We start from the raw sequence: 72,089 nt of genomic DNA on the forward strand, positions 1-72,089 counted from the left end.
TTCAGGCCTTACGTTGTTCCCTTGTTTGCTGCACAGCTGCAATTGCAGTTTTACAAGCAGGACAACGACCGCCCCACACTGCCCGAGTATCTATGGGTTTCTTTGCACAGAATAATGTGAATGTCCTTCCTTAGTCGCCTTTTCACCGGATATGGCACCGATAGAACGTATGTGTAATGAAATTGGGAGAAGAATCGATGCTGGTGGAGCACCGTTGACGTTGGCACAGCTGGAACAGAGACTCCTCCAGGAATAGAACAATTTGCCCCAGGCAATCTTCCAGACTCTCAACAATTCCATGAGACAAAGATGCACAGCCTGTATCAATGCCCAAGGCGGACACACGCATTATTAACTGATTTGTGATTTGTCTTTCATAGGGGTACCTTCATCAAATATACAATAAAAATTGTAAATTTCATCAAAGAAATCTATCCTAATTTTGTTTAATTGCAATTTAAACAAACTATTATATAAATCAGTAAAAATTTAGTTTCTGTTTTTGATTTCTTACAAAAACGTATCTTCAGTCGGACTTTTGGGATTTTTCAGTATATATTGTCTGATGGCGTTGAATCTTTCTATACATTCCATCCAGAAAATACGCCACTATCTGTCTTGTCGAACATATCAAACATCTGTATCTATCGCTACAGTCTAATAGAAGATGTAACCTATATATGCTCGAGAGCGATTTATCTTGTGTTCACAGGCAGATATTATATAACAAATGTTTCTCCTCGAATATGTTACAGAACATCAGGTCGAGGCTTAAATAAGTCGACCTCGAGCATATACAGGTATCACTTTTGTCAAATTCAATTCCAAATTCTTCCATCAAATTCTATTTCTCATATTACATAAACTAACACCATTAAACAACTTTTAAATGTCTATATCAACCACGAACATATATATTTTCAATGTATATAGCTACAATAATTCTATATATTTACAACTACTTAATAAGGCCAATTTAAAATATTGAACATCTAACCAATTATGTCCATAATCATCACCCATATATTATCATTTCTTGTCGCTAATCACTACTAGATCTACAACAATGACAACAGTGTCCGATATACGATAGACATGTAAGACAGATAGAACGACTATTTTCTTGCCTTAAGTAGAGCAGGTGCTTACTTTATTAAAAACCTATAAAGGAGATTTACCTACCATATTATACCCATACTAGTCAACAGATTTTGATAAAAAAGGAGGTTTCAATCATTAACTTCCCTTATTAGTATACAGATATTTGTAGTCAGACAAGACTCATAGTAAAAATATGCATTTATAACCAGGAAAGAGTCTTAGTATACATATGTACATTTTATTTCTACCCCGGGATGAGTCTTAATATACACATGCCCCCGTACATTGTATTTATAATCAACAAGAGTCTTACTATACATATGTATCTATAAACAGGTAAAAGAGATGTAACGTTCTCCCTTGTAAGTACATATATATATATATATATATAATAGATAATATATAGATACTATATAGATATATACACAGGTTACAATAATTTGTTTAATTTATTGTTATTTTGTCTTCTGAATAGCCGGGGTCATTTAAGAACGTGCAAGGATTGGTTGGTGGAGGAAAGCTAGAGTTTACAGAGAAAACCACCGACCCCTGTTATTAGTGCCCGATGACTGTCCGAGTAGGCCTCGAACCTGCGACCCATACAGGGAGTTCTAGTGACCGCACGGATTACATGCTTAAACGTTGTATCTACATATTTAAAGTAAGCAAGATGATTAACTGGACAGGAATCTTATGTAGATGATATTAAGTGTTCATAAATCAACCTTATTACCATATTACGTTCCAGAAAAAACATGTTCTGTATAAAAATAAGAAATAAAAAATAGGAAATAAAAATAGAATTCTAACAACGCTAAACATACAATTCAACTAGATGCTTTTGTATCATAGACCTAATCATTGCTTATCTAAATCGTCTACAATTTAGTATATACACTTGTTCTCACAATACACGTACATGTTCGTCATGATTACCATTTGGATGGGCTTTTTTGGGAATCAACGAGCAGGAAATGAATACAAAACTAATCATAACGACTCAAGAGTTATTACTTTTGCACTCAGATAGGATATTAATTACAGTTATTAAGTATCAGATTTCTCATCACAGCTAAACCCAACGATATTGATCTATAATAGGGATAATTATGATTTCCATCATGTGTGGTGAAAAGATAATAACATTGATTGTAAAGATTTATTGATAAAAGAATCTCAGTTTTTTACTTATTCGTGAATAAAGTAATAATAAGTTGATGTAGTGTTAACAAACCTGGACCAAATTGTAACTCAAAGGAATTCGATAACAGGGCAACGCAAAGAAGGAAACATTGATAAGGAAAAAAGGTTGCATCAGCTAATTTCGAAGGTTTAATGTTCTATTACATTGTTTCTAATGAACAAGCACGTTGTTACTTCACATTTCTAATAAAGAAAACTTAAGGTATTGATCAGTGGTCAACATGGAGACATCAGCATGGAGAATAGTGATTCATCAGCTGAATATTAATCATCAGTAAAGACAGGAATGCAACTACTTAGAAAGTGTAAGTTATAGCTAGGGACATTCGTTAGCTTGTATGTGATATTGGGATCAAAGTTCGTATATAAAGTTTATAAAATAAACTATCAAAAAGCCAGTCAAACAATACATTTTTTGTACATAATTTTCAACATGGACATTGCGAAATTTGTCCATAGAAATCATGTGAAGTTTTGAAATACTTTTTATGAATATTCTTTCCGTAATCAGTATATTTACGAAATTCATTCAATTGCTATTATATGTATACACTACAAGTTTGCTTGTATGGCACATATGTGTTCCACTCAATCTTTGAAAAAGTGGAGTTGAATTCGTGTCAGCAATTTTTATACAATTACACACAGAAACTGTTTTGTATATAAAAGAACAACACAATAAAATAAGCTCAAATTTGATGAAACGAAAATATGAACAAATAAATATTTACCAAAAAGTACCAGAGAAAAAAAGATCAATTGTTCCGGAATTGTAAGCGTATTCTGCTCCATCGGCGACACCCTACCAATAAATCTTGGGTTCTATCACATCACATACAACAATATGCACAAATGCGTACACTGCAGGTAGGAATGCGCGTTGAAAAGTTTGATTGTAGTACTTTACAGATATTTAATTTGACTTTCTATCATTAGCGACTATGTGGAATAATGTTATTTAACGTTGACTCATGACTATTTTTCACCTTGTTTGTCATGACACAATTTTCATGGGTTGTATAACGTATTCAGTATAGAATCATGTCGCTCTGTCGACTATTTCTTAGGGAACGGTTTTGACGACTGTGAAAGTCATTATACCAAAAAAAATGAACTCATTATCTTAGTATTTATTTTTCAAATGATTCACATAAATATAACACTTTACACCTCGTTGAAATATGTAAAAACAAACTACCACAAACAAAACAATTTTAACAGGTCTGCGAATAAAAAATGTTCTCGAAATTTACGATCAAAGATTCATTTGAATTTTTTATGTACGATTTTTTGGTTATCACATGCGGTAATTTGTTATCTACCGATAACACAAGGGGAAATTCCAGATCGTTTTTATAATGGTTTTATATTGTTGAATGGCGAGAATTGCGTCATTAGCCACAGGATAATCACATCAGTGTGCACAGTTTACTTTCATATTGGATTTGGATATGGTCAATATGGTAGAAACATATGTTAGTCTGCGTTATATCAGTACATGTCTCGTTTGTTATCTTAATTAAGGTGCTCAGAAATAGACTTTGTTTACGAGATCGAAGCTGCGTTTGTTGAGGAATTTGTAAATACACTGACACTGACAAGATACATGCACAACAATCTTCTATGTCAACAACGCTCTGATTAACCATACGTCTTAATATTAACTTCAGTAAACCTTGTAGTCAATTCAGAGTTTTCTTGCTATACACTTGAATCACATTCACAAATATTATTGTGCTTATTAGTTGTTCATTTCTCTTCATTCTGATAGAGGAAATGCCAGTGTATTATTGGTACCATTACAATTATACCTGTTATAATATGTACACTATTTTTTATTCGTTAGGTACAAAATGGGTTCTTTCGCCTTAAATAATCGTTTTCTTCAGATTTAGTCGAATAATTAAGATCACGGTTGATGATAACACCTTTTTCATTTGTAAAATGGCTGAAATATTTTTTATATAATGTAACTGTAGCTCGAAATCAAACAAATGGAATATACAATATCATTTGTATCATTTTAGTTGCATGTAGTAGAGACATTTTCCTGCAAGTTTAATGAACATTTTCTATGACTGCTTTAAAAAGGAGTGATACCCAGCGCAAAAAAGTTCGTTATTTACTATTGTGTAAGAAATGGACGATTAAGTGACATTTGCATGCTAATGGCTTTTGTTTCAATAGATAACAAAATTTAACATATGTTGAAATCCAGAATGTTCATGGAATATTGCCTACAGAACTAGCAATTAGATAGCAGAAACGAATTCCAACGAAGTTGTAAGCTGTTATCCCCATTTTAGATAGTTACATTCCTGATTCCTTTAGAAATCGTGTTTAAATTTTACCAAGTTAATTTCATATTCAAGGGCTTGTTACCAACATCACAACTTCTATGATAAATATCAAAAGCTGACGGGGAAAAAACATCAGAACAAAAGGAGAGATACAGATTTCGGAATATACTATTTCGTTTGATTGATTTCAACCTTACAAGTACATGACAATTACCTTTTATGACGCTGAATGGTTTTTCCCACCCCAATGAATTTATTGGATTTAGAGTTTGATTTATCTGATTTGACGGTATTCTCTTGTTGTTTCTCTGCACATAGAATTGGTTTGGTTCAGAAAACCACTTAATACATATTAGGCTTCTCTGTGTGCAATGCTATTAAGTCTCTTGATATTCCGTGCCATTTCCGAAGGTAAGTGTATACTGCTATACCCCAGGGAATATCCATTTGTCGAAGTCTCCAAAGCAAATAGAAAACATACAGGCATTTCATGTGTATTCCTGAGCACAAATGTGTGACACCTGCCATTTCCAAATGAGACAATCTTCAACTTTTCAAATAGTCCAAATTCCATCTTTTGTGCTTTGCCTCTTTTGATTGTTGCTCTGCAGATAACGGAAAATCGAATGACCTATATTAGTATATATAAGTACGTGCTTGTTATGATACTGAGAAGTCATTTGTGCAAAAAGATGTGATATCAGAATAGTAAAATGCGAATTAAGACATGTTAACAGACTCTTCGTGTAAACGCAAATTCGATGGAGAATGAACATAGGTGAATAAAACCCTTTAAAACAGTTTTATAGTAAGATATATTAGAGTCAAACAAATTTCGAAGCCTAAAAGAAAAGTCAAAATCTAAGTTCACCAAATAATTCAATTAATTAGCAATCAGATATTTTTAGAACAACGTCAAGTACATTTGTATATTCTGAACCGTGCCATTATTTAAATAAATTAAAACGCGGCATAGATGCAGAAGAGACAAAACAATGAATTAAACTGTGTCATACAGCCGTTTCGTCCTACAGGGACTCATCAGCGACCGAGGAAAATTCAGTGATCGAAAAAAAAAAAAAATCAAAATTTAGATTGCACTCTCCATAATTCAATAAATGTCGTAATATTAATGTATTATCTAATTTTAGAACAACGTAAAAAAGTAGCACAAAATATGAACAAAGAAAATTACACGGAGGCTCATGTGAAAACTACTAGGAGAATAGGAATGTTAGCGTCTTCTACTTCATCGACTACACTTGGTCAATTCAAGTAATGGCATATTCCTAAATAAGAACAAAGTAAACAAGGCAAACCAGCGGACACCAAACACGGTTAAGCTCATTTCCAACTAATGACACGTTACCAAATACGAACAGCGTAAACGCCAATTGAACCAAAAAACACACGGAAACCAAACACCTCTAACTTCATGTCAAACAAGGGGATAGCCAACCGTATTCACCACATAAACGTCGGTCTCTTCAAATTTCATTGATTAAACAGAGAAATTGTTTCACGGTGGAAAATAGTGACACATCTTGTACCTGCTGATCAAAATTAACATCAATCAAAATATTGTTATTTCCTAAAAGTAACCCTTTGTTATGCATGCTATTTTTTCGAATGAAGAAGAATTGGATATGACAAAGTCGTCGGAATGAGATCACTACACACACCAAAGTAATACGGGTAGACAATATGGCATCAAACAGAAATTAGGAGGAAAACATCTCTTCTGGGGAAGACGACAGATATCTGACGATTAAGTTCTTGGAGACCTAAGTGAATACATCTAGGACTATTAACTTCAATGCTAATTTGAATATTGTCAATTTTCCGTACGATTTCTTTTTTATCTTAAGCATTATTATCATCTTATGTCAAAAGGATTGAATACTTTGGATATTAGTTATAATAATATTTCAACTTTGGAAGGGTTATGATTAAGTATAAAGATGGGTTTATTAATCTCTTCATGAACAATTTGTGAAGTATTGTTTTTTGATAATGGTAGTTTAACCATATTGTCTTAATTGTTGTTATTAATTCTTGACGGCACTCCTGTTGATTCATCTAACAACAATAAGTTTCTTCCATTAGTTAGAGACAATAGCAAGTTTCATATCACAGGAATGACGTTTAGAATCCATTGTAGGTCACCGAAGTCCCATCAGCTGTAACAAAATCGATGTGTATACCAGAAGAGATATAAATATTCCATGACTGATCATTATCAGATTATTCTAATCTGGTGGACGCGATATTTATCGGTGTTTGGTCGATATCACTGATCTTCCCTATACAGAGGTAATGCTTGAGGAAATCTGATACACACAAGCGTTTGTTTTTAATGTCATCGATGATTTATCGGTCTATTTTTCTGGTTGTTTAGTGAATGTTTTATAGATAAAACACTGGAATTTGTAGGCTCTAGAAAAGAAGTAGCCACTGACTATACAAATAAAATGATGTTTATATTACAAATAAGAGAGAATATCTATATATGATATAATTGAGCACCGACATGCTTAATAAGCAGTTTGTCTGCAAAGTTTAAATGAAAATAAAAAAAAACAGAGTTGAAACATACGCTGATATCTCTAAAAAGTACAACACACACTCCCGACCAGTAACAAGATAAGGGTTATTGTCTTGGCCACCATTGACTTCTTTCATATACAACTAAGTCAAATAAAAGATTGTTTCCACTGTCATTGTCTTGTGGCTGATTCTTGACCGCTCAGAGGATTATATTTGCAACACAGTAAGACAGTATAATCCCTTTTTCAATCCAAGTAAGTAATGCCACGTCCTTGATTAAAGTATACAGTGACTGAACCAACAGGCAAACTAACAAGCATCAAATACGCCCAGCGTCATGTCACACAAAGAAATAGAATATTTCTCAATGGGATCACTATGGCGACCATAAATCTTCCCATAATTTTCATCTACTTGCATCATTTGAACCTTTGTGTTACGAGTTTGCCAGTAAGTTCTTTCACGAAAATCGTGATAATAAGAACAGGTCCTTGATTATCGAGTCAGCTGTGACATACTATAAGACTCTTTTCTATATGGGTATGTAGGATAGGGATATTCCACCCGAGGGGTCACAAGCCTCGGGTTTTTACCATATTTTGTGATCCCGAGGGTGGAATATCCCTATCCTACATACCCATATAGAAAAGAGTTTTTTTCTCTCATTTCTAATCTCATATTATCAAATATTTGCACTCACCTCGCGGTAGCCATCACTGGACGCCGCCATTTTTCAGATTTCTATTTTTGTCCTTGGGTTATATACATAAAAAAAATGCTGAAATAGATTCTCCATCCCCGAATTTTGCAAACTATGTTTGCGGTCGAAAACATAATATGGACTTTGAATGTAAACATCCAACGTCAGTGTTTAACTGTTTTTTCTTCAAGCGGGCTGGGTCAAATACCCTGTCAAATATATCACCCAGAGACATGCGTACGCGTTCAAATATAGTGCCTTAAAACACACAATAAAACAACTCTTTTCTTTTTAATATTTACTATTGCTCAATGTATAATATATCATAAACACTTTTTACATCTTTGAACATGTTGGTCAAGTTATTAATACTACTTCACTGTCAATAGTAATCTTACAAATCTTACACATTTATGAATGGAATTCTTGGTTTGCTTGTGAGATGACGTCACTTACGTCACGCATTTCGCGCCACACCGACAGGAGGAAAGTTAGTCATTGTCACTTTCAATCACACGTGGACGACGGCGGAAAGGCTGAGTCCCAGGGTTGGTGATGTTGATATTTATAAAACAGTTTTGTTAATACGAGCCTGCAAACAATGACTCCAATCGACTATGCGTGTTTGTGGATGAAGCGGATGACGAGGACATAGTCGATGAGTGCGCGGGAAAAAACTATGAATTACTCCGCGCGCGCGGCTTTATTACACAGGCGCCTGTGTAATAAACGTCTATCATGACCATGTTTATTGCCCTGGACAGGCCTATCTGACACAGGTGGAAATGAGAGAAAAATACCATATTAGACGTCAGTGAGATTTTAATCATAAACTCAGTAGAAAATCCAAGGGGTTAACGAGATTCCTTTAAAAACTTCAGGGCATGCTTTAAATTCATGAGAGTTATTTTAAGATGGCTATGTAAGGTAAATTGAAACAATACTGTGAAGTAAAATTACAATTATAATAACACGATAAGATTCATTCATTCAACATTACTGAAGACCGGAAGTAGCTATGGCTAATGAAATTTCCAGGAGATGAAACTAAATACGAAACAAAATCGAGGCATAGATAACACGACAGACAGCTATTCCGTTGGTAGAGGAATGTTTCTCATAAATTAAGTACAATATAATTAATTAAAATGTCAACGCGGTAATAAGCAGTAATCCCTGTTTGGTGAGGTGTTAGTAAAGATGAAAGAAAGCAGGGTCATGGGTTGTGAGGGCATGACCAATAAATATCTTGTTGTTTGAATACATATCATTCATCAATATTTGTTAAGTGGGATAAAATTACATCTTTAACTGAACCAGTAGAGTTTGGAAAATTTACAAAATGATTTTTTGAACATTTTTTATGATACCGGAAACGAATCCATACGTTTTTACTATTTCTATGCACAGAGTATTTAATCAGGGCTTAGAATGTCCTTAAAAACGAACTGGATGTTGGATTTGAACGTAATGGATTTGAGTTCATATCTGCCAAAATGTTACACACATCTGTAATGGAAGCCTCGTCTCACCTACCTGATAATCATGACTGCCTGTACGGATAGTTTACCGTTCCTAGTGTTCACTGATGATTTTTGAGTTTGAGTAGGATCAGTGGAACAGGTCAAATGTACTTGTAGCCTTCAAAAGAAGTGAGCAGTGATTGGGCGTCAGATGGAATTTGTTGATTTCATTCTCTAAAGACACCAATTTAAACTATTTTGCTGATGTTTTCTGTGGTTTAACGAGAAATTCTACACATTTAAGAAAAAGTCAGACATCAAAGACCGAAATGCTTTGTAACCTTAATAGCTCCCGTTCTCTAGAATGATGTTCTCAAATTCTGTAATAATTCAGCAACAGAACTTAAAGGTGCGTACTATCAATAAGGTTTTAAAGGAATCTACAGTTTCCTACCTTTGCATAAATTGAGCTTAATTCTATCCTCGAAAACTTCACATTTTAGAAAGGATTAACGAAGCTTCGTAAAAAGTTAATCGTAAACATCTGCTTTCAGTCAGGTTCTGAATTGCTAAATTGTAAACATCTTTAAATATGAAGTAAACTACATCAGAACTACAGTATATTTGTGTTATACAATAGTGCTTTTTAATTTCATGTTTCCGTTTTTAATTGTTTTTTATTAGCAACTACAAGTACGTATGACAAGTCTGTATGAGGTTGTTTTCACTAAAACGAACAGGTCTTTACAAATATGTGGTTTCTATTGAGAATTCTAATTGACAAACGTCATTCAAGTTGAATGATTACACGCCATTTAATGAACTGCAGCAAACAAGGTCTATGATAAAGAAACAAGGACTTACTAAATCAAACATTTCTTAAGATTCCACATATTTTAAGCTGGTGTCCCGGAATCAAACATGTTCATTCTTAATCAATTTCTTAATTTCAGATTTATCTTCTTTTTTTCAAAATCCTTGTGGTAGATATGTTTTATTTTTGCTTATTAGCCAGTATAATCAATGCTTATTGGGAAATAGAAAACCCGTACCGTACACTAGATTTAGTTTCATTGCATACATGTATGTGTATGGTACAGTATATGTCCTTAACAAACTAGAAAGGTTAGCATGTTTCCTTGTTTTTCTACTTTTTTACCCAAACTAGTTTCCTTTACAGCATATGCAAAATGGACGTCACTATACGGAACATATATAAATTTGCCTTTTAAACCTAATAAAAAGTAAATTCGCGCGATTCATAGAAATGGTAGTTTTTCAGAGACAACTCTAGAGAGATTCTGTGTAATGGTGATTATTGTAACTATGCTGGAAAGTAAAGTTGATACAAAAGTAAAAAAAACATTTAATTGCTTTTTGCAAGTAAGAAGAATAAAGTTTTATATTTCGAGTTACAGATGGTAACTATCGCTAAAATCCCGTGTTTTTTTTTATATTGGGTGGAATTCTGACTATCGACCGCGATCAGAACCCTACAGGCTAGTTTTCTCAGCAAATGTCTATTAAGAAGTGAAAACAAATAAAACCATGTTAAAAATCAAACATCTGTTCCTTAGATTCTAGAGCCTTAAAATTCACCTAAGCTTGCACTTTCTCAACTTATTCTGAGGGAAATGTCCGTAAACATGACCAAGATTGGACAGTCATGGCGTCGAGAGGCAAAGCATTTGATTGCAGTGTTAAGACAAATTTACCAATTGTTGAGGCCTTTACATTAAATTCGATCGTCGCTGAAACGTATGACTGTCGTGTACAATTAATACACAACGACAAGTACATTGTTTGTAGTTTGTCTGCTACACAGTGAAAGCCTACCAATTGAAAGCGCGGCGTCTCTACACTGGATTTTGTTGAGACGTCACGTTTCGTCTGCAACACCGTAAAGTAAGGCACGGAGCGTGGAGGCGACAAGGGGTATTGTGTTACAGAAATGGAAAGATTTGAAGGAAGAGGTATAACGGTTTGGAACGACATTGGTTGGGGAGGGGCTCTACCAGACTTGTTTTGATAAATGGCAATTCTAAGACGGCATGGCACTGGCGCCATTTTCCAGCGGGATGACGCACCGGCGCACACCAGTCGCGTCAGTAGAACTTTCCTGCAGCAACGTGCTTCATCGACGACACCAGCCATGTAAATCTTTGTCAATCAGTCGTCAATCTTGCTAGAGCTATCTCAAGACTTCAACGATAAACAGAATAACATTTCTCCTCGTGCACCGATTCCACTCACAAACCATCTTCATACCCTTAATTTATCATATGAAATTTGAGGTTAATACAAACGCCTTTTAATGTCGAATGAAACCAACTAAACATTAAGTTTTGCAATTAACTAGTCCAACATTTGATCAAAATAGAGGTTATTGTGGGGCTCTTAATTTCCCTCGCTGAATCTCATGTGTCGGAGATAAAAATAGAGGAAGCACATTGTTTATTTGTTGTTGTTGTTGTTGTAATGTAGCAATCATGAAACCATATACGCGTATGCTGCTTTAGAGGCTCTGCAAATCTTTATTGCAATCGCTGAAGGGTAAGTAGTGTACTAGCGGCCTTTAAGTGTCCAGTGTCAACAATCGTGATGAATGAGTCTCGTTTCTATGTTATTCAGAGTAGAATAAAGCAAGAATAACTATTCCATATATCAGAGATTAGTCCTAGGTAACGGAGTTGTATACGACTGCTTTAGTTAATCAATCACTATAAGTAGCTTCATTTTATAAGAACATAGCTAAGTAATTACGGATTCTATTCGTATGTTACTCAAGCGATTGACATCACACAGATTTTAAACCTAGTTTAGGTATGTATGATTTGAATTCGTGGTATTTAGTTATAGGTAGTCCCAAATCGTCCTTTCGTTTTTCAGACATTTATTTCAAAATATTTTTCCTTCACATAACACGTTTGTTTGAAATGTTTCTTTTTCTTGACAGATTTGAATGTGACACAATAACATAAGTAGTGATAGTTGATGGTATGTAAATTATCACCTCGGGACACCTACACTGTTTCACCTTTAACCTCAATTGTCTATGCTAACTGTTCCCTAAGATGTTCTGCTCCTCTGTCAAATTAAATCAGCTGGAGCTGAAACATAGGATGATCCTGGAGAGTATTTCCCTGATCAGATTACGATAAAGCAATATCAACTGACCACTGGCTGATACTGGCCTTACTGGGAGAAACGCGTTACCAATCAATCGACCTCACAAATGAGGGTTCATTTACGTGAAAGGCCTTGTATCTCCAGTGACACTGCAGTGACCCTTAGAGTCCTCTTTTTCTTAATCTAGAGATGAGAGGTAAGGACATTTTTCAGAATACGTGTAATTTCCTCCTCCCTGGTGAAAACAGGATTGCAATGACAAATCAGAATGACAATGCTCACCATTGACTGTGCTATTATCTTTGGCATTACTCAATGATATATTTTTCTCGTTCCAATTATTTCTAATGGGTTCATCTCCTTCATATAACATACAATTATTCTTTGAATAGAGTCAAAGAAGTTAAATTAATAAAAATAAAGATGTGGTATTCCTTTTACAAAGTAGTTAGATAAAATGATAAGAATATGTTTTTATCATCATATTGATGTCAAAGGAACCAAGTCATCAATATGACTTTGATATAGCACATGTTCAAACAACTTAATTTGTAATTTTAACTACTACAATATAATGAACTTGCAAGTGACCCGAGGAAACAAAATAAAATTGGTATTCATTTTGTTAAACGGTCTTTAATATGTTGTGCAACATACAAATAATGAATATTGTATGCTAGACATAGGTGAGAGAATGAATACAAATAATAAATGTTATATATTACATACAAGGTAGATAATTGATACAGATAATAAATGTTATATATTACATACAAGGTAGATAATTGATACAGATAATCAATGTTATATATTACATACAAGGTAGATAATTGATACAGATAATAAATGTTATATATTACATACAAGGTAGATAATTGATACAGATAATAAATGTTATATATTACATACAAGGTAGATAATTGATACAGATAATAAATGTTATATATTACATACAAGGTAGATAATTGATACAGATAATAAATGTTATATATTACATACAAGGTAGATAATTGATACAGATAATCAATGTTATATATTACATACAAGGTAGATAATTGATACAGATAATAAATGTTATATATTACATACAAGGTAGATAATTGATACAGATAATAAATGTTATATATTACATACAAGGTAGATAATTGATACAGATAATAAATGTTATATATTACATACAAGGTAGATAATTGATACAGATAATCAATGTTATATATTACATACAAGGTAGATAATTGATACAGATAATAAATGTTATATATTACATACAAGGTAGATAATTGATACAGATAATAAATGTTATATATTACATACAAGGTAGGTAATTGATACAGATAATAAATGTTATATATTACATACAAGGTAGATAATTAATACAAATACGAATATCACAAACCCTATGCCTTGCTTTCCCGAATGTTTGGTTTAGATAATCGACGTTTTTTCTCGCTTAGATAAATATTCTCTGCAGATAAGATAAAAAAAACCCCTGCATTACTTATCTCCATTTTCTATCTTAAGCTGCCATATCGGTATTCTTCATAGCCTTCTTTCTATAGACTGAACATTGATTTTGTGTATATTTGTTAGGTAAACATTGTTCGGTTTTTGATATCCTTTTTTATGCAAAGAATGTTTATTCGCTCTTTCGGTAGTACTTCTTTATTGTATAACAGATCTTTATTTTGTTCTCACAAGTATATCCTAACAGTTCATCTGCGACTATCTAAGAAACGGCGCGTAAACTAAATGAAAAAGCACGTGCACGTTCATGTTTGTTTATATTGAGTTCAATACGTACCTGACTGCTCCGCTTCAGCCACGATTATATAATCAAAGTCAGCAAAGTGTTTTCTTCAAATGATTTTATTGATTAAAAGACGCTTGCTTCAATAGCTCACAAATACGTTAGTGTATTTTAAGGCTTAATCGAGTATTGTACTTTCTGAACAGCTATCAGTAAATATTTCGGTACCACATCACCTTAGAGCTACTTTATAATCCGCAATGAATTTAGCAGAATATATCATCCAACATAATCATTACAGAAGGTATATATTGTTTATATTAGAACATTTTAAATATCGGTTGTTCAAACGATGCTAATGTTATAGAATTATCATACACGAAATCAGTGCTGATCCGTGTCTATCAGGCCAAAAAGATTTAACCAGTGGTGAGTGAAAATTCAAATTACTGCCGCTGAACAAACAAGAGTGTTCCAAACTAATTTCATCAATCTGATCTGTCTCAACAATTATGTAGCTGTGAAATAATAAAGTATGTTCCAAATTCTGTTTTATTCACTTTTGAAAAAAACTAACCATTGGACCTCTAACCAGCCTTCGAACTTCCTTACTTTATATTGTCAATAGCATTGTTTCAGTTTCAATTAATCAACTTTCATGATGACGTCATCAATTTCATTACCGCGTCTGAATTACCCTATTGTTCTCAACAGATACATGTAGAACCAATACATTCATTAGTTTTGCATTTTTATATTCTTACAATCGTAAAATCGGTATATTACTCATGTGGTATGACACGATTCTCCTCAATATATTGATATTTACCACAAACCGTATCATACCCACCCGATACCGCTCTCACGTGTTTCTGATATTATCCCTATTCTGTTGTGGTAACACGAACTGTTAATGATATTTTTAAACAATAAAGCATTGATTGATCTGTCTACGCTTAGGTGTGAGAGAGGTGTAACTAAAATCACGTGTAAAACAATGTCCCTTAAGGAATGTCCCCATTAAGTGATAGTCAATAACAGATAGATACTCAGTTATATCGAGCTGACATAAAAACAACCATAACTAATAAAACTCAATCAAACGGCACCACGCTAGGGAAACAGCGGCTATAAACATCCACGTCCTGTTGCTAGGGAGGACGTCGGCTCTCCTAATGAAGTCAACTGGGAGGTCGAAAAGGGAAATTGTTAGTGTCAATAAAACTATATTGGCCACAAAACAGCATGGGAACGAAACCATACGGGACATTCAATCTTCCTAGATTTAATGTAAAGCTGATAAAGTCTATGGTTTCGTGAGAAAGCTTAGTCAGGGAAAACAGAATGAGTACATTTGTTTTATTTTTTTCTGGAATTTTTTTTAATAAATACAAAATGAAAAAGTCGGAGAAAAATACTAGATATAGCATTTACATTTCACAAATGTGTATGAATTTGATCTCTTAGACCATCTACGATTGCATATGATGTATCACTTATGTTTGAAACAAGTTTAAAATATTTCTATCAAATCATAATTTAATTTGATTTGTTTCACTCGAACAAGAAAGATGGTGTTCTTTATTGGTAAACTACACAGGAATCCCAATGCTCCTCTCATAGAGGGTTTAGGATATCAGACATTGTAAAATTTGAGACTACTGCGTGTCTCTGGAGGTAATAGAAATGGCAAAGAGATTAATAAGTCGCGGTTGTGATGTCGATCAAGGCTTACTTTTCGGGAAATCATGCCCTTCTTCAAATTGTGTTATTATTTCAAACGGACATATTCAGTCTGATTGAGTCTTTAATTAGCTCTCGTAAAAACCTGAGTGATGGAATGATGATCTTAATGAGTTTCTGTTCACTCTGATACTTCGACCAATGCGCTTGACAAGAAATACCATGCCACTATAATTTCGATTCACACATGTCCGTAGCTTTCCCTATGTTGTCGTTGAGCCTTTGAAGCCAACACTACAACTACCAAAATTAGCTTATTTTTAAGGAAAGATGCAAAGTATAAAATGACATTTTTAAACAATGAATGTTATCTTAGCAGTTGACTTGAGAAGACAGCGCACGACATTCTGAAAACACGTAAAAAAGTATTGGATTCACTTTCGGGTAACAGTAAGCTGTCAAAGCTCATCCGTAAAGAATCACGGAATAAAAACTTAATACCAATCTTGAGTCTATATCTGTACTTTGATCTACGAGTAAGAAATCCATGGTGTATAATTGTACCTTTAACAAACATTCAATTTCCTTATGAAATTTGGTGGCAGCTTTTGCAGGTTTTGTACACTGTTATGAGAAAGAGGAAAGTATGTGCTGCGCACGAAGTCTTTATTCCTTAGTAACGTGTACAAAGTAATCATCCACGTCATTGGGTTTCCGATACATACTGCAATCCAGGCAATGACAAGCAAAATGTGTTGCGAAAAACGGCTTATCGCCACCACCTTGTTCATTTCAAACTTGATTTTCGGATTTTACGCCTGTCATAATTAAGATTTGACTGTCTGAGTGATAGACATTTTTTAACGAATTTGAAGGTAATGAATGACACATAATTGCACCTGAATTACAGTAATATAACACATTCATCGAATCGCGACGACCAGCCTCACTGCATATCACAACAAAGACTATTTATAGTGATGAAGACATTTGCGTGATTGTGTTTACCAGCAGCCAGCATGCCAACTTTGAATAAGAAAAACATCAAATGTCTGATCGAAGCGGTAAACATTTGCAAAAATTTGTCGACTACGTTAAAAAGTTTGGTGTCTTCCATAACAACTAATTAAGATCTCACTGAGGCCATTCTGGTGCGTGTCTAAAAAAAAAAAAAAAAAAACACACACACACATTAATTTACAGTTAGGCCATTAGTACACGTATTTTGGTGACAATGGCAATCATGATAGCTACCAGGAAACTGTAAGTCTTAAGTGTTTTAAAGCGTTTGTTTCAATCAATTTTCATCATTCTACATTCCCTTCTGTTGATTTTCACACCTTTCGACAGGAAACATTATTGAAGTATTCTGAAACATTGCATTGAAGTCACACACGTAAAACCTTCCAATGCATTGTATAATTAAGCATATGGCTATTTCCTCCTTACAAGGCTCGTTAGCGTTGCTAAGAGCGCATATTGTTGACGAATAGGAGGCGAGTTGGAAAGACTCGAAATACATGTCAAAGACTACAGAAGGAGGTGTATTAACCCTACAACTCAATAAATGTATAGTTGTCAATATCAGATAATTTCAAAAGTGTCTGTGTATGTTCTGAACCGTGGCACTGTTCGAATTCATGCGTACAAGTTACATAGAACATCTTGATCTAAGGACCAAGTAAATCTGTGATGCAGTTATATTCATTTTTATTATATATTTTATCTGCTGTAAACTTTGTATACAAATATGGTATACATTTGTGTTTTTTGTGTGAAGTAAGATTGCTGGCTGTTAGACCTAGTTGTAGGCTTCTTTAGGTGTTACTTAGAAGGCTATCAATTCTGAATTCAAGGTCACGCACTCATTACCTTTATGCAGGTTTTCTTTTCAAGAGATGGCGATCGCGCTTAATGTTTATATATATATATATATATATATATATATAATAGATCATATGGTGTTGAGAATAAGGTGAGACTGAAATATCCTATATCGCGAGTTTGTTTTATTTTTGTCTTTAAACGTGTTGAGCCTTTAATGGATTTGATGGTTGTGTGTATGTCCATAGCAACGAACTGTTCCCTTCTCTCTCTTACCCAACGTATTTCCTATAAAGATAAATAATTAAGACTTTGACAAATACTTTAATATATGATGCCTTTAGACAACAGAAAATACATCGACCATTGCCACTTGGAAATTAAAAGCAAGTCGTATCTTAATTAGTTGTCTTGTGTCGGTCTTAAAACGTACCCTAAAAATATGGTTCCTAAATAAAAATGAAGAGAAGCTGTCCGATAGGCTTTGTATTCTAATTTCCTAATTGTGGATAGTTCATTTCCAGCAAATAACACTTCTAGTTCCACATCCTAGGGTAATTACATGTTGAGGTTGGTTCCAGAAGTTCCCGGACTTTTCCTCACTATCACCATCGTCGTGATAGATGGTCGCTTTTTCTGTGATAGATGTTGACAGTTAGACAGGAAATAACTTACGTGCAAGCTATTACTCGAGAAAAGTGGATAAATACTATAGGAATTTTTTATGGCTGATGTCATGATATGTTTGGGAAATTGTGATATTTTACAATATGACGATGTTGTCGTCGACACTTGTTAGGATGTCTGGCTGCTGTAACGTTCGAGCTTTGAAATATTTACTTTCAGTAACATAGATTTACATGGTGAGAATCTTAGATCGCAGGGGGCAATTACTTTTCCACACCATCAGTAATGTGTTAGAGTAGTGAACTGTAGTATGTTGTACTGTATTGTATTGTACTTTGTTGTTCGTGAAATATTTGTAGTGCAGTGTTGTACAGTAATTTAGTGTAGTGTGTTGTACAGTACTGTAGTGTAGTGTGTTGTACAATAATGTAGTGTAGTGTGTTGTACAGTAATGTAGTGTAGTGTGTTGTACAGTAATGAAGTGTAGTGTGTTACACAGTAATGTAGTGTAGTGTGTTGTACAGTGTGTAGTGTGTTGTGCAGTAATGTAGTGTAGTGTGTTGTACAGTACTGTAGTGTAGTGTGTTGTACAGTGTGTAGTGTGTTGTGCAGTAATGTAGTGTAGTGTGTTGTACAGTTATGTAGTGTAGAGTGTTGTTCAGTAATATAGTGTAGTGTGATGTACAGTAATATTGTGTATTGTGTTGTAGAGTACTGTAGTGTAGTGTGTTGTGCAGTACTGTAGTGTATTGTGTTCTACAGTACTGTAGTGTAGTGTGTTGCACAGTAATGTAGTGTAGTGTGTTGTGCAGTAATGTAGTGTAGTGTGTTGTACAGTATTGTAGTGTATTGTGTGGTACAGTACTGTAGTGTAGTTTTTTGTGCAGTAATGTAGTGTAGTGTGTTGTACAGTACTGTAGTGTATTGTGTTGTACAGTACTGTAGTGTAGTGTGTTGTACAGTAATGTAGTGTAGTGTGTTGTACATTAATGTAGTGTATTTTAGTGCGTTGTGTAGTAATGTAGTGTATTGTGTTGTACAGTAATGTAGTGTAGAGTGTTGTACTATTATGTATTTTCTACCTATTAATGTAGTTTATTGTTTTGTATTGTGGTGTGTGGTGTTGGTGGTGGTGGTGGATTTGATTTCACATTTAAATGAAACATTACAAACACTGAGTCAAGCTAAATATGTATAACAACAATTTATTACAGAAACAACATAAACATTTAACCAGTCTAGTACGTTCTAGAAACATTCAGAAAATAAACTCATGAGTAAAATATTAACAACTCATAATTCATTTTTCAAATATATACCATATACACAATTAAACACAATTATGATGAGGTTGAATGAACGACAAACAAGAGTTCAATTTCAGAAGTAAAGACACGACACAAACATACAAGTAATACATTGTTTCATGATAGGGTCATATTAAATATAAACATTTTCATCACATTTATAATACAGTAGTTGTTCTGAATAGGAATAGAATATCTTTACAAATTAAACCAATAAAAAAAATTGTGCTGGATGATCTTGTACAATTTACCTGTAATTAAGTTTACCGGTATTAGTAACCTCGCAACAGTGACGATATTTGATTGTTCGAATCGCCAAAACCATTTAATTCTCGGGAAAAGTCAGATTTTTTTTCTCTTACATGTACTCGTTTTGAACAAGTATTACAACCCCACTTTTGAATTATATTTAAGACTAGGACTTTTAAAGTATACAGTTAATATGAAATCCAGCCTTAGCGATGCTATACACCCCTCTACAGTATATACATACGTATATTTAGACAATAAGCATACCATTATTCAGCGACTATGGATGTCTTTATGCCGTACCGACATGTTTATCTCAATATTTTCCGAGCTAATCGACTCTTTCATATTTTTCCTATTTTCAAAGAATGTGTTAATTTCATATTTAAATGTTATTATATATTTACATGGTATTTTACAACAGCACCAACAATGAATGTCAACATGCGTATAGATACAATAAACAATGAGATTACGTATCATTCATGTTGGCGTAATCAACGTGGGACAATAAACCATTTAAAGTAACATACAATGTATCATATGGTTTTAAGTACGAGGATTCACTTCTACAAAGAAAAACTGTCACACATGGTATACGACAGGCGAGCTATTTTCACGTCTGTTTTCTTAGGTATGTTTCAAATGTCACAGTTCATTTAAATACGATCGGCTTAGGTATACAGGTAAAATTACACAAGTTATGATATAAATTCGGCCCATTACGGTTCATGTATTCTGTTGAATACATGTGATACTGTGTTACAGGTGATGGGAACATCAATGACGTACGCCTGTATTATGCGCTGTTGTCAAACAGCCACTCGATTCAGACCTGACAATAATGTCTGCTCCTAGATCAACTGAAAGACAGTATAATCAACCATTATTGTCCTATCAAAGTGGACAATTAACGTATAGATATTTCAAGTAACATACAATACTGGATCAAATAATAATAGCCCACACGTTTGGAGGCATCAATCGCGGGGAAAAATAAAAGAAAGATAAAAATCAGCCAACAGACTGTCTGGTTCTTCACGGCTCGCACTTAAATAACGTGTTTGTACAACTTTCAATGTATCTCTCTTTGTCTATGTATATCACCACGCGATCGCCGCCTTACCGAGTCATTGGGTCTGACTCTCTTTGTCTACATATAAGTTACTCTCGTCATTAATGGATCCCTTGCTACCCGATTTAGCGTTTGGTTGAGTGTTTTCAGCACTTGTTAGCATGGTAGCCATTTCATACTTATCAGCCTTTGGTGTTTTGCACGAGTCGTTTCGCCATTGTTTACTTTTGGCAGGGAAGCTACTTTCCCTGGTATATATGCTACGGTCCATATCAGCACGACCGAGACATTTAAATGCTTTCGCGAAACTGCGACGAAAGTTGTCGCTCAGGAAAGCATACAATACAGGGTTGAGCATACTATTCGCGTTTGTAAGGACAGTGAAAAAACTAAACAAATACACACGCCATTCTGTTAGGACGAATCCAGATTTCATGAAAGTAAGGTTAACCTGGAATACCCAATAAGGGAGCCAACAAATGATATACACAAAGATCACGGTAAGCACCATCCTGGTCACTTTCCTATGGGATCGCTTCTTTTCCTTGGATTTGATGACCGGACCCACAGTACGTAGGCGGAGGATAACGGATAGATAAAGAGCAGAGATCATCGACACTGGAATGGCAAATCCGAGCAGGAAGGTGTACCAGGTAAATGCCTTGCTAGCTGGTATCAGTTGTCCGGGAGGCCAGACGATAGTGCAGGTCTCGTGTGAAGAATCGCCCATTTGTTTAACTGTCGTTGAGTAGAGAATTATGGGTAACATTACCAGGAAAGAAATTGACCAGAGACATAGGCACACGAAGAACGCAATATTTGTGGTGCGGTATTGACTTGACCGCACAGGATGACAGACGGCCAGGTAACGGTCACCACTCAGAGCGGTCAGTGTGAAGATTCCTGTGAAGAGGTTAATGGATACCAGTACGAAGAATATTTTACACATGGCTGCTCCGAATGGCCAATATTGTAAAATAGAAGTTGTTATCAAAAACGGTAAACTCATCAGGAAGAAAGCATCAGATATGGCCAAATTAAGGATGTACAGGTTCGTGACTGTCTTCATTTTAGCAAATCGGAGCACAACATAGATCACCAATCCATTTCCAATGAGACCTATAAAACATATTAAAGAGTATGAAATCACTAGTATAACAGTCATGCTGGAAATGGAGGTGGGCATGCCCATCGTCACATTGGCAACAGAGGATGTGTTGTCATCGTCGTAACAGTACTCGAAGTTATCATACTCATACGACGCGTTGCTTGAATTCGATAGCTTCGTATCCATGGTGACAGTTGACTGTGATAGAATCGATGGCAATGACAGCGTCTGCGATACCTCGGATCTCCTGAAACATATAACGAAAAATAACATTTAAAAATTAGAGATCATGTCACATATGAAGTATCCATTTGGTAAAGACAGAAATTCTTTTTGTGTCGTCTGTGCACAACGAACAGTTTGTACTGCAGTATGACAAGAATTTGACGAATAATATGCAGCTTGTCTATTTTATTCTGTCTAGATATCATTCCCCGGCGTGTCTAAAAGGGTGGAAACACTCACATTGTAGATATAGCTGTAATGTGTCCATAACATGCACGTGTTCTAGACGAACAGTCTTTTGGGTAAAAGCGTATTCTCTTGACAATCAGATTAAGAAGTATTTCTATATTGATTATGGTATAAGAAATTCAATTTGGAATGGCAGTTCATAAGCTGAAATGCAAGGTGGTTTTCGCTGGCATATCCGATATATTAGCCTCTGACAGACTCCGCTGGTACACAGTAGTCCCCTTGACTCGCCGTCCTTGCTTACGTAAATATGGATAGCTTAACGTTTCGGAAAAAACGAATATTTATCAATGATATTTCATACAGATATTAAACACTTAAAATAAAAAAATGCATTTTATGTTCTTCATAAAATATTTTCAATAATGAAAAAAATCCCCAAAACTACTGAAATACCAGGTTTGATATTGAACATTTAAAATGAAAATATATATCTATGTTCTATATTAAATATTTCAATATCAAAAAGAAAATATACTGAAAAATAAGGCAGGAGTGTACTTCCTCGTCTGTATTTCAATTATTGTTCGGTCCAATGGGATTTTCTCACTTGCTTTCAGATTCCCTAACATAAGCTGCTGACTGAAGACGAAACGGTTGTATTGACCCGATAACTAAATAAATTGGCAGTGATTACATAATCCGCCTGTTATCCAGTGAATTCGTCCATGTAATGTTTTGCGCGCATCCGTCACTAGTGTGAATCCTGGGGCGTTTTGCATTGACTGTGTCTGTCAGAAATCAATTGTGATATTATAAGACGGAAAATCACGTTACGTCATATTTAAAAAAAAACAATGCAACACAATGCCTGCCGTTTTGCAATTTTGTCCTCCGCAGTTTTACTTTGAAACCTGTTAAAATGTAACTTTTCTAGGTTTTGTGACAAAGAGTATCTTAAATCTGTATACATTTCATAGGAGATTTTAAGAAACTCTCGATAACCATTACTAGCTTTGATTACTCATCACACTTTTTAAAAAAAATGTGTGTTCATTGACTTAAAATTGTATTAAAAAGAAGAAAGAGACACATTGAATTATTCATCATACATTTGTTTTGTCCTTCTAGGACTCGTCAATGATTCAAAGGGCCGTAATTGTTTAGATCTAGGAGGCGATGAGAAAATTCCGATATGACAGAAGGAACGACAAAATCTAGATATTTCGTGCCCATTTTCAAGCAAATATTCCTAGTTACGCACGCTTGAACGAGTTGGCATAATGACGTCACAAATAGCAGGCAGTTAAAAAGACCTTGACTTATCTGTCAACGTATCGTTTAATCAGAGAAATACATTGTACACATCTACAGGAGCAAAGAACGAGACTAATGGTTTCTTGACGCGTTAAGGGAGCACTTGTTCCGATGCTGAGTGTATGCGATAAATGTTTGCTATATATCAAAAGCGCCCTTGACATGAGAAGAGAGTTATGCCAGAGAAATCAGACGATGATTAATTACGAGCATACATTATTTGAAAACAGATATGTTAGACCAATAAGTGGTGTACACTAGAAGAAGCATCGGACCAATTAGGCACTCGACCGACGAAGGATTACAAATAAACAACCCCTCTCATTACATGGAACAGCTGATAGTCTCATGCCGAGAACAATTTACTAAAGAAGCTTCAAACCACTAGATTCATACATACTTCATGTGAACTTAGCCACATAACGTCTTTTCCCTGGCACGTCTGTTCGGTAGTGAGAACGTGAGAGGGATGAAGACGACCAGACTGAGTAATTGACCATACTTGACTATTGATTTAGGTTTATCAATAGTTAGGAATGTTTCTTATCTGATGTTTTTTCCACTTATAATTATGGTTGGTTATCTTTGATGTAAGTGCCACTGAGATTAACACTGTTTTGGTTTGAGATCTCCGCTTTCATAAGCGATCCCTTTTATACACAGTACAACATCTTACCAAATGATTAGAGGTCTGCATGGGTCTTCATATACTAGTAACATAAACGTTTTGTAGAGTCACAATCCTTTGATTTATAAGACATGCTTAACGTCAGAAAAATTGTAAACAAGGCTATAAGTACATGCATAATATATGTCTTTCAAAATGCTCCAATTTGAAATAAACACAAAATTGAAATAACACATACGAGTCTATTTCACTATTATTGTTCTAATTTAGTTTTAATTAGTTTGTCATAATGAATGACCTGGTTCACATTTACTGCCTGTGATTCCTGCGTGGCCTACAAAGTCAATGCCACTGGAGCATTACCAATACATATATTCAAAATAGCTTTACATCAACTTACCTGTAAACAGGCTTGCTTCAAACCCAAATCTTACAAGGCGTTTTGCTAAAATTTCATTTGAGAAATATCAGTAAATATTGCAACAAGATGTCTCGAAAGAAGCGCCACTTTGTAATTCGTCTACCGTCTCTTGTACTCTTAAAGGGATAAAGGCTAATTGCCTTCTCTAAATTACAATTTATTTTCCGCTCAATATGGTTATTGAATAAAAGTCCAACAGAGATAAGTGCCTTCGATTTGTTATTCAAGCGGTTCCAGTCTTATTTTACTTTATTTGTCTGTTAAACGGTCTTTATCGTGCAACACGAAAGTGTCTTTCCATCTTAAATAGTTACAGATTTCCAAAACATTAGGAAGTCTTTTACCGTTAATTGTATTTACAATATATATATATACCGAGTGTTTGGATCAATATTGGCACCAAATCCGAACAAATTACCGGTTAATGGACGTGAAATCTTAGACATATGGTTAAGACGGAAAAATGACCGCGGTAACGGAAACGGTCAGGTTGTCGAGACAATTTACCCCTTTCGGGTCTCGAAGAATAAGAAAGAAGAGCACATAACAAATGTGTATCTCTTAAATAATAGTATATTGGCTTATCATTTCGGCCATCTGTAGATGGACAAATACAAATCAAAAGAACAGCACTGTGGAAATGAGTTTCGATACCACAACATAAATGTGTGCGGTACCTGCTAGTCTCGGAGTATTTCCTATGACAAGCTTGATGACCTAACGAAGACCAAAAGACGTTTCTCGTGATAAGAATAAAGGAGCAGGTGAATTACGTATGATGGTGGTATGACCCCAACCGTTACTGACGTGTGTTGCAGTTTGTATCTAACGGTGATACTAACAGGTATTATTTACCTTTTTTGTCTTTTGTACAATCCCCTGTCCAAAATGATGTAAGTGAACGAAAATGTCTCATACTGCAAAATAGCCATATTGCGTTTGTATATGTCTAATTTCTTGTATTTGATCTGATCGATAACTTTAAAAGCTTCCACGTGTGTATTAGAGGTTTGTATGTATTAGTTCTTCTGATGAACACCATTCAGGACAGAATTATTCTGCCATAGATAATTTGTGGATGTGTGTGGTACCACGAATGCCTTGATGACTGAGAGTCCTGACAAACTAGTCTCTAATGATGACCGACGCGACAAGGCCTCGTTATCCCCCTTTATTACCAAAAACACATCTACAATGCTGACATTTTCTATTACAGGAGCCGGGAATCAACGTCTGCTTAGCGACATTGTGCGGCCCCATACTGGCCTTATTCGGAATAGTAAACAGTAAAACTCACTCAAATGTCAAGTTATAAACACAATTACTCTTCTAAATAATTTAACATTCAAAATTACGCTAGAAGTTTCATTATAACTTGATACCTATTTGATGAATTTTCAATTTAACACAAACTTGTCCAAAACAGAAAAAACATCCTCAACAACAAATATTCTATCTCCAGCAGAGAAAAAAAATCATTTAAAGTGTGTTGAAAAAGGAGGTGAAGTGATGAAGTGCATTTGAAATTAATTATCAATCAATATTAAAGATGACCTATAGTATTTTGGCTTCAACCTCAAAGACGGACTAGTTTTTAAGTATCGTTAGAATATGTATTTGCAAATTGTTTTAATGATGTGATTAGAGTCACAGGTCGCTTCCTAATTGAAAAAAATGACCTTAAACGTGACTGACGAGTCCTAGATGAACGAAACAGCTGTATAATGCTGCCTAATGATCATAATTTGGCTCTAGTGTATCTTGATTTTCAATTTGTATTAACAGGTACTCTTTACGTGTGTGTAATCGTGTAAAAATCCATTTTGTATTACTGTGCAGTTTGCCTTTATCTGAAGAGGAAGTGTAGTTCATTACTGAACAAAGAAATGTTTCTAAACTTGTTTTTCTTGGCATCTTTCATGTCACTCTAACATATTCATTAGTGATTTTTTATCACATCGGTTCCGCTGAAAGTCCGATTCTATAAATGTAATTGACGAGAAGTCATTCATTATTATAACAAAATACAAGATACTCATTTCTTTGTTAAATCACATGTTCTTTGATGTTCATAATGATATTGTTTTTCGTACGCTGACCGCCTATCAATCAAAAATTCACAAAATCACACGTTTTGAGGACGATACTTGTAAACTATTGAAGTCGGTGTGTTCTGATATTAATTCTTATCGAATTATAATAAAATCTGATCTTACTTTCTTAGGTACAACATTTTACAATGATTTCCATGTCACTGTTACTAATACGAAATATACATAGCAGTTGTTCAGGGTCAGTTACAGTCATACCGTAGAAAAGTCAAAGGTGATTTGAAAAAGAACATGCTTTTAAAGATAATTTAGCATTAGATCAGGTGGAATCTGAAAAAAAATCCATATACATATTTCTTTTGATAAATTATAGCCCCAGTTATATTGAATTTGAGTTTGGGCCAATGTAAACAGTAGCGTTTGTTTACTTAGACGTATCCATCACTATCTGCCACTTTCATCCAGACTAAATCTTTACCCCAATTTATCTATAGCTGTTCCGTGTGTCATTAAACTTAACAAAACATATTGTTGGAAATAAAAAAAAAAAAAAAATTGGAAAACACAGAAACAACTTGAATGGTTACTGGGTTACATGGTATGTCAGCGTGTATTCTGTGTTTTGTTCTGTATAGCTTTGGTATTGGTTTATTAACAGTATGTCAGCGTGTATTCTGTGTTTTATTCTGTATAGCTTTGGTATTGGTTTATTAACAGTATGTCAGCGTGTATTCTGTGTTTTATTCTGTATAGCTCTGGTATTGGTTTATTAACAGTATGTCAGCGTGTATATCTGTGTTTTATGTCTGTATTCTGTGTTTTAGCTGTATAGCTTTGGTATTGGTTTATTAACAGTATGTCAGCGTGTATTCTGTGTTTTATTCTGTATAGCTGTGGTATTGGTTTATTAACAGTATGTCAGCGTGTATTCTGTGTTTTGTTCTGTATAGCTTTGGTATTGGTTTATTAACAGTATGTCAGCGTGTATTCTGTGTTTTATTCTGTATAGCTCTGGTATTGGTTTATTAACAGTATGTCAGCGTGTATTCTGTGTTTTATTCTGTATAGCTTTGGTATTGGTTTATTAACAGTATGTCAGCGTGTATTCTGTGTTTTATTCTGTATAGCTTTGGTATTGGTTTATTAACAGTATGTCAGCGTGTATTCAGTCAATTGTTACTTCCTTTCTTACATTAGCATTATGCCAATTAGATTTTTGTCTTTTTAGTGAATTACCTAATTTTTACTGCTTGTACTGTAATTGTTCATTAAGTAAGTGTGTCTCATGTGTTAATGCTAACCATGATAAATGATGGTACGTCTGTTTATTGTGATACCTTTGGTTTAACTAACCCATTTTACAAACCGAGATCCGTGGAATTGTTACTTTGCTAAAAACGGTTTTATTCTCCAACAATAATGTTTATTGGTCGTTAGTAAGCTAGCCTCCTGTTTACAAACATCCCCTGTGCTGTTAGTACTTGTACTTTGCATGTATACATGCTTACAAACATTCCCTGTGCTGTTAGTACTTGTACTTTGCATGTATACATGCTATGTCTTTAACGTTTAAATGAAATCGGCTATTTTCTCCCACCATGTCTCCAGTGACAAAGTTAACCAACAAGAACAGCAAACGTTGAGATTAATTGGTACAATATGGTTCGAGTAAGACGTTAATCATATATATAACTCTTGATCTCTCTTCGTTTGATTTTATCTCCTTACCGAAGGCACACGTGACATGACCACAGAACGTGCATCACTTGCATTGTTTAGGTTTGAGGTGAATACTCCTCATTTTGTTACAAGTAATATATTTTCTGTTTATGATGGTTAAACATGAGTCTTTGTTCTTATGGAATGGAATGCACATGTGAAAAGTAATAATGTGTCTATTAACTCTCTGTAGTAGAACAGACTACAGCGAACGGATATCTAGGTGAAGCAGTCATCCTTCGTCCTATCTATATATATTTGATATATGGAATGTATATATTTAAGGATAATGAGCCGGAGGCAGAGTTCTTATTTAGAGATCATATGCTCTACATGTATATATACTAATCACGCTATAAACCTATCATACGTATCAGTAAATCTTTTTTTATCTTTGAAACCCAATAACGCCATGTCAATCAAGCGTGATCTAACCTTGATAGAAGTCCGGCAATCGCCACTGGATTTGTATGGTATCTGAACCACTCTAAGGACAACATGTCGAGCAGTCGTTAACTGTTTCCAAACACAAGCCGGTTTCGTAACGCCCATGTCATGATCTGCTTTCTCAGCCATCGGCGTTTTCGGCTCAAGTAAACAAATAAGTATATCCATTTTCAGGAAAAATAAAAAGGAAAGTAGAAAGATTCAAACGATAAATAATTTGCCACCAAGACTAGTGACACATTAATGGTCAAGGTTGTTTATTCCTTCTTGTCGCGATGCAATAAAATGTGGACCATTCCGAAGGAATTGATTCAGGAAGCCTTGAATTCTTTATATCCCGTTAAAAGCCGACTACCTGTCTTTCCTTTTAGACGCATTTGGTTGAATTATTGTGTTATTTCCGTGTTGCTCTTCTGTTTAATAGCCACTTTTACTCCGAAAGACAAGGAAACGAAAAGTTTTTTAAGCCCGAAACAAAGGAAAATGAAAAGTGTTATAAACTCAGAAGCACAGGAAAATGATACATGTTTGTAACACCGAAAGACAAGTAAAAGATAAGCGTTTTAATCCGAAAGACAGGGAATCGATGCGTGCTTTTTTATTCTGAAACACAGGAAAATGATAATAATGATACACGCCAAAAATAAATGTTATAATAACGCAAAAAACTGAGAACCTGTTCCAATAATTAGTCGAATGTGTGTGTGACATTTCAATCCTTATACAGCAAGATCGTTATCCTTCGATATTCTACACAGAAATCATATAATCTAAACATATTTACCCAAAATGAGTCAAAGTTTACGTTACTTTAGTCCAAAGCACAAGTACACTGGTATAGAAATCAAACGATTCGTCCAACATTTCTAACATAATGTCATAACCAGGTTTAATTAAAAAAAACCTCTACATTCCAAGGTAAGATAACAATATTCCGATCTTATTTTAGAACATATGTAATAATCATGATTGATGATTGTGTAAATGTCCTACTAGCCTTTACAGTAATGTTGTAATAGGTTGTATTTTACTGATGTGATCCATGGATGGCAAAGGTTCAGAAATAAGAGTTTGAGCTAATTAAGGCAATCTTATCGATAACAGAAACTATCATAGTTCAATACGACTGGTGAATTTTATTGATATTAGTTTAAGGAACCATCCTAATCCTGTTCAGGAATACGCCATCACACTTTATATCAAGCGTCATGTTTTTATTCCGCCGACGTATGATCAACGCTCTGCTTAAATGCGCTAAGATTACTTTAGTTCGATACCGACGATATTAATCCATTGCAAATCAAAACATATCTTAGACAAAAGCATGCATGGACTCATGAATTAGGAATCATATAATCGTAAGGGATAATTTAGAAAAAAACTGGTGTCGCCATAGTTCCTTTAGTTGGTTCAACAGGGAATTTCAATTATGTCTTGTTCTTATCCAAGTTATATCAAATATCTACAAAGACACCATGATTTGGTTAGTTGTCGTTGTTTTCGTACGTTCACTCTGTGCTTAAAGGGTCTATTTAGTCGAAACCCGTCATCAAACATTCTATTCTTTGTGAGATATGAAGCTAGATTTGTTTGATGCTCGTTAGGTTGTCTGTTTGTCTTGTGTTACTGAACGTGTTGTCTGTTCTGTTGTCATGTCTAAAGCGTTTATGGAATGTTAACTGTTAATTGTCGTGTTGTCAGGTCTGCAGTGTTCGTGGACATTGCGATGTCTAAAATGCTCATTGGCTGTTAGTTGTCGTGTGTCAGGTCTGCAGTGTTCGTGGACATTGCGATGTCTAAAATGCTCATTGGCTGTTAGTTGTCGTGTGTCAGGTCTGCAGTGTTCGTGGACATTGCGATGTCTAAAATGCTCATTGGCTGTTAGTTGTCGCGTGTCAGGTCTGCAGTGTTCGTGGACATTGCGATGTCTAAAATGCTCATTGGCTGTTAGTTGTCGCGTGTCAGGTCTGCAGTGTTCGTGGACATTGCGATGTCTAAAATGCTCATTGGCTGTTAGTTGTCGCGTGTCAGGTCTGCAGTGTTCGTGGACATTGCGATGTCTAAAATGCTCATTGGCTGTTAGTTGTCGCGTGTCAGGTCTGCAGTGTTCGTGGACATTGCGATGTCTAAAATGCTCCTTGGCTGTTAGTTGTCGTGTGTCAGGTCTGCAGTGTTAATAAACTGTTTATATTAACTTTGATGTTGTCAAATCTCAAATGCTACTTGACTGTTCATGATCGCTGTGTTGTTTACTTTACAGATTAACTCTGTTGGGAAAACTAAGGATATAACGATTCCGCTAGACATTTTGCAGGACAATTCCGTCATACAGCTTCCAGGACTTTCGCACAATTTACCTAACGTGACAATTCTGTATCAAATCTGACATGGCAATTACCTAATCAGGTCTAGAGGACAGTTTCGCAGCGAATTTAACATGACAGTTTTAGTCGATTACTGATGAGAATATTTTTTTGTGATGGATTATCATGTCCTACAATAATGGGCCTGAGGCGTACGATTGTAAATGTGCCATTAAGTGGGAATCTGTAAATGTTTACTTGCTGACCATTTTTACAGGTCTGACTAGGTTCCTGATGTGAGGGTATACTTATCTAAAGCGACGGTAGCGCTGTATGTTATGAGAAGCTCGTACAATACAGCGACACACCAGGTCGTAATCGTGTTGCTCTAGGGGATGGAACTAATGTAGACAGCCTGTGAGTTGGTTTTATCAACTGCATGTTCGGTACTACTAAGTAAAGAAAAGGGAACAGCATAATACTGATACATAAGAATGGTAAAGTGAAAACAAAGTCTTTACCAATATCTGCAACTGTTGTCCACTGTGTGGGTTTTACAAGCTTTTGACCCTTGCTCTGATGAAAGGCGCCGGTCCGCCAAATAGGTTTACACAGCTTTTGACCTTTAGTGTGGTTGGAGGTGCTGATCCATCGTGTGGGTTTTGAAAGCTTTTGACCCTTGGTAAAGTGGGAGACACGGGTCCATAGTGTGTTTTTTGAGCAGTTGGAAAGATATGTCCGGGGAATCATTAATGTTTGCCAGATCCGGGGTTTATTCGCGATCGATCTTTGCTAATGTAACGTGTAGAGACTGGTTAAGGTCAAAAGGAGGAAACGCCGGTTGGAGGATTTCATGATATTTATTGAGAACTAATCCTTCCGTAGACTTGTCTGAAGGGACACAGATGGCGTCCGTGCGATGTGGACATCATGCTTGATCACTTCCGTGTTCACATGTCTGGGTTTGTTTGGCTATGATGTCGGTGGACAAAAGGGTAAACTAACCGACCGCGAATAACCTTCTGGAAATGGCATAGTATCGGAAGGCACAAGCAATGGAAGTAGGAAAGGGTTAATGTAATGAGAGAGAGAGAGAGAGAGAGAGAGAGAGAGAGAGAGAGAGAGAGAGAGAGAGAGAGAGAGAGAGAGAGAGAGAGAGAGAGAGAGAGAGAGAGAGAGAGAGAGTAATGACTTTTGAAAATCTAAATGACGTTTAAAGTCTGAAAAATCCTGCGTAAGATTGTCCATTAATGTTACTCCAGTGCATTCTTAGGATATCAGATTTTTGGCAAGGGAAGACTAAAACATGGTAATACAACTTTTTGACTAATACTTAAAAATGCAAATATATCGAAATTATACGCTTGTAAAATATCTGTGTTGTGTGTTATTCTTATTGGTTTTATTTCAAAGACTTTCCGAAATTAGGTCAAAATAAAATTCATTGAGTACTCTGTACGATTCTGACACAATGAATACATGTGTTTCTCACACGTAATATTATATAATCACAAGCAATTGAAGTTAACTATGATGATAACGTATTTTATGGTCAAAATTGAGAAAAGACAGAATGATTTTTTTTGCAATATCAATAATTTATAAAGAAGTGAATATCACCTTTGATCACAATATATATATATATATATATATAAAAGATATACAAATCATGCTGTTATTCCAATACGGCATACAAGACCCTGTCATTTACAACGATCATGAATGCAATAGCAGGACAGTTCACTGGCTATATTTATATTTCCTACGTATGTTGATGTCTTTTGAAGATAATAACTGAAAATCAATCGAAATTCGAATTAAAGCAAATATTATCAACATTGTTATCCGTTATGTGGCACAGGCATTCGGACGAGAACGCCAACGCTTCCATGATATTAGTAACGACGTTGAAATGATTATAAACTGGTTGTCATTTCATCTTAACTTACACATCTGATTAGTTTATATCGAGGCATTCTCATGCAGATCTATATACAATAAATAAACTGCACCATACAGTTGTTTTGTTCTCTAGGGACTAGAAAGCGGAAGATGGATATCACATTCGACCGCTACAAATGTTAAAATGCAGATAAGGAGTGTCATTAATTCGAAGTCAATGATTCAATCGATTTCTCAAACTTTCAATACAACACAATTTCCACAGGAGCGTCAAATACATGTTTATCTTCCCTGATACTGTTCATCAGAATTTAGACCTGGCATACCAGCTATAACGGCGAACTTCGGGAAAGTCTCCACAAACACAGTTTGTCAAATAAACCTGGTGTGAAATTGCCTAGACGATAATATAGTTGTTCGACTTCCTCACACACAATCAAATTGTTTTATACATAACATGCAATTCTCAGCAATAAATATTCTGAGAAATAAGAATGCCTAGAGTGTATGCTTTTAGAGCTTGCCGTAAAATAAAAATGCCAATATCCAATTTTCCCCATCTTTCATTTAGTTGTTAAAACTGTCGGTGTTAGTGAATCGTTGTTAGAAAATGTCGACCCAGACAATAAGCCCTGGGCAGGACAGCGCCTTATGTGCTACATCAAGATCATAGTCTCTGTCTACAGCTCGACATCAAGCGAAAAAGTTCTCGTCAAAACTTGTAAATTAAAAAAAAGTAAGGTGACGACGTTAAGTTTTGCTATGAATCCTGCCATTTGATTTCGTATGTAGCCTATTCTTTGTAACAATCATTTGTTTGTTTGGTCATTAAGAAGTTATGGACTTAAAAGGTAGTTTAATTTTTTAAATTTTTCTAGGAATTTATGTTTACTACGCTCAAGCTTTGCCTTTAACCATGTCTTCATGCTATCACAAAAGAAAACAAACAGATAAAAACATCTAAGTTGCAAGAAGCATTAGCAGCTTTGTAAATGGTTATTTTTATATTTCCATCGTAGAAATGAAAATGGCTTATGGATTTGAACGTAACTTGTTCACCATATCTAGACTTAAATCTACCAAGCACGGGGCGACTGTTCCACTACTTCGCAGTTTAAAGGAAATGACTTAACCTATATGAGGATCACGCTCTTTAATTGTAAGGATAATATTCTTTAATAGTAAATTGCCGTAAAAACAGCGTTGTATCCAGAACTGCAAGGCACCATTGATTACACGAGGGTACTTTTTTATATGTTGATTTGTCGATAAAGAGAGAACAGACATAATACAAATATACACGGCAACATGGAAGTTACTCTAGATATTCTTCTTTCCAAAATCCAGCGTAAATTGAATACGTACAAGATGATGTATCAACATCACAAAATATGATGCTAGTCATTTCATAAACTACCTAAACCATAGTTGTGTAAGCATTTAAAATTCTTCTATCAATGATCATGTTTTGCATTGTATCTATCTTTGTAGCTTCTGTTAATGCACCATCAGCACACCCTGTCGGTAATGTATAAATCCGCGTTTGGTAGAACGATTGGTTCACAATACAACTAGGAAAATAGGTCAATGACTTTTTTAACATAAAAATGTACTTGGTAGAACATCTAACAAGTGTTTCAGGTATACGACATCTGAGTTTAGTAATAGAGCGTGTATGCGACAGTGATTACTTCGACGTGATAAATGTCATTGGCAAGAACATGTTTTATTCATGGTGCTATGTATCCTGTTACGAGGGCCAAAATGTCCGCTTAGACTAGAGATCAATAAAGATTACAGAGTAAAACAATATCAGTCGTCCGTGCTATCCTGTCTGCATTACCTCTTTCTTTTACATTTATTTGTATTAATTAACTGTTCCTTTATAAAAACAAAATGAATATTGATTAAAATATTCAGTTGTACCAACAAACAAGAATTCGTCATTTTGAGTAATTTTTGTTTTGTTTCGCACAAGAGTGACTGGTTTCGTTTCGAATACAGTCGGCTCGCATAGAGTTTTTTTAAAGTTATAAAAACACTATCGTCTAAGTCAAACACCACAACTTAAGAACTAGAATTTTAAAACAAATCGACCAGATTATTTGACATACAAGAGACACCTTATGTATCCATGGCAGATAAGATTAAAGTTTGATAGAAAACTTACATACTCATGGCCTGAAAGATTACATTTTAATCGACAATTTACATACTCACGGACTATAAAGAATACAGTTTAACCGACAATTTACATACTCACGGACTATAAAGAATACAGTTTAATAGACAACATCTGTATCCATCTTAGGTATTGAAACAAAGAGATGTACCTTTATAGCATCATACTATTTATTATAAGAAAACACCAGCATGACATTCCACTCGCACATACTACACTGACAACAGACCAACCAAATGCAAGTAGGATTTTAATTGAAAAGGTATAATTCAACATATACATGCTTAACCATCCTGTTATATGTCCATTGTGTTGATACTCTTTCCATGCATTACATTTCTGTTCATGACACATGACAAGCAAAATTGTGTCAACTGTTAATTTCAGTGTTATATTAGCAAAGGTAGCTGATAAATCACCGCCATGGTACCACTAAAAGCACCCCGATTTAACGATCAGTTACAATTAGTATCCTGATTTATCTTCTTAAAAAAGAAATACAGGAATATATTTAGTCAGTAAGTGTATGTTAGTATGACGAGTAGTACGTAAGAACACAATGTAATTGATAACATGCTAGGTAAAAGTACAACTAGTACGATATTAGGGCACAATGCAATTAGTACTGTCTTAGAACATAAATACGAGACGATACACAGATAATATGTTCCTGAACAACACCTAGGAGAGACATTATTGGTCTGGAATTGCCTTTTAGGCAGAGTGGTATTGTCAGACACTGTTCACATAACCAATATATCTACAGCTATTTATCTGGAAACGGTAGATTTATTGAAGAGCTAAAAGGGGATAACCACAGCTCCCTTGTTTAACTCAAATTAACATTAATAGGATGGGCAATAGAAAGATCTTATGCATATAACGTCGTAAAATTGAATTTAATCAGAGCTGATTTCTAATTCAAACCTTTGAAATTTAATCAATCATGTATTATTTCGATCGAAATAACCCAGATCGTACTGCAACACCGAATATTGAAGATCGAATTAAATAAGGATAACTCTTTAGTCTTTAAATTCTGTTTTTAGTTAACGTAAAGCAATTACTATCACGAGGACGAGAATATTCATGTTTTTTTCGTTTGTTAGTTTTGAAAAAAAAAGAATGATTTATTGTTCCTATGTCGAAGGGTGTATATTGGCTATAATCTGGGATTGACCGCTCTGGGGACACGGGGAATTCAACCCGAGATTTACAATCGGAAGTCTCCGATCAGTGATTGTACTTATACATGAGCAGACACGTCCCATTACTCGTGAATCTATAGTCTCGTGGATGTATTATATGGTATTTCATCGTACAGCAATAATGGCTTACGTCTGTTACAACAAATTGGTCAGAATCAAAATTGGACCGTCAAAGTCGATGCGTCGCCTTCAAAGCAATGTCGTGACGTCTGTATTGTTGTTAGCGACGTCTGTAATCACTGTTCCTGACAATGGCATGGTGAATTACGGTCAATATAACATTTCGTTGCACGAATGTGAGCTCCATTTTAGACAAATGATGAAGTCTTAATGTAACTAACAGACATTTGTCAGAATAGCCAAGTACCCTTCAATTATACTCAACATTAACGGACACAACCCCTGCCATCATCTACAGTAACAGGAGATCCTCTGTGTTATCGGGGGCTATCGGATAGCCGACGCTTGTTATGTACTGAAAATAAGTATACAGCGATACCTGGTTAATTTGACTTACATTCAGATAAAGGTTGTTGCTGATCAAACGATAGAAGCTTGACCTTCCGAAGCAACTGTCATTTTCGTAATTCTTTTTAATACCTATTAAAAACAGTCTTAATTTAACTCCAATACAATGACACTAGATCATATTATGAATGAAAGAGAGAATCATGAACAAATGCACGGATATTCTTTTTTTCCACAGTTCCACAATTTTTTAAGTTTTAAGTGTAACATATGGTTTCATCTATATGTCTGTAATCCCCCTGGTTTCGCTTTCTAACTTAAATACAATGACCCCAGAGATCGGTTAGATGTATACCCTTATTACGACTTCAATCTCATCCAGGGGTATTCCTTAAGCCTTGTATACTCTCTGAAATGAAATACAAATCCAAAACATATGCAGGTTCAGATGAGATCAGATTTTGAAATTCCCCCATTTAGACTGTTATTTCTGACCTGAAAGGGGAACAGAAAGAGAAAGAAAATTGACTCAGCGATGGTAATATACCCAAACTATCTGAACTGTGTCAACTGATCATCAACCCATCTACCAACCAGGGATGTATCACACTCGCACACAATATCGGATCTCATAAAGTACAGAGAGTACAAAACATTTTAAAAAACAAGAGGATACTTTACGTCATTATCTATCTATGTATACACATTAACTAAATTTTAACCATTTCTTTCTATGCAGGAATGTTGGCGTGTTTCAATATTTGGTAAGGTTATCAAAAGCTTTGCAACATTTTCATGCTCGAACTAAAATCTACACGTTGGTATGTCATCTTCTGAGAGGTTTCTCCAAACACCCAATAAAATGGAAATAACATTAATAATAAGCATAACCAGGTCCCAGTTGTGGTTATTTATAATGTTGGCGGTATTCCCATGTATTGCCCCCATCCTCATTATGTAAAATTGCTTATCAAATTATCGTATCAACGTGGGAATCGAGTTATCATGATTTGATAATATGTTTCAGTTGTGAAATTACACTTACCCACAATACACAGTTGCAAGTTAATAATTTATATGTAGTTAATTGTATACACAAAAAACTGGTACGGTAAAACGACTGTTTCTGAAAGTTCAAAACACTGTATATTAATTAATTTGTTTGTTATTGGCACAGTTGATTCATTAGCCTTATTGAGTTGATTTTTATGTTAAAATTGTATTTTTAAGATATACATAGTACAAATGTGTTGCAGGTATGAATGTCAGCACATTAAACTCTATTAAAATGTCGATAAAGCGGAAAGTAATGCACTTAAACAAAACATATGATAGTAATCATTCTGTACCAAAAATAGAATTATCTTATTGAACTACTTCTTTATTGTCTTTTCACCTTCAAATAAAATAAGGTGTCGCTTCCTTTAACAGTAAAACGGCTAGTGCCAGTTCATGAATACTGATCTTTACATGCTGATAAAGAAAAATATAATATCATGTTCCAACTTTTTTCACAAACGATCAATTTTGTCCAACCTGCCAAAGTGTTGGAACCTCGTAGATCCAAATTCTTTATTTGCGATTGCGGATGTGCATAATATGACACGCTGTAAGAGTTCCAGTGAGTTCTGACAAGTATAAACGTCCCTCCTGCATGTTAGCAATATTCATGCAGAAGCCAACCCATTAACGTAAAGGTTTATTTGAATGACGCAATGTACTTTTTCCGACGAGAACGGAAAGCTTTAACACTCTAGGGAAAAATATTAACACAAAACGACTAAACTACCCGTCACTGCCTACCAGTAAGTATGCAGACCACAAGGGATGTTACGGTGTGTTAATGTGATGCTACCACCTGCTTTTAATTAAATGTAGATAAACATCCTTATCAACATGAAATGTCACACAAACGTTCCCTGACACTTGTGTCTATTTTTATCATCATCACCTGTTTTATAATCGTACCTGGATGAAACTTTATTGCAGCTTAACCAATTCCTGATGTCACATTCGAACGGTTCCGATATCATTGCTCCCTTGTGCCCAATATCATGGTCTGTAAGTTCAGAGTAGGCAGTACGTTAAACAAATTATTACGTGCAAGGGTAGTGCCTTTAATGTTTCTTTAAGTGTATGATTCCTACCAACTACGTCAAGCATTTTGAAGATTATATGTACTCGTGTGCATATCGGTTAAATTTAGTACCACAAAACATTAAACGTCACTCCCTATTTGTAAGTTTTTAGGGAAAAGTTTACAAAAAACCTTCCGATGAATTTAACATCAGGGAAACGCTGTCACTCTAGAAATAATAAACATCACCTAGATATCTCGTGTATGAAATAAATACTATACACCTTGGGTCACATTTGGTGATTTCATCAGTTTATTCAGCACCATTGTCGTGTTTCACATTACTAATGAAATAAATAAGTAATGTTTGACACCATAGTTTTTCTTCGTAACTTCTAAAACTAAGATCACATTTGATCTCTTTTGAGAAAAAACAGTTTCGTGTCCAATTATGTTACGCATGTCAGTCTATCGTCATACAAATAATTCTCCAAGGTATCATATACCTGAGAATTTATAATCTACAGTAAATGGGAAATGGTATCATTCAATGACACACAAAAGTTATTACTAAACATGATTTGATGGATTTCGGATTAAATTAAACGACATCCTTCCTAATATACCAATTAATGTGTATGTATCATATTATTTCAATTACTTGTGAGCAAAACAGCCCAAACCCTCAACCACAATCCTTACTTAGTGAATAAAACCACAGTTTTATTTTGAAACAGCCACCTCCAAAGCGAATATATGATTATCATGAACCAAACAAAGATGAAAAACGTTATGCTGTCTCTGGATCATTTTGTTGTGTTTTCGTTATCTTTTGCTTTGTGTTTTCCTACACGAAGATTGATATAATACACTATTATTGTTTAATGATTAAGAGTAATGATACATATGCAAAACGAGAAGATATAATATGATATCTGCGAGTATAAAAATGTTGTTTTGAAGATTAACAGGACACGTAATACATGAGCGTAAAACCTATTGCTATTTACTGAAGTTTTACTATGAACACTGGGATGTACTGTAAATTTTTAGGATATGAGTTTTATTGTGTACTTTCATAGGTTTAGGAATTTTGTATCGCGTAACTACGTTTCATGACATCAGTGTAATGCTTAATTGCAAAGTACTGTATTCTTTAATGAGAAAGAGAGTACTCTGCTGATGGCATTTATATTTTATTTATTTAGACGTGCTGAGCATTTGACATAAACATCCCTCAATGTTCAGAGACACCCAGACAAAAGAGAAAATAGGGATCATGATATATCACTTTGTAACAAAAATAGAACTGCCGACATTTTGCCATGTCCATCATACAGTCACGTGATATTTTACAAAAATGCCAGATTTCGTTCATAAACTCTTTAGATTTTTCTGTTCCCTTTTAATTATGATAAATTTGCTGCTGACAGGAAGAACAATGAGACGATAAGTGTTACAAGAGATCTAAGTCTGATTCTAAACGCCTCCATTAGAGTGGCCTACTTAATACAAAATGAAATATTTACTTTCTAAAGCTTCCAGAACATTAACGCAGACCGTATTTGGATAACTACTGTTTTCGCCACTTTACAGAGGTTTGCTATGGAAAAACTTGCAAAGCAATTATTTCCTCTCTGTAATGAAATAGTAACGCCTCTATCTTTTTATCTTCTCTTATCAGACGTCAAATCTTAAAAGCTATTAAGGTTAGCATTGGGCATTATTATCTTATTTATCAAGACGTATGAGATTCTGCGTGTGTTCTTTCTTCGTTACAATTACATGAAATGCTCAAACAATGTTTATCTACAATATCATGCTGTGTTACATTAAGTATCAAGACTGTTGCCTATGACGTTTTTATAAACAAATACGTCCTGTCATATAACAAACAAACAATTATTTGAATAACTACACACATTGTATGATGAGGAAGGGTTTAGTAAACTCAAACGTGTCATGTTTCTCCATTTATCTAACATGATTTAGCAGCAACTTTGAATTCAACATCGATACCCGACGCGAATTACGACGATACGATAAGGAGGGAAAACAAAGCGCATGCACTAATGCTGGAAGTACAGAACAAAAGAAAATTAGATGTGCATAGAGGGATATTAGAACATTCTTGATAACAAGCCCTGATGTTTCGGATAACGGACTAGTCATACGACCATGGGAATACATCACCGGACAGAGGCTTCTGAAAGGATAACTGGCACGTCAGCTATATACATCTTTTGCAGACAGCGACAGAGCAAAATTAGAGCAAAACGACTTACTGGATTTATACCATAGAAACTGAAAACATTGCGGTACAGGTTCACTATAATAATGCGATCGACACATTTCTTTTTATTGATGATGGGATATTTTGTTTTTTTCTTAAAATAATATCTAATTAGGTTATGCACAACACTAAACTTTTCACACTCATTTTTTAAAACTTCTTGCTATCCAATTTTGTTCATCCATAGCGGCCTTAATGACATGTTTACTCTCTTCGTTAAATCAGTTACAAATTGACGTATCTAAAACAACATAGAGTCTAAAGTCTTGACCAAGAAATCAAAGTAAAGATACACATTTTTTCTGGGACAATTATGCAAATGTGTGAGCATGCACAATGACTATATACTTTTATCAAAAGTCATTAATTATTATAATCATTTTACAGTCATAAGTAGCAATTTCAAAGTAGTCGTTAAAGTAATTTGAGAAAGGTTTACTCATCGTCATACACATTCAATCGAAAAGGTTGTGACTGATGTTATTATATTCGTGACTCGTGTGCTTTTCCTAACGTATCCAAAGACAAATATTGTACTGTTGATTAATTATTGTGCAATTAATTTATCTTTACCAACAGAAACGTAAAAACACCACAAACTGCTGATAGCCAATCTTTATGACGGCCCCCTGCTGAATGCCAGCTGCAGTTATCCTTTTAACGGTGGTTGATCAGATAATAAATAAACAAAGAATGTCAATCGTTATTTTTACAATGTTTTATTTTGGAATTGACATGATGCACGATATCATCGGTTATTCATTTAAGGTTTTGTTTTATTTTCATTATATTTTTTTTTTACATTTATTTGACGTCAAATTGGTTAACAAACTGTAACAGTCATTCAAAGACAGTTAGATTCCGCCCACTTTCTCCATTGCTAGAAAGCTATGATAATTTGATTTTATGGTACATGCAAGTGTCACATAGTATATATTCATCCACATGTAAAAAATATGCAAATCAATACATTTGAATTTCAAATTTCTTATGTAGAGAACGTTATGCAGTCGTTGTCAATACATATTATATATACGAAATATCTTGACACTCACAATGTCAAGTAATAGACTCATTTTATTGCCGTAATATATATACCAGAGCAAACAGCGTCAATTGTGAATATTGTATTAAAACTATTACTTAAAAAACTAGCTTAATTTTCTGAAGAACCGTACTATCTATTCCATGCATCTTCTATAATCTCGTGAAATCATTGTTTATAGTTTGTCAAGTTTACTTCCATTACATTTCTAGGAACACGCTTTATTACCCATCCACGGCTTCATTTGCAAATAGGAAATCTAGGAACGGTTAATAGTGACAATTCCACAGCAAATTTTATTACTATCAAAACCAATTAGCGTGCATGATACCATAAATTCTTTTCGAGGGAGTCAGTCTAAAACACGGTTCATAGGCTTCTTGATGCTGAAGATATGACGCAGTGTTAAACCAATAAAAAAATCACATTCATTATCAGCGTGACAAACACGCTTCAACCAACCTACTGATAAGAGAACTATAATTGATTTAGTGATAACAAATCAGACATTAAGACACAGGTACAAAGTCACCCATCCATCCCCAAACAAAACAAGTTCGGAGCAGTACCACGCCTGATTGAAAACAAAACAAGTTATTATTTTACCTACTACGACCTAGTTCTAACAAATTATCATCATGATGTAAAGAGGAAGCGATGTTATATTGTGAACTCTAGATGAAACATCTTTACAAATTACACCTGAACACATTTCACCTTCAGGAATGATTGCTTGTAGAGGTAGATCAATATCAATCAAAGAATTATCCAAATTTCATCTACGTTTTATTTCATTGTGATAAGATCATTTTGCTAATTGTTATTAAATTTTTTGATTTTATAAAATTATAAAACTTTATCAATCCTGCTGCAACCAGGCCTTTTGATAACATGATAGCAATACATAATGTATTATATACGTAATGCAACATGTAATACATTTTTTTGTATACTCATCCGTTAAAATTATCGAAGTAGAATATATTTATAACATTATATTATTGCTTCCGTAACGCAACGGTAGAGTAAACACTAATAGTTACTGGTATATCAGGGAATGTTGACTAGGTAATGCACAGTATGCTCATATTCCTTCTACAGTTTTATTCCGGTTTCTCAACTATTCAGAAGTCACAAAATAAAAAGGAAAAAAGGCAAAAACATGTGTGCGTTGATCCGATGGATTAAAATATGAACCCTCTCTGGGAACTGTAATGTGTCCGATATCATATGCACATGTTTATAATGGTTTATTCTACAAGCATTTGAATTAGAGAAGATCTTACATCAGAACCATGCCGTGTAACTATATCCTGTCTGTTAAGCAAAGGAAGTGTAGGGAAATCAGACCATCCTCATTGGAGGCGGCGACCACTTCAAATGTCGGATCGGAAACGGATCCGTAAAACGTTCAACTAAACACCATACTGTGTGTGTATGTAAAGTTTCAGTAGATATTGTCGCCGACTTCGTTGTGGTGACTTGATAAACAGAATATCACCTTTCACACACCTGAAACAATAACTTATCACAATAGTTCAGTCAGTAAAGTACCAGCTAATACAGTCTCCTTTCAAGATCCGAGATATGGGACGCACAAGCCAAAGTTGTATAGTGTAAGGCATGATACGATTCATTATAGAAAGTATTTGAAATTTTAACTGAAAGCAGACATCAAATTGCAGAGGGACGATATTTTTTGGATTGGATAAATGCTTAGAATTGATTTATATTTTGCTTTAACTGAAACCTCTTAAACATTCTAAATCTGAAGTCAACTAAGAACATTTCTGTTATTATCAGTATCACGACTGAAGTACAGATTTGTTAACATTCATACGGCAGACAAATACTCTCTGCGTTCTGAGACGTTTAAATAACTCATGTCAAACAGGAATCCTCCACGGACATCTGTTATCCCGATCTGTTCTGAGTTCAACAAATACTTCTGTTAAAATCGAATACAGAAAATCTGTGGGATGACACAACACGTGAGAGATAAGGAGAACACGGCACGGTATGAGATGTATATCACCTAATGGTTGTCTACGTTATACGTACATTTGATAAACAACAGTGTGTAGACCTGATTTACGACAAGGAATTAACATAACATCAGGATGTAGGAAAACGCTCCCCCTCAAGAGTATAGATAATTCAGCTGTACGATTATCTTAATACTTTATTATATTGTTATGGTGTTCTTTTGTAAACTATACCATGCAGCTTCGTGTTTTTCTTGCTTTTTTTCTGGACAATGTGGATGTACAATTTAATAAAGGGAAAATAAGACAGGAGCCACCAACACATGTGTTTACTTGTATGCACGTAGATTAACGTTTTTACGCATGCGTAATTGAATAATTAGCGAAATCAAATCTAAGACAATGAATATTGAATTGGAAGAACTTCTACTGCAATCAAAAGATTTAGATTAAAATATTCTAAAAAAAGCCACAACCATGATAATATCATTGACATTTACAGTTATTGCAAATTTCCCCTTATTTGTTGCAAAATACATTTTCAGGAAAATATCAATAATGATTTCGATAGTTAATCATGTCACTTTAAAATGTTATACAAGGGTATACATTTAAGGTAATAATTAGCGTGAATGTGATTTTCATTCAAGCTTCGATTGCTAGTCTAACTACATATACAATAAAATATATTGTATGGCACAATGTATTAACATGTATTTCTATTTTGAAGGCAAAATGAAGTCTATGATAAAAAAGTGGGTGTCATTTGTGACCAATCAGGAGAAAGTTTCCTCATATAACATGTCTTGTGACAAGTCTCAAGATTTATGCTGGAATTATGGCTGCCATTTAAGTATGTATAAGACTTGCCAATAAAACATTTGACTAAATTTTTATTGCCACACCAATAAAGTTCTTTAAAAAATCCCTATACGAGACGATTATTTCTCACGCATATTACCTTTGTACAATTTATTTTACTGTTACAGGTTAAAGAAAATATCCGATTTTTTCTGTAGCAAAGAAAATCTTGCATATCGACAAATGCTAGTCTAAGTGACCTTTCCTCGCTTTTCACATCCAAGAGATTCTGTTACACTAGAGACCCGTAAATTAATAACGATAGATTTACCATGGAAAGACGTTTTGTTAGAATTTCAATAGTGAAATGTTATACTTTTTTTCAGTCCATAAGAAAGGCATAATTCGTTAACATATATACTGCATGACATTATGGGGACACAATGCTACTCCAGCTCTGGGCGAGACAGACCACTAGTACAGTTAAGATCTGAAATCATCAATCGTGACAGATGTACGTAGGATATAGTTACGGAAATCTAGCCAAGTACACTGCCCGTTTACACTCAATACGTTGTACTTACCATATATATTTTAACATACCAATTTCGTTACTAAAAGGAAAAAGGCTATTGATAGATATTCTAACTGATTTACAGTTTAATAATAGTATTCTGTTTGTGATATCGGTATGGCCAGTTCCCTGTGGATGTTGTATGTATCTCTACATAACCACATCAGTTTAGTCAATATAGTGTACACAAATTGCATATTGTGAGATTGGAACGATATCAAAATTACTGATAATACACACTCATCAGTTTTATAGTCAACATTTCAATGGATTAATTTAATGTCGATGTTCTCAGAATAAAAATTATATACTTATGCTTTCGGTGACATAGAGAAGCATTAAAACAAGACAATGTAGAATGTAATGACAAAGAGCGGAATAGGATGGAAAAGTGTGTGTTAAACACATAAAAGATAGAATATGGTGACGAATGTTCCAGATTATTCGTACATACCATTCTTAACATATCTATAATGTTACCCAGAAGGCAGGTTCACTTACGATTAAAGTGATATGATATAAAGCAGTCAAGGGTATTACTTGTAACGGTATTAAAGTTATGTTATATAGTTGTCTTGTTACCAGGACAGGAAACATGCTGTCAGATAAAGACCTCATTTCAGAGATCCTTATACATTTCAATCTGACTGTAGAAGTACTTCATTGAGGGATGGTAACAATTAACACAATACATATGGGAATGTTCACCAAATATAACATCGATAATTTATTGTGTCTTTTAAAAGATGTTCTTGATTGTAAAAGCAGGGAAGAGATGAATTCTGATCAGATCATTATTTCACAATCGTAGAACAAATTTAAAAAAACATTACTCGTGTGGAAAGTAATATCTGGTGTTAAAGAGAAGTCTTGATAGAGAAAAAAGAAAACTCACTTCATCAAAAGATAATGTAATATCTATCAATTTTCCTTCTTTCTTCAAATGGGATATTTTGATAAAATATCTGTCAGTTTCCTTTAATGAATTGACTATCGGTGTATCTCAATAGATTATAGTGTTGTGTTTTTATTCTGACAATCAATCTGTATGAGAACAGTGTCTTTATACTAATATATCTTTGTAATCTAAATGTCATAGAAGTAACACTGTACACACATGCGTTCAATACATATACAACCGAAAGAACGAAAGAATGGAATTACTACAGAGAAATGAATGTTTATAGAAACAACAAGTAAATAACAACATGTTAACATGATCATAATCCAAACTCAAATCCAACACAATTAGGAAAAACAAAAGAAATGTTTACACGGAGAACCCTGTAAACGTACAAAGTTATCCCTGGTATATGTAATATTGTTAACCCTGGTATATGTAATATTGTTATCCCTGGTATATGTAGTATTGTTATCACTGGTATATGTGATATTGTTATCCCTGGTATATATGATATTGTTATCCCTGGTATATGTAATATTGTTATCCCTGGTATATGTGATATTGTTATCACTGGAATATGTGATATTGTTATCCCTGGTATATGTAATATTGTTATCCCTGGTATATGTAATATTGTTATCCCTGGTATATGTATATTGTTATCCCTGGTATATGTGATATTGTTATCTCTGGGTATGTAGTATTGTTATCCCTGGTATATGTAGTATTGTTATCTCTGGGTATGTAGTATTGTTATCCCTGGTATATGTAATAGTGTTTTCCTCTGGATCTTTTTGGTGACATATGTTGTATGTGATTATTAGATAATCCTTAACGTCTTAATTTGCATCATGCATCTGCTCTACCGCTATCGGAATACATCTCCGACATATATTTGTTCTATTTTCAGCAGTAACAGGAAAGCGCCGTATTTTGCACATGCATTTAATCAACAAAATTACATTTAAGACGCGATCGTATTTGTTATAACAAGCAAGTTTATTTTCCCAAATTCATTAATAAAATGTTCTATATCTATTGAACTTTAAAACTATATTTTCATGTATAGCAAATATTTTGATGTATATCACCATGCATAATTCAGTGTAACCTAAACATCAGGTTTACAATGATCGAACACCAAACGGTTTCGATTGTCTCAAATTCAAAGAGAATGAATGGTCAGAACCTTCAAATATAAGCTGCATATTTGTTCGGAATAGAAAGACCACAATTTTTTCACCAAAGGCTCACAAATTCTGTTTCCCTCCTCGTCTATATACAGCTAATATTCTCATACATTGTATTATGCATGTAACAAGCCACCAGTCGCAAAGGTTGTAGCTCATACCCCCGTGTAATACCGTGGGAGAGCCTGACAAGTGATAAGCTTGAGAACAATTAACAGAGAGATTTACATGGCGACCAACATAAGGATGGAGATAATAAGATTGTCACATTTACAGCCTTGTCGACATAATGAGGATGTAACAGGCCTGTTCTTATCACGGTAATGAGTTTGTTACCTTTGAAGCCTGTATAGTATCAAAAAAATGAAGTTGTTCCAGGTCTAGTCATATTGACGGTCGACTCGTTAATTGTCTTGTTATCACATGATAAATATACAGCAGTCAGTTTGGTCCTCTGGAGTTCTATCTGATGATTGTTAATTAGGTTGTTATTATCAATAAAAGTCGAATTAGATGTATAGATTATAGTGGTATGGTTCGAAGTAAGTATAAGAAAGCAGACTATGCTATTCTGAATTAATTAAAAACAATACGTAAATACCACCAATTTTATAGCATTTTCATTCAAACTCAACATCGATGGAACGATGGCAAAATATAATTGAAAGGAAGATTTATTTGCTGTTAGAGACCCTATAAAAAGTCAAGATGATATGGCCACGTATTCCAGTAGACGTCTGCTGCTGAATCTATGTAGGTAGTCAGGTCAGTGATGTCGCGTTCTCAAATGAAAAACCAAGGAAGTAATAACGAAACTATGAATATAATTAACGAGCATCGAGAACAGTTAATTCATTATTATACTCTCCTGTATCTAATTCTAATTTGTATTGAAATTTGATATTAAATTGTGTGTTTCTTATAAAATCTTCATCTCACACAAGAACATTTCGAAATTAAGGATCATTATAAAAAGGGTTTGAAACATCGTAACTTTTTAAATAGAAGTATCTTCTTATTTGCAGGTGACCTAAACTCGATTTCGTACTCAATTGTTAAAAATCTCACGGGACATTGCTCCCTCTAAGCGCGAGTATGTAATGTAAGGAAGGTCATTCTGACTGTATCATATGATTGAATGAACCGACACTGCGTGCAGGAAACGGGGAAATAATATTCCCGCTACCAACATATTGTAAAGGTCTCCTATGGGATCAAGAACGGAAATACTGGAGAACCAAAATCTGGAATTTCTTCGATCTCCTAAAACGACGACATTGAATCAGTCAAAATAAATCTGCTAACGAATGCCCTTTCGTTACGCTATGGTATTTTATACTAAGCAATAATGAGGGTCAATACATCCCACATATACTGATTATGCTTTCTTCATGTTCAATCTTTTTATTGGAAGACGATTGGTGCGTTTCCTTTGGTAAACAACCTTTTCCATTGTTTTGTTCGACTGACACTGTTCTAAGTGAGTTTGCCATTGGATGTAAAATTGTAGGAATATAGCAAAAATCTAGATCAACATCCGATATTTTGCTTACTGTCTTTATGGACTTAAACATTTAAGTAAAAGTAGAAAAACCACCAATGGCAACATTATATACAAACGAGTCATAATATCAAAATTAGTACTAATACTAAATTTTATTTGGCAAGATAGTGGTGCTAACTTGAACACTGTCTAATGATGTGTTATATTTGCCATCACATACTTAAGTATTACTGAGGAGATATCCTATTTAGGTCTTGTTAACGTCTTCTTCTGCGAAGATAAATCCTTATTAGGTACTAAATTACTACTTCAGGCGGGGACAAATATCTAGGTTTGCAATTATTCTTGTTTAATTTGAAAGAAATACGCGTAAAGAAGTATGCCACGAGACAACGGAGACTCGAGTGTAAAACATGCTTTGTAAATCAGCCTTCGCTTTTAGATTAGAAGTTGAAACACAGATATGTAAGAGATTCTGAGAGTAAGTTTAGGATTTCTTAATTAACTCTTCCATTAGAGAAGCATTATAGGGGTGGTTCATTAGCTATACTCATATTACCGTTTTGTATTTGGCTTCTCAATTGCGTGTTGTGGCCATTCAGAAGTCGATCAGTTATTCATATTACTGTTTTTCTATATAAGGGTGGGTAAAACATTGTAGAAACGCAGGTGTAATTAATCTCTGTGTCGATACGTTACTTTTGGTCGAATGTAAAGCATTATACCAAGAATGCACTGCTAGCTGACCCTTGCCCATTGGATAAGTGTAAGAGATAGAGATAATCTCTGTCCGTAATGTAGGTCAATATTCAAAATGTAAATCAGAGTGACCTACTTTTGATACATAACAAACCATCTCACATACATCCCATGACCCATTCCACTTACCGAGTAGTGTAGGAGATAGAACCAAACGTTTTCTTTGCTGTTGGTCCGAGGCTAGAAGATAGCTCAGAGTGGCTTACATTTCATACATAACGCACCACTTCCAAGAGGAACTCACACCCATAGTATGAAATTTAAGTGAAAAGTGGTATATGAGGCAGAGCACAGACAAACATTTTCTTTTATGTAGATCAAAGGAATAACTGTAGGTCAGAGTGACCTACTTTGATACACGACATACCGCTTCACCAAGGTATAATGATCCAATGGCAAATAGTGTAGGAGATAAAATATTCTTTTAAATAGGTCATAGATCAAAATGTAGGTTAAAGTGACATACATGATATATCGACACACCAAGCTGAGCTCATACCTCAAGTGACAAGTAGGGCAAGAGATAAAGTTTGGACAAACTTTTTATGTAGATCAAAGGTAAAAATGTAGGACAGAGTAACCTACTTTTCATACAAGTACACCAATTAACCAAGGTTGACCTATGCCCCTTGTATGAGATTCAAATAACCAGAAGTGAAGAAAATAGAGCCTTGAGAAGATAACAAAATAACAATAACATAATGCCAACCCCCTCCCAACCCGAGGACTTTTAAGCCATTAGTGGATACTCATTTTACAGTAAACAGTAACATCAACAAGTAACCAATCAGTTGTCCTGCATTGTACTTAATTATCAATAATTATGATGCTTAATTTGTATGTATTATCGATCTTATCTATTCGGGATAAATAACGGAGGAAGAGTTTACACAAGAGAGGAATACTTTATAACATTTGGTAAATTACACGATGGTATTTTGACCAGATCTTATCGCATATCGTTATCAAACATCTACACTACAAACATGTACAGTCAAGCGAATTTTCTTAGATTAAGCACACGACATCAGACTGATTTACACATATATTAAAGAAAAGCGATTTTGTGGAACGTCGCTACTCAATGGATCTCTACGATTTCGTGATTTTAACTCATGTCGTCCTTAATTGTCTGATTTATTCGTGTTGACGCTGTGACATAGAAAACTACTGAACGTAAAAATTGTTTGAAAACTATCAGTGATAATAGTTTATTACATTGATATTTAAGGTAAATCTCAATTCGACTGGAGATAATATGTTTTTCTTTGCTAACACACACAACATCTCCTTGGTTTCGTCTTAATAACTTTAGATTTACCATGCTCAAGTATCAACATCAAACACAATGACATTTATATGATTTCATACCAATTTCGCTTATCAAAGCATTGCAAAAAATGGGCACACGATGTAAGCCTTACAAATAGAGCATGAATCTGTATATCTGATATGTATCTAGATATAGGTTAGTGATATATTAATAATACTGTACCAAAGATCATAAGAGCAAAAATAACAAGAATGATTGTCAATGTAATTGTTGAAATAATTCAAATGGACAGCGCATACAAAAGACACACAAGAGAACAACACGTTTCAATACAAATTAAAGAATTTAATATATTACTGACAATTAATTATCAATGTTATAATAGAATGTCATGGTTCCAGACTAAAGAACTGTTTATCTCTTACTTTCTAAATGTTTTCTTCACATTTCATATCAAGCAAATTGTCGCAAATGACACTTTCTGCATAAAATGTTTCTTCATATCATATCACATATTCTTTTATACTAGGCTTTTTAGCATCAACACAATACGTCTATGAAAAAGACATCTTTAACCAAAATACTAACACTTAGTGATCTAAAACCAGCGGCCTTATCAATCAGACCAAGCAATAATTCGAAAGAGAAAGATAAAATCATCGTTTTGTCTTTTTTGTCAACCTTAAATAAAGTTTGGTAAATTACTCGTGTTAATACAGGAGTAATACAGGAAATGTTTTGACTTGTCACTTTGAATTTTTATGTACACATTACAATTCAATGTTAGCCTCACAACAAAGCACAATGTGCTAGTTTTAAAATGTGTTACCATAAACTTAAACGGTGTCGATGCTTGAAATCAATTTTAAATCTTACTTACTTTACGTGCTTTCTAGATTTTGAGGCATTGGTTTGTGTGTCATATAAACTATATATGCTTAACACGAAATTGCGGTTGTTTTCCCTGGAGAAAAAATATATTATCAATGTTAAAGTTTGTTTGTTTCTCCCTAAAGCCGCCTCACTAGGTCAAGGTACGTTTCGCTACAACTTTATCGAAATACTGATATTAAGAGTTACTTAATTCGCCACTCAAAAACCTTGACTTAATAACATGTAATGGTTAATTCGCTAATCTACCACCTGACATTAATATCATGTTGCAGTTGTTTCGCTACACTATCACCTTATCTGCAAATGTCACACTGGATTCGCTAATCAATTCCGTGGCTAAAAATATCACAATGTTTGAAACTCCATATTTATATTATAGAAATCCACTTTCACAGTTTCCAATTAAAAACTTTTGTTTTGATCTTATTTTGATATTCCGTCGAATTTTAGTAATACCATGTCAAATTAAAGTTTAGATTATGCCCTTCTGTCTCTGCCGTGTTTGTTTTGCTCTACATCACCCTAGTTAGATACGTACGAGTCTTTCCGGGCGATTTAATTTGCCGATATATAACATTGTCTGTGGACCCCGTTTATTACTTAAACTACATTGATTTCCTTGATAACATACGGCAACAATGTTATAACTTGTTTACCAGAAAATGAAATATTTAGTGTATGTTGACAGTGGGGCCGTAAGCCCATTCTAAGACTGAATGGGTGATAATTTAGATAACCTTGCTGATTGGAAGAGACAGCACAGCAATATTGACAAAATTAATCAATAATCGCTGAGACTGAGTTCTATTTTTTATTTCTTTTACTGATAAACAAAGGAGGGAGTCTTATGAGACTGATAAGGACTTATATCTCTATATTTTTGAAACAATAGGAAGGGAGTTGCAATAATATTCAAAGGGCGATAACATGGCATGACCATTTTATCTTAGTAGAAAGAAACCATTAATCATGATATTGCATAGATATCGTCAATGATCAGTAATACAACATCAACAGAGAAAGGTCATAGCCATTACAGGTAAACAATCAACAGTAATACATCATCAACAGGGAAAGGTCATAGCCATTACAGGTAAACAATCAACAGTAATACATCATCAACAGGGAAAGGTCATAGCCATTACAGGTAAACAATCAACAGTAATACATCATCAACAGGGAAAGGTCATAGCCATTACAGGTAAACAATGATCAGTAATACATCATCAACAGGGAAAGGTCATGGCCATTACAGGTAAACAATCATCAGTAATACATCATCAACATTAAAGGTCATGGCCATTACAGGCAAACAATCATCAGTAATACATCATCAACATTAAAGGTCATGGCCATTACAGGTAAACAATCATCAGTAATACATCATCAACAGAGAAAGGTCATGGCCATTACAGGTAAACAATCAACAGTAATACATCATCAACAGGGAAAGGTCATAGCCATTACAGGTAAACAATGATCAGTAATACATCATCAACAGGGAAAGGTCATGGCCATTACTGGTAAACAATCATCAGTAATACATCATCAACAGGGAAAGGTCATGGCCATTACAGGCAAACAATCATCAGTAATACATCATCAACATTAAAGGTCATGGCCATTACAGGTAAACAATCATCAGTAATACATCATCAACATTAAAGGTCATGGCCATTACAGGTAAACAATCATCAGTAATACATCATCAACAGGGAAAGGTCATGGCCATTACAGGTAAACAATCATCAGTTATACATCATCAACAGAGAAACGTCATAGCCATTACAGGTAAACAATCAACAGTAATACATCATCAACAGGGAAAGGTCATGGCCATTACAGGTAAACAATCAACAGTAATACATCATCAACATTAAAGGTCATGGCCATTACAGGTAAACAATCATCAGTAATACATCATCAACAGGTAAAGGTCATGGCCATTACAGGTAAACAATCATCAGTAATACATCATCAACAGAGAAAGGTCATGGCCATTACAGGTAAACAATCAACAGTAATACATCATCAACATTAAAGGTCATGGCCATTACAGGTAAACAATCATCAGTAATACATCATCAACAGGTAAAGGTCATGGCCATTACAGGTAAACAATCATCAGTAATACATCATCATCAGGGAAAGGTCATGACCATTACAGATAAACATTGATCAGTAATACATCCTCAGCATTAAAGGTCATGGCCATTACAGGTAGATATTGATCAGTAATACATCATCAACCGGGAAAGGTCATAGCCATTACAGGTAAACAATCATCAGTAATGCATCATCAACATCTAAAGGTCATAGCCATTACAGGTAAACAATTCCCATATAAACCTAACTAAAAGATCACGTGTCAGAAAGTTTTACAGTTAAGAAATGTATCTCTGCTTTGTTTAACATCGTCAATTCTGCTACTACCAGTTCTTTTATCACCTCTCGTTATAAAGACAGTTTTACATAGTCAATAGTTAACACATCGTCGTTTTTATTATGTAGGTCACTCACTTCCTCTTATCGACATTCGCGATAATGTCTGAGATGGTTACTACTCCACTAATTGCTGTTCACTGGTACATCGACTCGTTGAAAGGTTTTCCTTGTATGGAGGCACCTTGGTGTATATACTTATCTTACATAAATCATATATTTTAATCATCAATCCTTCATTGTCATTTCTAATATCAGTTTTAACAGATAAGCTTTACTTGCCAATAGGGTGCATTAAAAGTCGGTCTTACGTTGTTACACTATGTAGTTGCTGGTTGTATCAGATAATAGCGTAGTCTGGACAAAGTTTGGTTTTTGATCTTGATGAAGGACCGGAAGCTGTTATGAACAGTTCATGCAAAGTCAAAATAAAATAGGCAGTTGGTGAAATCTGCTGAGAAAACACAGTGAAGCTACAAAAGCCTGCCTACCCATGTCAGTCTCATTAGGAGAGGAAATCCTGTGGGTGATACTTGTCACCATAGAATCTCGATCGAAAGTCTAATCATTCCGTGCATTTGCTTTTCAACGGAATAATAATGTATACTTTATCAGGACTATGGCCTCTGAAGGACGTGTTCAACAGAGTCGTTAACGATCACACAAGACAAAACTGTCGGATCATGTGACTAGATATACCTTATTAGGAGGAACCAATTGTACTATCTTAATGCTAAATGCTGAAACACGCATCATTAAAACAGGTACGACAAGCTCATAATTATGTTTCACTATCGGAACGGGAAAATGTCAGCTGCTCACAGGCAAATTTCTAGCTGGTTTTTTTGTAGCAATGTGGGCCCTACACATAATCGGATGTTAAAGACTGCCACCAGTAATTTCACTTGACATGATTATCAAATGCAAAATTTAAGGCCGCATGTAACAAAACAAACATCAAACATCATGTCGACCTATGATCGTTGTGAAACCGAGAGAAGGATGCAAATATGTGCCGTCTGTTTACAAAAAAAAGACTATAATTAGGATTGTTGGTAAAAAAAAGAAAAATGGTAACAGATGGTAAATTTAGATGCATTAAAAAAATCAGCACTAGGTACTTAACTTATTCAAAAGTATAGATATTCAATCAAACTGGTGATTTTTACTATGATATATCTTGGGCGCATTAAGACAGGGAATTCATGTGCTCTGTCTATTCCAAACGTCAAACCCATCTAGTACCTTTACGCGACATTGGTCAAAAATGAAATAATACCACATTCAGTTAGAAATTTAAAAAAAAAAAAAAAAACGGTGGTAATTTAGTCGAATCGAAAACTTGGAAAGACAAATACTTAACACAGTTTTAACGCAATCTTGAAACCATAATGTACGAGAAAAAGAATGTGTTATTCACATGTTCGAATTCGATTGATCTCAGTCTCGGTAATTTGACCGACGTCACGTTCTCGGCTTCGCCTCGAGTGAGACATTGTTACAGAATGTAAGCCTGCGATAACTCCATATCTAACCCATTCACACAGGATTTCAATATTAAGGATAAAGAAAGTTCAATATGTTGTTCGCGGACAGTTTCAGACTAGGATGAAGAAGGCTTGATTTTCCCTTCCAGGCAGGCATGCCTAAATGCTCGTTTTACTATCGTGATCAAAAATATGACTAACGGTCTCTCGTCTGTGATTAATGAAGTATACCGCTTGTGGAGCCACACGGTGTTGCCTCTGGTAGAATAGAAAACCTGGTATACCAGCTGCTGGGCATATAATACTACATGTATGTAGTTATGTTTATGTTAGATATTGTCAGTTAAGGTAAATATATCATATGTGCCTGTTTCTTTATCGCATTGCTTGATTTAATGTAGGAAACACCACTGAACCAATCCCTAATATGACAACGGATTTCTTCGTGCTTTTCTTACGATATACTCACTACACTATATATGTACTCACAGTCTGTGGTACCGTGAAACATAAACATCGCGCTTTCATCAATTGATAGTGTTATCTCATTCTGACTAAAACTGAAAAGTGACATTTACTTTGAGATGCGTTAAAATGCAGGTTAAGTGTATTTTCTCTGCCCTGTGTGAGGGCATCTTGTCCCTAACGAAAACAGGAACAATATATATAGTTTGTCAGAGATAACAAACAATATGTTATTGATATTTTCTTTTGTAAAAGAGGCAGTCATTTGAAGCATGTACATTCGAAACGCAGATTATGTAAACAGGTGTTAACTTGCATTGATAATATGTGAAATGTTAATCCACATAAAAGTACTTAAATTGAAAATGTCGACACTCAAATTTAGAATAAAAAACTTTTTAATTAAGAAATTGTTCTCAAGTTATTATGTTTGTATTGTCTGTTGAAGAGCTCCTTGGTAAGATATCCTAACTGTATATACCCATTGATTCGTTCTTATATTACATTTATTCCACACAGACACTTGATTGGTCGGGATAATACCACACGACCCGCATGTCTACAATATATATATATATATGTTGTAAGCAGTATAGTCCCTGAAATCAGGCACCAGTCACAATCATTATACAACGTGATAGGATATAGAAAGTAATGACCAGTATCAGACAATTTATATGTCTTAGCAAATTATAGGTCTAATATATATATACATATATCTGACACCCGAAAGAATATAGTCATCTCGTGTACATAATTAGGTAGTTCCCTATAGGAAGAAAAAACAATCAGTCTGTCTTTAGATGTTTTATGACACCTAGAGCTGCATGTATTATCATCATTTACGTATTTTTCAACTCCTCGTGGAGATACATATTCTTGTTTTTTAGTTCCAACAAAATAATGTTTTTTATATATGGAATTGTATCATTTTTATTCTTAATTTTGCAATTAGTATTTATGAATGTACATATTTCACGAATTGCCAACCATGGCATAGGTATCTAACGGAGTGATGGTGTAAATTAGTCTATTAGAAAAAAAGCATATTTATATTACGGAGTGGTGGTGTAATTTAGTCTATTAGAACCAAAGCATATTTATATTACGGAGTGGTGGTGTAAATTAGTCTATTATAACCAAAGCATATTCATATTACGGAGTGGTGGTGTAAATTAGTCTATTAGAACCAAAGCATATTTATATTACGGAGTGGTGGTGTAAATTAGTCTATTAGAACCAAAACATATTTATATTACGGAGTGGTGGTGTAAATTAGTCTATTAGAACCAAACTTATGTATTTCACAGAGTGGTGATGTAAGTTAGTTTACGACGCTTTTCAAACAGATTGTGATATGCAATTATGAATGTTTCAAACGCCTGGAGCAAAGCAACTGATTTTTCTTCACAGATAATAAAATGGAATGTTTTTACGATGTATATATTTACGACTTTCTTTCGTCCTGGAAAGAATCGAACGTTGAACACCTGGAATATGAAAAGGTGATCTTAAATTGGCTGAAAACAACTATGTGAAGCCTATTATTGAATGATAGACGGGAAACGCTGATCTTGTCTTTTTCTACAGGGTTACGCGTACTTATACATCTACAACTTACTATTGTTTATATACCTAACTGTGTCAATGTGGCGCCACTAATGACTTCGCTTTCGTGATTGAAATACCTAATCAACACAGGAACACCCAAGGGAGAGTCGAACGTAGTCATTGCGTGCATATCACGTTGTGAAAAACATCGTCTCGAACTTTCGAAATGACACAAGTTTGCATGACAACATACATCAACATCAATCGCTGGGAACTCAATACCTGTCGTAAAACAGAATGTCGTATCATCTGTCTATGATATGCAATGACTATATTGTATTTCAGCGTGGGTCTACACTATATATAAAGTATAGAGAATAAAAGTGTTGATGATCTGACGTAGAACTGCGGTTTGCTATATATACCGTTCTAATATTATTGCAGTATTGCAGTACTGCATTACACGTTTGCAGATGTCGCGGCAATTACGTCACAAGCATGGATAAACATAGATATTTCTCTCATGCTGATTTTGCCAACTTGATCATGCAGAGAGATTGGACAACTGTGTCTATCACGTGACCCCAGGTGATAAAATTCTTTCTTTCTCGTGTATCCTACAATATATGTGTTAAGAGTTAAATTGAGCGCATTGTTCACTGTAGTACGGAGGTGATCACTGACGATAGAGTTGATTGCTTTCTTTGCGAAAGAGACTAGAGTGAAACACAATTCGAACATGCATGTAGAGTTGTTTGGTTATTTAACATGTATCAAGATCGAACAAATACAAATTTAACTTTCAGAAAGGAACACAATATCACATGATGTTAAAATCACGCCTTAAAATTAGTCAGAGTTATATCGTTATATTGAATATATAAAGACCTCATGACACGAGAATGTCGTTTACTACAGAGGAAGTCGTCATTGACACCAATTTAGATAATCAGATCTCATTTATTCGGCCTTGAGTACTCAACAATATGTTTTAATGTACAGCATTGTTTACATACTATTCAAGTAAATTAAATAACAGCTGTTTTTTTCCCTTGGTCCCCTAGCTCTGTTCTCAAATTTATTTTATTTCTATTTGCGATAGGCCATGCCAATCCCGTCACGTGCACTGACCAATTATACTTAATTGCAGCACACCAATCTCGCTCCGGACGTTTATGACCTATAACAACACTGGTAAGCACCCTTGTCAGATGTAGACACATCATCATCGTGCTCTGATTATGTTAAACTTGACTGTTCTATTGACAGCATTCAATTACAATGCCACAGGTCTATAAAGAACCTCACTCAAGATAGGTTTCTCTTCATTTAGGAAATTCATGAAACGAAAATAAAAAAATAACGAATTCTATAGCTTTTAACTACGTCTACACATACTTTCCATAAACAGTATATGACTTCCAAAAATCCGAAGTCAGTATTTGCAAACAATATGACATGACCATACAAGGTGATCATTTGTCATTTCTCATATTAATCCTTTACATAGTAATTAGCATAGTATTAATCATTTATCATATTAATCATTTATCATATTAATCATTTATCATATTAATTATTTAACGTAGTAATTAGCATAGTAATCATTTATCATATTAATTATTTAACGTAGTAATTAACATAGTAATCATTTATCATATTAATCATATTAATCATTTATCGTAGTATTCATTCACATAGTAATCAGCATAGTAATAATCATTTATCATAGTGTTAATTTACATGAGCTCCATATAATTTGTGATATATCAAGGAGATCTAGCAGCATTGATAATTCTAATGCATTGCAATATTTAAATCTTTAAATTCTTGTATTCTGTATCTTAGTATTTATAGGTTCACTGTTCCAAATGTAAGATAAACATAGTTTATCAAGTTATTGTGTGATATTGTATATCCACTCATATTATATCGTCAATCAATGATCTAAACATATGACAAGTATACACGTTTTTTTTATCAATCTTGTCCTGTATCTCATTATTTTCAACTTTCTATTTACACACAGTGGTTGATTACCATAGTCAAAAAGAACAAAATTAGTGCCTGTACTTACTTGTTTTGACACCAAGCAATCGTTTACAAAACTCCAATTAGAGTTTCTTTATATCTAATGTTTTGTAAAAGCCCCATATTTCGTCTTCATAGTCTACGATGATGCTATGACATTAAGTGTTAATTTCAATTCTAATTTGTATACATACAGGCAATCAATACAGTGTCATAAACATACCTGAAACAAGAAAATAATAACATGTCAACGTAATCATAATCCAAACTCAAATTCAATAAAACTAACATATGAACAAAAGAAATATGTACACGGAGACTCCTTAAAGAGTTCAAGGAGAATAAGCACAGGTGTTCCAGAAAATAAGCGTCTTCTGTTTCATTGATGAAACCCGCTATGTAAACCTTGGTCATTCTTAGTAAGTAATCTCATGTTCTCAAATGAGATTAAAGTACACAGCAACGGAACTAACAGGCAAACTAACCAGTATTTAACACGTTCAGCTTGCATATGCACAAAGAAATAGAATATTTCTTAATGAAATCACTATGCCGACTGTAAAACTTTCCCGTAATTTTTATCATCCCCCTGCATGTTTTGAAACCCTGTGTTACGAGTTTGTCTGTCAGTTGACGACTTCTAGCACGAAAGTAGTGATAATGGGAAAAAGATCGAGATGGGCGGCTGATGTAGAACTGTCTGGTGTGTCTTTGATTTCGTATTCTGGTTGGTTTATAAGATGGACGTGGTCAATACTTTTCTTGTAATTAAAATACAAGACATCGTCAACATATCCGCAAGTGAATTCAAACGACTTTGCACGGTCTTTGTGGCCTGTTTGGATAAATTCTTTGATACTTTCAGCTTCTTATTAAAACGGAAACAAGTCAGCCAACAGAGAGACAAAGTTAGTTCCAACAGGTATGCCTGCAGTCTGTTTGAAGATCTTACCACCAAACTCAACGAAGATGTTGTCAACCAGAAACTCGATCATTTTTATGATTTCCTCCTCCACATATTACGTATTATTTTCGGCATTTGCTTTAGTATAGTTTACGACAATATATCTATACCGCCGTTCACCTACCTTGGAAAGGAAAGCTCTCATAACAAGAGAAAGAAGGCGTTCTTTTAGCCAGGAATGGGGTATGTTGGTGTACGGGTGGACAAATCAAATATTCCTGTAGAAGAAGTGTTTTTGGGAGAAGTTTTTGGAAACTGGCCAAACAGTTTTTGTAGTTCTCTTCTCCACATACTATTAGTTCCACTTCTCGAGTTAACAGTATCAGGATAAGACTGTAACCCAGATTTGCTGATACAAAGCATAGTGATTTGTAGCGTTGACAAAGGCTTTGCTAAGCAACTATAGGAGCCAACAATAAAACGCTGTTTATCTTAATCAAGCAATCTTCGTTCTTTTTTATACAGGAAATAATAATGTTTGCAGACAAAGATCAAGTTATTGAACATCTTATCTGCAGGCCCAATCTCATACCAGTCACATCAATCTTAACGTGTGGATTTTAACATCAGTATCGAGGAGAGAAAAAAGCTGACAGGTTTTGTTTTTTATTTTAGATTTCTTTGTACGAATAATGGACCGAATGGATTTGATCCCCTCAGAAATTATTTCCGTAATTTTCATATATCTGCTAATTCTAGAAGAACGTACATGTGGTTACTCTGAACCGTACCAGTATTAGAAACAAAACGTGGATATATAGGGTGTAAGTCCACCAGTAGTGTCTACCACTTGCAATCTCGTAGATTATACAAAAGGCATCAAAATTCAAAGCACATTTTAACAGTTTAAAAATATGATTTGGTACTGCAGTTAAAACATTTTGTTTGATTTGTCATACGTCGGCACAAACTTCGTTAAGTCAACAATTCATCTTACTACAGTAAAGTGTTCACTGAAGCTTTCATGAAAATATATTTCTTTCTGCGAGCTAGTATATTTGAATATAACATGTTACCTGATAATATATCATTACGTTTTACTAAATGGTATGTTTGTTAAAGTGCCGTTGTCACGTGAATTGCTCATCATTCCGTCATTTGCATTGCTACACAGTGTACATTCTTTCTTTTTAAAAACGCGTTTTCTTCCTTATGTCTATCAAGACAAGACTTCGCTTTTTGTTTTGCCTTAATGTAAAGTGATACTATCTATCCCCTTCTTATCGCTCAGCGTTAAAAGAAGGTGCACTGGGACTCGATGCTCATAGTTGGTATAAAATGAACGGGGAAAATGTCATGCTTCCATGTCTAGGATATGGTATTTCAGTGTGGTAGCACTTAAACAGCATCCGTCAGTGATTCAATCATGCTACTAGAATCTGACTTGATGTGATAGATGCGACATTTTACAATTTTGATCACTGTATTATCATGATGATTCCATTACGTTCCCATATTGGTAGATTGGTAGATTGGATATCTTAACATTTTATAATCAATTAACCCGATATGAAATTTAAAATAACCGTAAACGATAGTTGATAGAGCTATAGAATCTCTATAACATAAGTAAAGGAAAGAAGATTGGCCAGAGCAGTTCAAATTATCAATTAATAAATCAAAAAAGCAGAGTAACAAACAGATATTTGTGTTGGGTTTCCATTTATGATCGGAAAATCAGAATAAATTTGGATGTACTATAGTGCATTGTATAGATAGTATTAATAACACAATGTCGGTATCAGAAAAAAGTCCCTTAACATTGTGTACAGTATTTCCTTTGTAACACAATCGATACCTACCAGGACACATTGTCACAACAAGCTGCCGTTCTATTATAGATGCATTAGATGGAGGATACAAGATAACCATGGTCATCTATATCTCTGTTGGAACAATTAGCGGTGTGGTGTGGAAGAAGCCATTTCCTGTCCTTAAGGTTATATATCCAGTACAAGGAAGTGTTGTGTTAGGTCTAGTAATAATTTAAACGTGACTTCCATGTGCTACACACACCAAAATGGGCTTTATTATTCACGTATAATAACAATCAGGAACGTGGCCTGACATAATAATACCGACATCTTCTACTAAAATAAAAATTAACTAATCCTATATGAAAATTGATTCGGCTAAAAAAACTAATGAAGACACGTCAATACATTGTAAACATTGCATTAAAACTGAGTTTGGTTAAATGATGTACAAGTTTTCTTTTTTTACCTACACAAACAAACGACCCTGTAAAACAGATCGTTCCAAATCTGGACTAGTGAGGCAACATCCTCTAATATTCCTTTTGAGAAATAAACTGAAACAGTCGTCATGTTTCGATGGTATTAGCACGGGGTCTTTGCAAATGCACTCGGAGAAAGAAGCGGAAAGCGATTTCTTTTCAGGATGATCCGACGATGTCTTAAAGTAATACCACTTAAACTAGTATTGTTTTTAATTCAGTGTTTTTAACATGAAGCTCATACACTTGTTACCATAAATAGCAAACTCATTCACACAAGGATCGAATTTAGGTGCCAAATTGAGTAGAAACAGAAGCGAAGGAAGGACACTTATCTATATTCCATTGCTGATTGTACACATTAAGTATGTATTAACCAATTTAGCAAGGTTAACGAGGTAAAATTGATAAACATTATTCGCCAAAATGTGACGGGTCGTACACTGTTTAACCGCTTCGTTGGATATATATTAGATTAAAGTTCAATTAGCTGCCAACTTTCAAATCCTTGGAAACAAAAAAACTTATAATTGAATAACTGCACTATCGTAACGTTACATAATAGAAAGTTAATTTTATCTTTAGTCATTTATATATTTACAGTCATTGACATAATTACAGTAGTTGACATTCAATAATGCAGTTGTCAGCAGTTATAGGATAATGACCTTGTGTAGTGACCTTTCTTATCTTACCGTCTAATGACTTAGAAATAACACTCCCGATGTGATCTTGATATTGTTATAAAATTGATTTGTTTCAGTGGTTGCCCTCACGATACTATAAGTCCCTTTCTATGTTACTACAGGATTGTACAATACAACTAAATAGCTTCCAATAGATAAATGAATTTGATCTAGTTTATACCAAATAATGTATAAAACAAGATCGCTCAGCTGTTTCGTCATTATAGGACAGAAATGTTCTAATGTAGATGTTTAACTCAATTTCTAAATTGAAAATTAAGAGTACCAATAGCTTCCACCCATGTTATTGCTACTTACAAAAGTTACAAGTAAATAGCACGTACCAAGTCTTTAGAACGGCTTACAGTTGCCAAATGACGAGTTAAATAGTAGCATACAAAGTTTGATATCCCCTAGTACGCTAGAAAGATTAATGTATTCATTGCTGACACGGTTTGTCTAATTATTTTTTTTAAAACTATCTTGTAAATATTTTAATTTTTAAAAGATTTGATTTTTATAGCCAGGTTACATAGAAATATTTAATTACTTTTCACTTATATAACTTAAAGTAACACCAGGCTATTCCTATTATTTTTCTTTGATAACTGCAGCGCTAGATAATGTAGTTAAACGTGATGTTATTGTAGTGTTTACCGTCGCTTACTTCACGGAATCTCCTGCAGAGACACACACAGAGATTTTTCCCTTTGTGGAGCAATCTTATTACCCTGTTACTTTCATTTTTCGTTGTTAAGTTCACCATTAAATGAACACAACACGAATTTATTGTTAGTATGTAGATCTCACACAACATTACTTTCGGCACTATTTTATCATCAGACATGGAAGCATGCTTGTGTGTTATTTGTGTTCAAGTACTACTGACAATTTAAAATTTGAAAAAAAATATGTGCCCACTGTTGATAGAAAATGCTAAAACAAATTGTAAATTTCTACCAACGTGTATCTTTACATTATATATTGTACCGATTGAAAGAAATGAAGCAAAGTGAAACTTTTAAGTTCAATCCGATCCTGTTTTTTGTAAAAGTTCTCCCAAGGGAAGGATTATCTGTCTACTGCGGAGATATCACTAATTGAAAAAAAAATGAGACTTCCAATCCAACTGAAACACATTTGTTGCAAAAATGATGAATAATATCGACATTTATTCGTAAAACGAAAGAACTGAATTAGTTATCAAACTGTTAGCAAACGCGAAACCATGTACCATTGTTTAAGTTTCAGCGGAATTGAAAACACCTGAAACGAGGAGACGAGTACCATAAACAAGTGAACATGTGTCCGTACTCATGACCAGGACACTAATGTCTTAATCAATAGAGATAATGACCTGCATTATTCTAATGGGTCGTAGTGTTGTCTTCTTGTGAAAGAAGCGTCTCTGTGATCTATACAATCAGTAGTATTTAGTTATCTGGGATATATGCTCTATTAGACTAGCGTCGTTTCAAGAGTGATCGAGACTCTGGCGTTCTTCAATAATATCCAAATCATTATTGTCTGTCGTCTCTTATCCTAGAAAAGGAACAAAAATAGATAGAATATTGAACTCAAATTATTCCTTTTTATGGAGGCCAGTAAAAGACAAAAATAGAAAGCTGAAATAAAATTTATTCTTTTTTTATATTCACTTCTGTAAAAATGTTGAAAAAGAATATAATTCCGAGGGCGCCGATATGGGATTGAATTATATCACCTGGGTATCCCATTGTCGTTGAGGTGGGAGTAAACATTAAGAGGAAACCAAGAAACATCAAAGCTGAAGACAATGGTTAATACTTATCTGGTGAATCTTCACACTATCAGTACACTGATGAAAGAGAACATTACATTCAAACGGAACACTTTATCGACATACGAAAGAGATAGCTTGATATCAATTACTTCTCCTGCTTCACAAAAAAACATTTCAATCAATATCAAGAATGTATTCATATGCATCAGTGTGTTTGTACGTTCACTGTTTTTTTTCTATAAATAAGAATACTAGATTGTATAAAGCTACTGTTAATATTATTCCTCCTACAAATGTACGACATGAGGAAGCCATTTTTACAGCTGAATATAATTTCTTTAAAGAGTAAATGATTGATTGAGAAACCAATAGTTAATTGGTATCTATTTTGATATTACGACTTTGCTTTGCTTTCCTAGCCAAATCGTATCCGCTTTGATTACGACATTCAAACACGCGTTAGCCTGAATCAATCAGGGCAGGCTATGTAAGCATTATGAGGGAGACTTTCATCTCGACGAACGCTGCTTTTAGTCGTCAGTTTCAGATATGACACTAGCTACAACCAGATTTTGTTCATGAAATGTTAAGCCATAACAAAAACCGCGGAACTGATGAAAGAGGCAGCCATGTTAAATTTGGCATTTCATCAGTAATAAATATACATGCAGTGAATAATAGAGAGTTCAAAATAAATAGATAGATAAATAAATAACTAAATAAAAAGACAAATGAATAAAAAGAAAAGAAAAAAGGAAAAGAAGAAAGTGCTGTAAATGTATTTGTTAAGAACATATTTTGTTATATCAATTTGTAAATTTTGCAATTCACGTTAACATTTTGTTTCATGTTCATGTAAATATGATTTGCAGTCAGTGGATAAAATGTGGATAAAACGACTTCTGAGGAAAAACAATTAGTTTGCATCACGAAAAAGATCGTCTTAGCACCAATGCTGAGATGACATTCGGAGACGGCATGTATTAGTAGGGTAGTCTCTGTATAACACCTCCACGTTTTGAAAGCATGTTGTGCCGGGACTCTAACAGGTTATCTATGTAAATGAGAACTTGTTGCTTCTCAAGGCAATTCCCTGCAAGATGGTCTCGTTTCCAAATTGTCTTCAATGATAGATGGTCATTTGTGATTTACCATAAGGTGAAAGAACAATCGAAAATACATCCGTAGGGCAACCGTCGCTACTTTTAAATATATACACGTTTCTAAAGATCCTCTTTATAATATAATTTCTGTGTTACTACAATAGTCTGACAGCCGTTAAAACGAGCCCGTGGCTCTTCAACAGGTTTTCTTTCCTGCAGCAGTAAGTTCAACAATCTTATCAAGATGTAAGAAAATAAATACATGCTATGCCAGTACTAATAACGATGTTGACGTTCTTAGGTTATGCCGCCAACGCAGTACCTAAAGGTACATCAAATTATCAGATTGGCTTAGAAACAAAAACATCAAAAGCAAACATCATGTATTCACGGCCATATATTATCAAATTAGCGAAGTAAACATTTCATAGAAATAACATCAGTAATTCCCAGTTCTTGTACTTCACTACTAAACAGTCGTGTTTATTTTCACCTCTGTATTCGTGATCTCTGGAACTCATGTTCTATGAAGCTTGGTTAAAGTTTCGTTCATTTTCTGTATGTTCTGTAAATACGAAGTCATGTTTGTATGTCATTGTATGTCATTGTATGTTCTCACTACAACATTTCGTTTTTTTTTTCTTTTAAAACAATGTAAACCTACACAACAAAGTACAGATAACAATGAAGAATACCACGATATGGTTGAAGCTTATATAAAAGGATTGGATTATCTTGTGGTATATTGTTTACTTTCCCTGAAACATTGACCCATTTTTAACTCTCAAAAGGTTTCGTGGTATATTCTACAAGCTTGAACGGGGAAAGATGACACAAATATTTCTACCTGTGATATCACTTTGTTTGTGATGAATTGTTTCATTATGACCGAGAATTATGTTTTAACGCATGCACGAACGAATTCACAGATACATGCCTTTCAATTAAATCACTGTGCTCTTTTCTTATTAAGAAATGTCTATATATAGACCCAACCATATATAGACCTAATCAGCTATAGGAATGGTTGTTAACACAGAAATGCTTTTAAACTTGAAACAAACCCTGACTAAAGTGGCCCTAATAGTATGTGGTAACTAATTAAGGATTACGTAACATTGACGAGATACATTTTTATAATATTTCAGTGTTGATGAGATATGTGCTTAATAATGCATTTTTGACATTTTAAAAGTGTAGTGTGATATTGATGTGTAATGACGGTAAGATCTGTACTTTACTGATGTCAGTGATGTGATGTTAGTGACATGTTTGCTCAGTGGTTATGTTGATGAGACAAGTGTATCAGTATATTTGATGTTGAGATCGCATGTTGTTTGCGTTTAAATATTGATGAAATAATCTGATATTGTGTATTCAAGTGAATTACATAGTCTATTTCATAATTGTTCATGTTCTGAAGACTTCGCCAAAATAAACTAGAGAAATTGAAGATATCATCATATTTGTTAAATCGAATGTCTTCAATGAAAATTTAAAAATGAAAATACTAGGTAAAAAATACATGAATGCTCTTCTTTCAAAAAGTAACCAAACGTTGTTAATTGTCTGACTGAAACTTACTGGGTATATTACTGCAGCGTACATACAGCTAAGAGCATTCTTAATGGAAATCATTGCAAATTGTTTAAAATGAAAAAAATCATACAATATCGTTTTTAAAATCTCATAATGCAATGTCCGAAACATAATTCTCACCTGTAAGTTGCCTTATTTGGAGAAGGTCTATATGTCTCGGTTCCACACGGGTACCTGTATTTCTGTTAAACACATTTTATATAGTCCATAGCAAACTGCAGTCTATTCTCTCCTGACCAGCCGTTGCTGTTCCAACTTGAGAGTGTTGGAAGTGCCGAGTGATAGAACCTGCCGCCTCTGATAGCCTCCGATGTCACACTGGGAGAGGTTGATGTCGAAGCCAGGCAGAGAAAGCAAAGCAGGCCTCAGTTACGCTGTAAAAAGGTGGTGGGTTGGTTGTACGGTGATGCCAGGCGAAGTAAGCAGCTGTGGTCTATAATCAGCTTTCTAGAATATTAGAATCTTTATTTTATACGCTGTGCGAGAAACAAATCATTTTGTTATTGTACACAGTAAACCAAATAACGACTGTAAAAGGTTCCTTAAAATTGAAACAGTATAGTTGATAGATAGAGATAATAAACATGCAAAAATCAAAGAGAGCGCCTTCCCATTAAATGTAATTAACCTGGCAGACAATATTTTTATATTAGACGGTGCTGATGATATGCTTTTAACAAACAGCCAATTGTTTGCCTCTTTATATCAAAGTCGTGATATGCCGATCACTGTATGTTTTTGCAGTGCGTTATCAAAATGTAAAAATCTTCTTTTAATTTTTCTTCTTAGAGTCGTACCTGCTCCTAGACACAAGGAATTTGAGGTTTTCTTATTCTACGAGTTCATATGTCCACGATCTCTTAGTTTATTTCATTTATCTAACTATATTTTCCCAAGTAATCACGTATCTACGAAATTACACGTTTTGTAAACCACAGAAATGGAGCCCAACGAAAATATAAGAATTTACTGTAGTTTCATGTCCTATCACACCAAGGATTATTTAAGGACGGTCGTCCGGTGTATGCAGGCGGTGAGCACGTGTATCCATTAGATTGTCATGGTGTATCACTGAATCCGACTTTATACATATAGTGCTAGCTTACTGAATTTCGTTCCGGAGGCCCCCGTAAGACACCATATCCGGTCACATTTTACAGACAACGGATCACTTGATAGACTCGGGTTTGTCTGGGTCTGGGTACAGAACTTGAAGTCTTCCTCCCATTGGCGAAAGCTCAACTAAAGGCCAAACATGAGGCAGTGTCAAGGAAGACAGGATGAAGAAGACGGATGTTCAGTTTAATCACCTCTTAAGATCATGCCATGTGTTAGCAGGTACAATACTGGACAGAAACCATACTCAATGGTGACCATTGCAACATTAGAATAGAGCTCACTTTAATCTTTTCATAGAGTGAAATGTTATGATGTTATTTTCACATGGTCCGTTTTTATTGAAATCTGTAACACATTAAGACCCGGAGAGTACATAAACTAAATGTCAAATCAACAGTTATAAACATGTAATGAACAGGATACTCGGTTGAAACGATATAGCTTCACAACTTTATGACGATGAACGTTTTGTCTCGGCAATACCAAATTTAATTAAGCGATCACATTAGCCAGGAAGGCGATATGAAATAGATTTCTACTGGAGTATTCACTTCTCGCAGATATAGAGAAATGTTTATTGTAAAAGTAGCAGAGCTTGTTAGGAAACATGGCCTGGAAACATTAAGAAATCGTAAACAATTTTAGCTGCAAATACAGATATTTTTTTTATTTTGACTTCCACATAAATAACACTCCTTTTATATGTATTTGCAACGCAACAGTTTTCATTCATAAAAAAAAAAAAAAAAAAAAACAGAAAAATGCCAAGAGCAAATCATTAAGTTATTTTCGTTCATCATAATTGAAATATCCTGTCACACAACGACTAGATGTTTTTGATATCTTCACATTATAAACCATCTATATGTAGATAATACAAACATCACGCATTTACACACAGTAGAGGCAGTGATAAGTCCCTGTACTTACCTAAGTGCCATTACAATATCGATATATACATACATCGGGTTTGGTTAGGGTATCTACAAAGCAAGTCCTTAATGAGAATGCTCCCAGTATGTTTAGTGAGGATATCCTAGAACTGTTGTCATCCATTTTCAATTCGATGTTATACACCGAAAAATTGGTTCCTCTATTATAAAAAATAGATATTTTCGTTTTCCAGAATCAGTAAGGTTATTTTGGATATGATGAAAGAAATACACGATGTTAATAAAAGAAATTGAGTGAAGGCCACGTGTGTTGGAATGATATACATGTATAGTGCTGTGTTCAAACCCTAATGAAAAGGCCGAACAATGACTTAGGTTATATTGTATTTGTCAAAAAATTAGAAGTGTTACTTTACAAGCATCGTATCTATATTGATGACGAACCGACCCAGTGGAATCAATATATTACTTTCATGAAATATTTTAAATGTATAAGTTATCTTTTTTTATAAATCTTCTTTTTCTTGAAATCATGTCCATCTTGTCTTTATTTACTGAATACAGGCACTACATTCATTATGTGTTAATGTACATGTACTTCATACATAATCTACATGATTTTTTTTCGTTTTGTTAGTAACATGATATGTATTTGCATATAACGTTGGAAGGAACACGTGTATGTGTTTTTCTTGCTGACTTTCCGAGGTAGACAAGTTATATAATGCGGAATGTGTTTTAAAACGGATGTGTAGCAGGTTGTAATTAGTTTTGTCTGTTTCATTTGATCCAATATTTTGTTGAATCTCGTGATCAAATGAACTTGTGTTATAAATTAATCTGTCTGTGGCGATGGTAAACACCATTAATTACGATAAATGTGAGTAATAGGTACATTATAGCAATAATTTCATGCATTGATGTACGTAGTATACTTCACCCCCAGCTTCCATGACATAAGATGTTTCTAATTAATTAATAAGTCACAAAGATCAGATTTATGTGCTTACGTACTTCACAGATATTTCTATCGATTTCTGAACATATAATAATAATTTAGATCTGACTTCAGAATGTTGTTTTCATGAGTATTTTTAAGTGTTGCGCCGAAAGCTGTAGCACCTTCAACTGCCGACTTGATAATTTATATTATAACATACCTGGAAGTATAGGTTATGCATGCGCAGTGTTATATACGGATTATACGGTATACATAGTGTTATATTCGGATAATACGGAATGCTCAATGTTATATACGGATTATACGGTACATACAGTGTTATATTCGGATTATACGGTATACACAGTGTTATATTCGGATTATAATGT

General features: G+C 34.4%; 1 protein-coding gene across 1 annotated transcript; it reads right to left on the reverse strand.

The window, feature by feature from the left end:
• Nucleotides 1–21,010: 21,010 nt before the first annotated feature.
• On the reverse strand, nucleotides 21,011–22,249 carry LOC132551565 (somatostatin receptor type 2-like). The gene has a single exon (XM_060215717.1). It carries the CDS (start codon nucleotides 22,247–22,249, stop codon nucleotides 21,011–21,013), a length of 1,239 nt encoding a protein of 412 aa, XP_060071700.1.
• Between the last annotated feature and the right edge of the window lie 49,840 nt (nucleotides 22,250–72,089).

This window comes from Ylistrum balloti, unplaced genomic scaffold (assembly GCF_031769215.1).
Source record: "Ylistrum balloti isolate Yb309-2 unplaced genomic scaffold, AGI_CSIRO_Ybal_v1 Utg370206, whole genome shotgun sequence".
Classification (NCBI taxonomy): domain Eukaryota; kingdom Metazoa; phylum Mollusca; class Bivalvia; order Pectinida; family Pectinidae; genus Ylistrum; species Ylistrum balloti.

Excerpts from the sequence above, each read along its gene's own strand:
- LOC132551565 (XM_060215717.1), bottom strand. The coding sequence starts at position 22,249 with ATGGATACGAAGCTATCGAATTCAAGCAACGCGTCGTATGAGTATGAT.